Below are 72,089 nucleotides of genomic sequence, written 5' to 3'. Positions count from 1 at the left end.
GAGTGCTTACTGACTGTACAGCAAGCTGTTAAAGTAACTACAGCAGCTGGAAATGTATTTCAGTATTAGGCAAGCAGAGAAAGGAAGAATATAGGCATTTCAAAATACCTTGCTGATTAAATTTAACCCTGTCTTCAGAATCATAGAAATCACAGCACAGAAAAAGATAATCACATCTGTACAGGTGCTAGCTCTTCAGCTGGAGTTATCTACTTTAATCCTATTCCCTCTATGCTCATTATTGCTTTTCAAATACTTAAACATTTCTATGTTCAATGCTATCACAATCTGTCTCAATATCCATTTATAATAGTGATCTAACATCTCCTCCCATTTACAATTCTTCAATTTACAATCAGAAATATATTCCTTTGATTTAAAGTACCAAGTGGATACATAATATTAACTCATAGAAAGCTTATATGCTTCCTTTTTTCTGCTGACCATCTAACTTTATACCTTTCCCCACCCCTTACAGTCTGCAATCAATATTCCTCTGGGGATATTCTTGTATATTTGCTTCCCAAAGGAAACCATCAGTGATTGCATCACATGATGCAACCCAACCTAAAATGGATTTCTATTTCAGACATTGCACTCCCAGTGGCTGTAAAAGTCACACTTGGTATAAACCTTATGTACCTGGATCATTTGTCTAGGATATTCACAATGTGTTACAAGCAAAGAATAAAGATGTTAATGTAAGTTGGTAGATGCTAGATCATACTTAGAAAAACATTATGGGCTGGATTTTATGCCCCCCTCCCCCGATCTCACCCTCATCCGCGGTGGGCATATTTTGGGGGAGCATGTAAAATATATCAGGTGACTAGCCCACTGCATTCCTGCCCACCCCCAACCCAGATCCGGGAAGGTGGCTAAGACACCCACTAGCCTGCTTGCTGTTAGGCCAATTGAGTATCTTAAGTGGCCAATTATTACACACTTAACACCCTCAATCTGCCTCCACTGCCATAATATGCTAGGCAATGGTAGGCGGGTGAGTTTGGAAGGCCGTTTGCTTTAACAACATTTGTGAAAAGGAAGGAAGGAAAGGTGTGCACATTATTTGGGCAGTGACCTGTAGACACTGGGGGCACCCCTCCTCCCAAAATGTTACCCCCTCTTTGTACCTCCTCACCTGGCCTCCACCCCCACACTCCACGGAGTCTGGCAATGCAATCAGATTGATAGGCAGCTCTTGAGGGCAGGATTTCCTCTCACTGAGGGGCTGCTGGCAGCATGTTGTCACTGTGGGCTGGCCATTTTTAAAGATAGTTGGTTTGGAACAGGCTATCTAGCTTTACATCAATCTTGAAGGATAAAATGAAATTGATATGATTAATATTTTATTTTATATAGCCTCATATAAATAAGAGAATTCCCAGTTGCCTCCATATCACTGATTTCAATGATCATACAGCTGGTATAGAAAACTATTTTTCAACTTTTTGAGGGCAAAATAATCTATGATAGTAACACGAATAGTGAACATCCTATTTCACACCATGCCCAATGCTCTTTTCCACAATGCTTTCATGTTACTGATAAAGACCAATATCACTCCTTTTAGCTTTATTTCCACTGAAGCGCAGAACACTAAAAGGAGATTTAGTACAGGTTTTAAAATTATGAAGGGCTTTGATAGGGTGAATACAGAAAGACTATTTCTTCCAGTTAGGAAGTCAGTTATGAAGGTCATCAATTTAAGCTTGTCACTGAGAGAGTGAGGAGAGGTTACAGGAAATGTCTATAGGCAGAGCTGTTGGAGCATGGAATGTTTTGCCGGAGGGAATAACTCAGGCAGACACCATTGTATCTTTTAAGAAAAAAAAGTAGATTTTACATTTGAAGGAAGGGAAGATGCAGGGCTATGGGGAGAAACAGGGGCAGCAGGATTAATTTTAATGGTCATGACAGTTATTCATAAAAATGCAAAACCAGACGTTTGATGACAAAACTTTGTAGAACAGGTCCTGTTCCAAAGAATTAATCAATGATTCATTTAAATACATAACAGACTGGGTTTCCAAAGCTTCATGTAGCAAAATTAGGGATTGCAAGAAAAAATGCAAATACCATTGTGGCAACCTGTCTGATTTTTGCTTGTTCCTTTCATTAAAAACTGCATTTGCCCCATCATCTTATCTGATTGTTCCTTTACTTCCTTACCACAAGTCTATTCCTTCTGTTGATCACTTTATGTGACGTTCCAGACATTGGTCCTAAATTAGTCTTTTGCTAGTTTGGAAATGACCTACCTTGTTCTGTTTTAATGTGAAGTCATTTCCGAAAGCTACCTTTTTACAAAGTGCTTTCTTTCTCAGTAGTGGTGTGTTACAATTAAGTCAGAGTCCAAGTTGCTATGATAGCATGCACTTTTTACATTGATGCTGTAGTCTGGAACTATGGATAATGAAAGTAAAGGCTCCATTACATGGCTGCCCAAGAAGCTCTCCCACTCTTATAGTCTGCTATTGGCAAGCATTTGCAGGATTATAGCTTGATACTCAACCTGTTTGGCCACATTATGAATGTACCTTCCTTGGCCATCAACTCCCAGGCAGGTCTCAAATCCAGACCTTCTGGCACCCTATCCACTGCACCACAAAGTCATTGTTTTCTTCCTTACACAACACTATAAAATCTAAGTGCTTCCTTTGGAGACTGAAAGGACCAGGTTTCCAGTCTCTCCTCATAATTCCTGCCTCAGCCATTATGAGTCAGTTTTATGGCCATCTGGTCATGAAGATCTCCCTTGTGCCTTAGTGTCCAAAGAGAGCATATTATTAAAGGTATGATCTGATCAGGACATCACACATTTTGAGAATGAATTCATCTAGCTATTTATATTTATTTTGATTGTAGAGGATAATTTAAGGGGTTGTATTAGATTTAGATGCAAATATAGTTTAACACTATATTTGCTTTATTGATCGATTCTTGACATTAGTCAAACATGTTGAGCATCAATTCTATTAAAATCATTTAGATTTCATTCAACGGCCCCTTTAACCAATAACATTCATGGAGTGCTTATGTAACCCAAAAGACCATAAAACCATAAGATGTAGGAGCAGAAGATAGGCCATTCAGTCCATCGCGTCTGCCCCGCCATTCAATGAGAACATGGCTGATCTGATAATCCTCAACTCCACTTTCCTGCCTTTTTCACATAACCCTTGATTCCCTTACTGATTAAAAATCTGTCTATCTCAGCCTTGAATATATGCAACGACCCAGCCTCTATAGCCCTCTGCAGTAAAGAATTCCACAAATTCACTACCCCCCGAGAGAAGAAATTCCTCCTCATCTCTGTCTTAAATGAATGGCCCCCTTACTCTGAGATGATTCCTTCTGGTCCTAGACTCTCCCACAAGGGGAAACAACTCTCAGCATTGACCCTGTCAAGCCCCCTAAGAATCTTATATGTTTCAATAAGGTTGCCTCTCATTCTTCTAAACTCAGATGAGTACAGGCCCAACCTACTTAACCTCTCCTCATAAGAAAATCCCTCCATGCCCAGGATCAACCTGGTGAACCTTCTCTGGACTGCTTCCAATGCCAGTATATCTTTCCTTAGATAATGGAACCAAAATTGTTCACAGTATTCTAGGTGTGGTCTAACTAATGCCTTGTATAATTTTAGCAAGACTTCCCTATTCTTATATTCCATTCTGTTTGTAATAAAGGCCAACATTCCATTTGTCTTCCCTATTAGCTATTGAGCTTGTATGATAGCTTTTTGGGGTTCGTGCACAAGGACTCCCAAGTCCCTCTGTCATGCAGCCATCTGCAGTCCTTCTCCAATAAATAATATTGAGCTTCCCTATTCTTCCTGCCAAAGTTCATTACCTCACATTTTCCCACATTATATTCCGTCTGCCAAGTCTTTGCCCACTCATTTAACCTGTCTATATCCCTCTGTAGACTCCTTGTGTCATCCTCACCACTTGTCTTCCCACCTATTTTTGTGCCATCTGCAAACTTGGCAATAGTATATTTAATTCCCTCATCTAAGTCATTAATATATATTGTAAATAATTGAGGCTCCAGCATGGATCCCTGTGGTGCTTCACTAGTTACTTGTTGCCATCCTGACAACGTTCCCCTTATCCCAACTCTCTGCCTTCAATTAGTTAGCCAATTCCCTATCCATGTTAATATACTACCCCAACACCAGGGGCTCTTACCTTATTAAGTGGCCTTATGTGTGGTATCTTATCGAACACCTTTAGGAAATCCAAATGTATTGCATCTACTGGTTCCCCTTTATCTATCCTGTGTGTTACCTCCTCAAAGACTTCTAATAAATTTGTCAGGAATGATTTCCCCTTCATGAAACCAAGCTGACTCTGCTTAATTATATTATGTATTTCTAAATACTCTGCTATTACATCCTTTATAATAAACTCCAACATTTTCCCAAAACAGATGTTAAGCTATCTGGTCTATGGTTATCTGTTTTCTGTCTCCCTCCCTTTTCGAATAAGGGTGTTTCATTGGTCATTCTCCAATCCTCTGCTCTGGGACTTTTTCAGAATCTAAGGATTCTTGGAAGATTACTACTAGTGCATCTATTATTTTCTGTAGCTACTTCCTTTAATATCCTAGAATGCAACCCATCAGGTCCAGGGGACTTATCGGCATTTAGCCCATTAGTTTTCCTAGTCCATTTTCTCTATTGAAAGCTATTGTATTTATTTCCACCCCCCCCACCCCCACCCACTCCCCTCACACACACACTTTTGCCCCTTGATTATTTAGTATTTTTGGAATGCTATTAGTATCATCTACCGTGAAGACTGAAGCTAAGTGTTTATTCAGCTCCTCTGCCATTTTCTGGTTCCCCATTGTTATTTCCCCAGGCTCATTCTGTAAGCTCCCTCTTTGGCCTCCCTCTTCCTTTTTATATCTTTAAAGAAGCTCTTACTGCCCATTTTTATATTACTTGCTAGTTTACCCTCAAAGTTCATTTTTCCCCTCTTTATTATCTTTTGGTAATCTTTTGTTGGTTTTTAAAACTTTCCCAATCCTCTGGCTTACCACTAACCTTTGCCACGTTGTACATTTTTTCTTTCAATTTGATACTGTCCTTAAATTCCTTGGTTAACCATAGTTGGTTTATCCCCTTCCTTGAATCCTTTTTCCTCACTGGGATATATTTTTGTTGAGAGTTATGAATTATTTTCTTAAACATCTGCCATTGTTCATCAACTGTCTTCTCTGCTAAACTCCTTTCCCAGTCCATTCCAGCCAACTCTGCCCTCATTCTGTTGTAGTTACCCTTATTTCAGTTTAGCACAGTTGTTTCTGACTCAAGTTTCTCATTCTCAAACTGAATGCTAAATTCAACCATATTATGGTCACTGTTTCCTAGGGATTTTTTACTTTACTCTGAGATCATTTATTAAACCTGCCTCATTACCAGATCCAAAATAGCCTGATTCCTGGTTGGATTCACAACATATTGTTCTAAGAAACTGTCCCTAATACACTCTATGGACGGAATCCTCTGGCTGACGTGCGGGTGGCAGAGCCCACCCATCAACGCTTAAAATGTTGCACGCTGACGTTGCACGAGCGTCCCAATGTCAACGCGTAGCATTGCGATACTTAGGTTGGCGGGCGCGCTATTCAGCGGGACGTGCGCCCATGCCATTAATTAAAGGCCTTGTTAAGGCCATTAACTCACCAATTGACCAGGATTTTGAGGGCCTCGTGCGAACTTTGGCTCGGTGCACGGGCCTAATGAGCAGGCGGGTAAGTGATTTTTTTACAAACCTCATCCAGCGGCGGGATGAGGTTTGATATCGGATTTAAAAAACGTTTATTAAAGGTTTCCCGTACTTCATTAACATGTCCCATCTCATGTAACATTTTCACATGAGGGGGACATGTTAATTAATTTTTTTCCGTTCTATTTTTCATCTTTGGCAGCCTTTCAGCGATCTCCCTGAGGCGACACTTTGTCTTGGGGAGATGTGCGCTCTTTCATGCGCATGCGTGAAAGAGTACACTCTTGCCGTTGGGAAATCCTACCCCCACCCCACCCCACCCCCCACAGGAAGCCCATAGCGTTCCCTGTTGGGTGGCCCGCTGGCGGCAGAGCCCGTTTCGGTGGTGGCAATCGGCTGCCCACTTGCCGCCGAGTCACTCGGGCCCGCCCGCCCATCAAGGGCAAAATTCTGCCCTATGTATTCTTGCTCGTGTCAACCTCTGCCAATTTGATTTTCCCTATCTATATGAAGACTAAAGTCACCCATGATTAATGTACTGCCTTTTTCACATGCCCTCCTTATCTCCTGATTTATTCTGTCTTACAGTATAGCTACTGTCAGGGGGCCTATAGATTTCTCCCACCACTATCTTCTACCCCTTGTTATTTCTTACCTCCATCCATATGAATTCTACATCTTCTGATCCAAGATCCTTTCTAGCTATTGTACTTATTCTATCACGTACTAATAAAGCTACCCCACCACCCTTTCTTTCCTGCCTGTCCTTTTGAAAAGTCACATAACCTGAATATTTAGTACCCAGCTTTGATCTCCTTGTTACCATGTCTCCATAATGGCTTTAAGATCAAACCCATTAACGTTTATTTATGCCGTTAATTCATTTATTTTGTTCTGAATACTACATACAATTAAGTAAAGAGCCATTAATTGTGCCTATTTACCATTTATCCCCTTTTGCTGCTTTTTTATACACTCTGGGCATCATTACCTAAATAGCTTCCCTGCAAGGTTGCCATGTCCTTTTGCTTTGTAAGCCTACGTATCCCCTTTCCAGAACACTTCCCCGTTCTCTATTTAGTTTAAAGCCCTCTCTACAGCCCTAGTTATTTGGTTCGCCAGGACACCGGCCCCGGCAAGGTTGATTTTATGTATAGTGCTTACGTTTGTTCACACTAAATTTTATCTACCTCTGTTTCACATAAACATGTAAATTTGTCTTGATTTATTTTGGAGTTCCTGAGCTGTCCCTCCTTGATTAATGTTATCTGTAAATTTGACCAATTTGCATTGAATTTCTGAATCCAAGTCATTAATGTAAATGAGCAACAATAGGCATCTCAAAACCAATCATTGAGTCACCATGCTCCTCCCACTGGACTTGTGGTTTTCTACTAGCCAACCAATTAATTATCCATTTCTACATTTTAGTGTAAAACTCAACTGTCTGAGCTTAACTAAGAAACAATGTCAAATGTGTCTTAGATATCTAGGCAAGTTCTTGGTGGCTTTCCAGTCCATGTGAAATGTCCCTTTCACAAAAAAGGACAAGCAGGTTCATTGAGCACAACATTCTGCTGCTGAATTTTTGTAGACTATTCTTTATCGCATTATTGTACAGGTAATCCTCAAGTTCATTCAGTTAGCAGATCTCCCCAGTATTTCATTTCCTCATAACACCTACCTCTCTTACTTTTCTGATTTAATACAATCAATTGCAAGAAATGTTTTTGTCTTAAGCTAACCTCATTTATATCAGTCATTAATTTTACTTATAAAAACAAAAAACTGCGGATGCTGGAAATCCAAAACAAAAACAGAATTACCTGGAAACACTCAGCAGGTCTGGCAGCATCGGCAAAGAAGAAAAGAGTTGATGTTTCGAGTCCTCATGACCCTTCAACAGAACTGGGTGAATCCAAGGAGAGGGGTGAAATGTAAGCTGGTTTAAGGTGGGGGGTGTTGGGTAGGGGGAGAGAAGTGGAGGGGGTGGTGTGGTTGTAGGGACAAGCAAGCAGTAATAGGAGCAGATAATCAAAAGATGTCACAGACAAAAGAACAAAAGAACACAGAGGTGTTGAAGTTGGTGATATTATCTAAACGAATGTGCTAATTAAGAATGGATGGTATGGCACTTAAGGTACAGCTCTAGTAGGGGTGGGGGGCATAAAAGATTTAAAAATAATGGAAATAGGTGGGAAAAGAAAAATCTATATAAATTGTTGGAAAAAAACAAAAGGAAGGGGGAAGAAACAGAAAGGGGGTGGGGATGGAGAAGGGAGTTCAAGATCTAAAGTTGTTGAATTCAATATTCAGTCCAGAAGGCTGTAAAGTGCCTAGTCGGAAGATGAGGTGTTGTTCCTCCAGTTTGCGTTGGGCTTCACTAGAACAATGCAACAAGCCAAGGACAGACATGTGGGCAAGAAAGCAGGGTGGAGTGTTAAAATGGCAAGCAACAGGGAGGTTTGGGTCATTCTTGCAGACAGACCGCAGGTGTTCTGCAAAGCAGTCGCCCAGTTTACGTTTGGTCTCTCCAATGTAGAGGAGACTGCATTGGGAGCAACGAATGCAGTAGACTAAGTTGGGGGAAATGCAAGTGAAATGCTGCTTCACTTGAAAGGAGTGTTTGGGCCCTTGGATGGTGAGGAGAGAGGAAGTGAAGGGGCAGGTGTTGCATCGTTTGCGTGGGCATAGCGAGGTGCCATAGGTGGGGGTTGAGGAGTAGGGGGTGATGGAGGATTGGGTGATGGAGGAGTGGACCAGGGTGTCCCGGAGGGAACAATCCCTATGCAATGCCACCTGGGGGGTGTTGGGGGAGGGGTGAAGGGAAGATGTGTTTGGTGGTGGCATCATGCTGGAGTTGGCGGAAATGGCGGAGGATGATCCTTTGAATGCGGAGGCTGGTTGGGTGATAAGTCTCTGACACTTCCCTTCCCTTCCTTGACCTCTCTGTCTCAATCTCTGGTGATAGACTGTCCACCAATATCCATTACAAGCCTACCGACTCCCATAGCTACCCCGACTACAGCTCCTCACACCCCGCTTCCTGTAAGGACTCCATCCCATTCTCTTAGTTCCTTTGCCTCCGTCGCATCTGTTCTGATGATGTTACCTTCAAAAACAGTTCCTCTGACATGTCCTCCTTCTTCCTTAACCGAGGTTTTCCACCCATGGTCATTGACGGGGCCCTCAACTGTGTCCGGCCCATCTCCCGCGCATCCGCCCTCACGCCTTCTCCTCCCTCCCAGAAACATGATAGGGTCCCCCTTGTCCTCACTTATTTTATTCTAATATGCAAAAGTTGTTTATTATCTTCCTTAAAGAAACCATGCAGGAAATATAATTTATTATATTGACTAGTTCTACTCTTCCCTGACTGCTAATACCAAATTTCAGGCTTTGCATCTACAACCATGCTTTTCTAAGATCCCTCATATTCTACATATTTCTACATATTCCTATATTATTTCTAGAAAATGCGTCCCCCTGCAGGACCTGTACAGTTCATTCTTCCCTATTCCACTTCTGTTTAATGTTAAACCATTTAGCATCACATCTTTTTTGTCTATTCTTGCAGTCTCCAGATAAATTTTTATCTGGCACGCTCATCATTATGATGTCTGTGAAGAACGGTCTGATGGTCTCTGCTAAAGTGTTGAGCAGCCTCGACTCCCTGGCCCAATTAACTTGTTTAAGCTGTTCCCTCATGTATTTGAAGTTAGCCCTTATGGCATTGTATGAGACTGATGGCCCTGAAGAATTTTGAATTCCAGAACATTCTGTGGTTCATTCATTCATTCATTTGTGCTCTGTCCGAAGACAGGCACTTGGCTCGTTGTCTGCTGATGCTTTATCCTGAGCTGTTTTCTTGGCAGTTTATCTTTTGTTAGTGTTGATTTGCCGTTGCCTTCCACTTTCAGTGGCAGGATGAAGAGACAAGTCCCAAGTCTACCTCAGCCAGAATGGGTATTAACCTGCAAGTCCTTCCTACACACGCCAATGGCAGGTGGTAAGAGCGAGAGAGAAGTTTCACCAGCCATGTGATGGAAAGAAAGTTGAAGCTTCTACTATCACTATCCATATTCAGGTGACAACATGCAGGTAAAAAGTGCATGTTGCCACAGCAACTTGGACTTCTTGAGTGAACCATAACACATATTAAGTGAAGACGTCATAGTCATAGAGGTCAAACAAGTACTAAACTATTCTACTCCTATTTTCTAGCACTAGGCCCATAGCCTTGTATGCCATGGCATCGCAGGTGCACATCCAAATACTACCTCGTGTTTTTTTTAATACACTGGGCCATGAAACAATTATGCATTGAGTTCACTAACTTGGACTCCAAGTCCTAGGTACTCATAATTTATATTTGATGTATTGAAGTCCCATTAATTTCCTTATTGACACATACCTCTTTAAATTATTTAGAGCATTGTCTTTCTTTCCAACAGTCATTATCATTTTAAAAAATGTTTTCATGGGATATGGCTAGGCCAGCATTTTTGTTGCTCATCCCTAATTGCCCTTGATAAGGTGGCGATAGGCCGCCTTGTTGAACCGCTGCAGTCCATTTGATGTAGGCTCACCCACAATGCTGCTAAGGATGGAGTACCCAACAACAGTGAAGGAACAGGAATATAGTTCCTAGTCAGGATGCTGTATGGCTTGGAGGGGAATTTGCAGGTGGTGGCGTTCCCATGCACCTGCTCTTGTCCATATAGGTGGTAGAGGTTGCGATCTTGGAAGGTGCTGTCAAAGGAGCCTTGGTGAGTTGCTGCAGTGGAACTTGTAGATGGTACACACTTCCAACACTGTTCGTTGGTGGCAGAGGGAGTGAATATTGAAGTTGCTGGATGTGGTGCGTTCAATTTGGCTGTTTTGTCCTGAATGGTGTCCAACTTCTTGAGTGCTGCTGGAGCTGCACTCACCCAGCAACAACGAAGGAACGACAATATAGTTTCAAGTCAAGGTAGTGTGCGAATTGGAGGGGAACTTGCGGGTGGTGTTCCCATAATATTGTATTAGTTATTGTTCTCTGCGGTCAAACGTGGTTCTGTTAATCTCCCTACCCCTTAATCTTATACCACAAGTGCCTTCAATTCAAGCATTTTATTTCCTTCAGTGCAGTGCTGAGGGTGTCCTTCATGTGAGACATTAAATTACCCTGTGACCTTAAAGGATCCCAAAGCACTATTCAAAGTGGTGCAGGTATGTTCTCCCAAAGTCCTAGACAACACTTATCCCTCATTCAACATCACCAACAACAGATCATCTTATAATTCATCTCATTTTTTTGTGAGATTGTGTTCTGTGCAAATTGTGTTTGCCAGCAATAAGTAACTTCACTGCAAACAAAATTAATTGATTGTAAAGTGCCAAGGTCCTGACTACATGAAAGTAAATTGTCATCAAATTATTACATACATTTTATTGTAGATTGCCACAATCTTTGACCCATGTTTTCTGAAGGTTGAGCATAACTGTCCTGCGTTTTTAAGTTATGCCTTTAATAAAGCCAACGATTCCTTATTCTTTATTTTTGAAAAAGAAACAGCCTTTACAACTTGCCCTGCACTTTGAGGACTTGTGTACTTATGTCCAAAGGTATCAATATTTCTGTACCCCCTTAGAAATTGTACCATTTAGTTAAAAATTCCCCATGCTCATTCTTACTACCACAATGGATCACTTCACACTTCTCTACATTCAATTAGTCTATCTATACCCTCCTAGCTTATTGCTATCCCCTTCATTGTTTACAACATTTCATAGTATTGTGTAATCTGCACACTTTGAAATTATGCCCTGTATACTCAAGTGCAGTCATCAATATATATCAAAAAGAACAGTGATCCTAAGTACCGACCCCTGGGGAACATTATTGTATATTTCCTTCCACCGTGAAAATAGCCATTCACCACTATTCTCTGTTTTCCAATCTAATGTCCACAATGCCACTTCCCTTTTAATCCTTTGGCTTTAATTTTGCCAACAAGTCTTGAAAATGTTTCCTGTTATTTATGAGAGCATTACTTTCCCATCAATTGTTAGGTCTGAATGATTCTGGAGTCACAGCATTGCAAGAATAAAACACAACCAAATGATGTTTTAAATTCTAGTAATTGTACACACTTTCTGCCATGCACTGCCTCTTTGCAGTGCTAGCTGATTATTCAGGTACAGCAACAATACTCAGAGCTTCCAAGAATGTAAATCTCCACTTTCAGTTTGGTATCATAAATACATAAAACTCAAAAGATCTCAATACGTCAACACATCAAATCCTGATTATATTGCAATAACTCAAAGGTTCAATTAAGGCACAAATGCACTGGCTTTAGCATTGTGAAAGTTTATTTATTTTATTGGGAAGGTGGATTATGTAAGTTGACCAAAATGAACATTCGTCTCAATGTGTTACAGCAATCAAAAAATAGGTTGATATTTGAATGCTAAAGGTTTACTTGAATGCTTTCCTAATCTGGGACTTAAGGTCTGAATATTTTATAGACAATTCAAAAATCAGAATATGGATCCACCGTAACAAATAAATAACGAGTGCAAGCACATATAAAAAAAAAATCTCCATCAAATAAATGGAGCTGCAGGACAAAAATCTTAAAAGTCAGTCCCATTATAATGAACAAAATGATGACTCTGATTTTTTAAAAAAAAAAATCACCATTTCCTAAAGCAAACTGCAATAGCTGTCCAACTTGGGAAGTTAATCATTCAATTGAATGAAATGTGGCTGGTGAGAATAAACAGCTCAGTTGTCATCTGCTTCAAGGTTAATGTTGTTTCCGAATTTTGCATAGAGCTGAACTTTAAGATCAGATAACACTTGTTGAATGGTCTCCACACGAGTCTGCAAAGCCTGGATCTCACCTTGGAGACTTTGCTGAAAAATAAAGTTTAAAGTCTTGTCAAGGTACAGTCAGGAAAATTAAAATGTTCTTTATTATTTCAAAACTTTCTACTTTCATTGATTTAGGGTCACAAAGCAGTGAAAACAGCTTTCAGGATTATTTTATTATCTTTTATATTGCCATCAACTCCTCCAGTTTTGCTTAAGACGCTATTTGAATCACTTTGCAACCAAGACACACAAAATGTCATCGACTGTAATGTTTTTCATGTCACAAATTGAAAGTGAAGGGGGGCAGGGGAGAAGCGGCAATATCAGTCACCTGTTAAATCAGGAAGCACCAGATTGAAAGTGAAGAAACCAGTGCCTCAGACCACCATCATCATCTCACTTTGCTAGCAAGTTGTTTTCACGAAGAAAAAAAAAGTTGTCAGAATCTGCAAAGCTTTTACCCAAGGTCATCATATACATCCATAATGATTAAAAGTCTTACATTTGTATTCACTTCCGGTCATCCATTGCTATTATAAATTCCCGTGACCACATTCATAATGGAAAATACCTATTCAAATATGTATCAATAAATTTCATTTGGTATATCCAGTTATCTATGTATTTTAACCTATATAACTCCTTTGCCATGAATTTCCTCACCTGGGAACATTTACAAGTGCTACAGATGATGCTCATTAATATGTGTAAGGAAATTAAGGACTGCCAAGGCGGCAAGAAAACCTCAGTCGGGAAAAAGTATCAATCATAAGGAATTTGGCTGAAGCTGGTTTTCAACACAATGCTCCTTGCAAATATGATAAGATGCTGAGACCTGCCATTTTTGGTTGAACTAAGCCCATTTGGAACTGTGCCCACCAATGAACTATTGATGACGCACTCTTATTGTCCAACCTGAATTAATGACTGGACAGTTCATAAGGTCTTGAAGGGGTTCTAATTGTATATGAGCCCTGAAAAGTCCCTAAGAGACACGATGCCATAAGACGGATCCAAGACAATGGAGAAGTCCTGGTGAATCAAGTCAGGAAGAACTTGATCAAGATCACTCCTAAGTCTCTCAGTCAACTCAGGCTGGTCACGAAGTTTTGACTGTATGCTTTGTATGGTGAATTAAAATTAAGGCTTCAACAAAATCCTTTTGGTTTTTAATTATTTCATGAAGGTGTTAGGTTTAACCACAGTGTTGTCAACATTGAACAGACAGGAAGCTTACAAACGCAATGATACTCTCTTAAATTTAATTATTTTTTTTCTTCCACATAACTTTTTAAGTGTCTATTATCGTTTGAGAATATAGCTAAAGGGATGAAATGGCCGCAAGAAAACTGGACATTGCTTTTACAGTCTAGGTTAGTGGGTAGAGCTCATGAGGCACATGCTTCACTGTCAGAAGAAGTGTCAATGGATTCTGATGCGATAAAAAAGGCTACTTTGAATGCATATGAGTTGGTTCCTGAGGCGAACAGCAGGAATTTAGGAATATAAGGAAACAGCCTGGGAAAACTTGTATTGAGTTTGAGAGAGTAAAACAAAGTAATTTTGACCAGTGGATATGGGCATTAAAGGCAGAGACAACATTTGCAGCTCTTAGAGAAGTAATTCTTTTGGAAGAATTTAAAGATTCAATTCCTTCAGTAGTGAGAACTCATGAAGAGAAACAGAGGGTTAAGATGGTAAGATAAGTAGCATAGCAAGCTGATGATTATGAGGTAGTTCTTAGATCTAAACCTTTTTTCGTAACCCTTTTAAATCAGAGGATAAAAAGTGGGAAGGTGAAAGGAAGGTAGGTAGTCAGTGAAAGAAGCAGTTGTAAATTCCCAGGAAGTTTTTTTCGCAGCCTAAAAAAGGAAGGTGCTGAGGGTAGAAGTGACACTCTAAAATTCATTGTAATAGAGTTGGGCATACAAAGTCAATGTGTTGGAAGTTATAGGAAAATCTGTTACAATAATTGGAATGTAGCAAAATACTGAAAGTAAAAGTACTGTCAGTTCTGAGGTACAGTCACAGGAAAAACCAGTTGTTTGTATACAGGTAAAACAGGAAGAATCAGTGATAGGTAAAGGAATGGGAATATGTTCGCAATTTACCCAAGGGAGTTCTAAGGTGCAGGTTGAAGAAAGGTTTAAAGGTTTTGTATGTGAAGGGGAAGTCTTTCCATGTGTGCAGGGTGGAGCAGGTAAAGATATTAAAATTTTAAGAGACACGGGGGTAGTCAATCCTTAATGTTATGGGGTAGTGATAGTTGTTGTTCAGAGGGAGTATTGCAGGAACGGGTGATAATAAGTGGGGTTCATGGAGATGCTAGACCTATTCCATTGTGGAAGGTGAATTTAAAGAATAAGCAGAAAACAGGTGAGGTGATTGTTGGAGTAGTGGAAAAAATTGTCCACTGTAGGGATTCAATCTATTTTAGGTAATGATATAGCTTATAGCTGAGTCACAGATGTGGATGATGCCTAAGGTAGTTGAGCAGTCTGTAGAGGTGCAGAAAGAGCATGCTGGATTGTTTCCAGATTGTGTAAGAACGAGATTACAAGCTCATAGATTGAAACAGGAAGAAGAGTGAGTTAAAAGGCAGGGTAAAGGTATTGAATTTCAATTAACTGATACTACCTTTGATAAGGTTGTTTAGGAAGAGAGAATGGAATAGAATGCAGCTGAAGTGTTTAGCTTAAGGCAGCTGGTAGAGCTACAACAAAAGGATTACAAACAAAGCAGTTATATCAGACAGCTTACTCAGAAACAGAGGCAGAATGTATACCAGAATGGCATTACCTTAAGGGTAATGTTTTAATGATGAAGTGGCGACCATATCAAGTTTCAGCAAATGAAAAATGGATGGAAGTGCATCAGATTGTTATACCATCTGGATATAGAAATGAGACACTTAGAATAGTTTATGGAATTCCAATAGGGGGGCATTTAGGAATTAGGGAAGCACAGGCAAAAATACAAAAATATTTTAATTGGCCTGGATTGCATAGAGGTGTAGTCAAATTCTGTAGAACACGTCAGGTGATAGGGAAACCACAAGCAGTGATTAAGCTGGTGCCTTTAATTCCAATTCTAACATTTGGGGAACCTTTTACTACGGTCATGATTTACTGTGTAGGACCCCTCCCTAAGACTAAAAGTGGAAATCAGTACTTGTTGACAATAATGGATGTCTCTACAAGGTTTCCAGAAGTGATACCTTTATAAAAATTACAGCAAAGAGAATTGTGGAAGGGTTGACTATTTTTTTTCCTCCAAGATATGGCTTACCAAAAGAAATATAATCGGAGCAGGGTGCAAATTTCATGTCACAACTGTTTAAGGAAGTAATGATCAGTTTGGAGATAAAACAGTTTAAGTCAACAGCTTTCCATTCTGAATCACAAGGAGCTTTGGAAAGATGGCATCAAACTTTAAAAACCATGATGAGGGCTTATAGTCAACACTATTCACAGGGTTGAGATAGGGGAATTCCATTCTTGTTATTTGCTATTAGGGATGCTCCTAATGCATCAACTGGATTTAGTCCTTTTGAATTAGTCAATGGCCATGAGGTAAGGGGACCACTGAATTTGATTCATGAGAAATTGGTGGGCCAATATTCAGAAACTACGCTCCTGGATTATGTATCAAACTCGAGAGAAAGATTGAACAGAGCATGTGAGTTAGCTAGAGAACATTTAAAGATATCACAGCAAGTGATGGAAGTGAAGGCAGATATGAGAACTACAGCTTGTAGTTTTGTTGCTATGGAAAAAAAGTTAGTTTTGTTACCTGTGCTGGGTGAATCATTAAAGGCAAGATTTAGTGGGCCTTACAGGATTGAAAAGAAACTGAGTGAAGTAAATTATTTAATAAATACTCCAGATAGAAGAAAGCAGAGGGTGCATCATGTAAATATTCTTAAGAAGTACTTTGACAGGGAAGAGGACCAAAAGGAGGTATTAGTGATGGCAGATAAGGAGATAGAAATGATGGAATCTGAAATTGATTTTCCCCTTATCAAATTGGATAATGAGGGGGTACTTAAAAATTTAAATGTAATATTGAGTTACCTTCCAGAAAAGTGTCAAAGTGATTTTGAGAAGCTATTGCAGTCACACAAAGCTATTTGTGGGAATAAGCTGGGGAGGACAAATTTAGCTACACATGGTGTAGGGCATTCATCTTCAATAAGGCAACATCCTTGTAGATTAAATCCAGCAAAAGTTATCACAAGTACAGAAATAAATTGAAGTCATGCTTCGAAATAACATCATCCAGTCTAGTTGCAGTAACTGGAGTTTGCCTATTGTGATGGTATTGAAACCGGATGGAACCCAAAGACTGTGTGGACTATCGTAAGGTGAATGCAGTGACAAAAAGGGATTCCTATCCTATACTACAATTGGAAGATTGCATTGAGAAAGCGGGACAATCAAAGTTTATCACAAAGATTGACTTGCTGAGAGGATATTGGCAAGTACAATTAATGGAGAGAGCAAAGGAGATTTCAACTTTTCTGATGCCAGATGGACTATACCAGTTTAAAGTCATGCCTTTTGGTACGAAAAATGCACCTGCAACATTTCAAAGACTGACAAAGTAATTGCAGGACTGAGCAATTGCACTGTTTATATGACAACTTGATAGTTTTCAGTCAAATGTGGGAGGAGCATTTACAACATCTGGAATAATGATTTAATTGACTGCAAGAAGCTAATTTGGTGATGAACTTGGCTAAAAGTGAATTTGCAAAAGCACAAGTTACATATCTAGGCCATAAGATTGGACACGGTAAGGTGGCTCCAAGAGATGTGCAAGTTAAAACCATCATGGATTTCCCCGTGCCTACAACAAAATGAGAAGTTTTGAGCTTTCTGAGCATATGTGGGTTTTATGGCTTAAGTGGAAATTATGGTGGTTCATTTTTCTCATAAGGATGGAGGTGTCATGAAACTAACATTTAATATTCATAACATTTTTCTGGTTTATTGTGAGGTAGGTTTATGGTACTAAGTACAGTTGGAACACCACATGGACTGCAGTGGTTCAAGGCGGCAGCTCACCACCACCTTCTCAAGGACAACCAGGGATGTGCAATAAATGCTGGCTCAAGCTAGTGAAGCCCACATCCTGTGAATGAATAAAAAACATATCGGCACCATGGAAGTTCTTATGTAATGAGGGAGATACAGTTTCAAAGACATATGGAGCAATAGAGTTTACATATTAAAAAGAGAAACATATATAAAAGAGAATGAAAGGTTATGCATCAGAAGGCCATGTAAGATCTAACAGGTGTGCGAAATAGCCTTAATGAAGTTTCTAGCATTTGTGCATAAGTCTGCTATCTAATAAACCTGAAGTTGGAGAAAAGGCATTTGGAATTCCACTGTCCAGAATATTGTGTTAACTTGCTGAGTTTGTTTTAAATCTAAAATCTATTTTGGACCGTTGCCTTAAAGGGAGTGTAACTGAGGGTCAGGTTAATTAGGAATTTTAGGAGTTACTATCGTAGTAATTGTAGTCTTATGTATGTATGTGCTTGAAATCTTTTATATTTTGTTAATAAATGTTTTAATTTAATTTTTAATATCCCTAAAAATGTCTTGGTGGACTTTATTACTTCTGAATTCAGTGCACACATCTCGTAATAAACACAAATTGCAAAATTGTTGTGATAATCCGACCAAGTTTCCCTTGTGGATTTGGTCTGCCTGACACACATTACCTGCCACATCATAACACTATATATAAAGCTCATCAAAAGCTAGGGTTTCAGTATGATGCATTTTACAACCATAGCTTTGTCAGACAATTAAACACAACTTTGTCATTCATATTATGCAACCAGCTCCACCACTTTCAGCCTGGCCCTATGCAATATCCAGACAGTAACATCCAAAATACTTGAACCTCACAGACAACACAACCAACAATCCTATGTATAAATTAGAATATCTTGAATTAACAGTAACATATTCTAATGGCGCATGACTCCTGGTTTCACTTCCAAGTTTTAAAATGGCAAAACCTTCCAGTAAATTAGCACCAATCAATTCACTTGCAATAATGTGCTATTTCTATCCACTCAAGTTAGCTTTGTTAACAGAAAAACTGAACTTTGCATTGAGTGATAAATGTTTTCTCATTTAAGTTAAAACTAACCACACTTATAAATGCCCAGCATGGAGCATATAAAAGGAGAGATAAGTACATCAGATGCTGGAAATCTAAAATATAAATACAAAATTCTGGAAATACTCAGCAGGCCAGGCAGCATCTGTAGAGAGAGAAATAAAAGTCAATGCTTCAAGTCCACAATATGCACTAGTTCTGATGAAGGGTCGCTGACATCTGTTTTTCTTGGCACAGATGATGCCCGACATGCTGAGCAATTCCAACACTCCCCATGCTTCAGCTCCAATCACCCATGTTAATCTGTTTAGTGTTTACCAGCGGCCTCATTAATCGGACATTGTGGCTCCGGGGCCAGTTGGTCTTCAAATGAATTTTCACAGGAAAACGATTAGTGATCCAAGGGCCATCCAGGGATTCAGCGGATGGGGGTTAGTGATCGTTGAGGTGGGGGTGGGGTTACAAAGCATGCTCATTGTAGAGGTGAGGCAACTGTATGCTTTTCTTTATCTTAGCTTGCACTGCACCCATGTTTGAAGTGAAGAAAGGTCCAACAGGACACTCCTCATCAGTCCCAACACGAGGTAAGAAAGGAGTAACTAGGGAATCTGGCGTATCCTACTCAGCCAATGAATGCTGTTGTTCAGAGCAACAACAATCATTGGCAGAGTAACCTGTCAATTGGGATGGTCTATGTGCCAGATTTGCTGCTTTGGACACTGAGCATCTGAATTGACAGGCTACTTGGCCAATGAGCCCGGGCTCCCCTAGAGGCATGGGCCCCGATGACCAGCACTGTCTGCAGCCCCCCTCCCCCTGGCCATGAAAGCAGCTCAAGCCAGAATATGCAGAATCACATAGTATAACAACTTGTAGTTTTTAAAGTACCATTAGCACAGAAAAACATCTCATGGCATTTAATAGTCTCATTGGCCTGAATTTCGCACCTGTCAGCGGAGCCGGAAGCTGCCACGATTTCTGCTTCCAGCCGCAAATGTCGAAACAACGTGATTTCATGCTGGCTGGCCAATTAAGGGCCACATTGGAGAAGGGTTTCCAGCAGTGTGGCAGGCACTGGGTCCAATGGGGGCTGGGTGTGAGGTTTTTAAATCAGCTGAGGCAGCATCTTGAAGGATGGTGGAGTTCCGGGAAAGGCATGGGGAGCTGTCCAAATATTAGCTACGGTTATGGCATCAGCACTCACTTGATACACAAGGCAGGAGGGCAGTGCAGGTGGGCACTCTCCCCCCCAAGCTTCCTGGATGAGTGCCTACATACTCTTGCAGTGAGTGCCAGGCAGGACATCCTGATGCTGCGGGGTGGCAAGGGGATGCCATGCCACCAAATGGAGGCCTGGGCAGAGGTGGTACCCCAGATCAGCAGGTGCAACATGGTGCACCGCACCTGGATTCAGTGCTGGGAAAGGTTTAATGATCTTCTGTGCTCGGTGAGTACCGATTCAGCATGGTACTGTGTGAAGAAGTCTTGAAGGGTAGCCATTCTTCATGGCTCTCAGAGATGTAAGACTCAGAGTAACAGAAGGCACCTATAAATCTTTGAGCAGACCACCTGAAACTTTTGCAGTGGTGGGATTTAAACCCATGTCTCCAGAGAGAGTGGAACTTGAATCCAGGGCCTTGGACCGCTCAACCACACTACTACACGGCCAGAAGGCACTTATACATATGCCTGCTAAGGCTGGGAGATTAGACCAGTAGCTCTGGGTGCATATAAGGGTCAGGCAAACAAAGTTGATGGGCACTTCAATCTGCTTCCCAGGGTGGGTAGGAAGTGGCGACGGGGTGTGGGCAGCCTGGGATGGTGTTGCAGGTAGAGGGCAAACTAATGAATGGACCTTTGTCTGTACAGGAGAAGAGGAGCCATAATGCTGCTGAGCGCACAAAAGCAGGTAGTGGGGTAGCCAATCTGCTCATCCTGAGTGAATGTGAGATAGATGCCCTACAGCTCGAGTGCGAGCGTGCACCAAGGTCATCAGGTTGCAGAGAGACAGGCATCTCAGAGGAAGGTAAGAACCCAGTGGAGAGATGCGGAACAGGCGGAGACTGCAAACAATGTAGGGTCCTCTCATCTCAAGAGATAACTTCTAATGAATAGTCCCCAGTGATCCAGCAAAGACAATGCCACCATGATGTTGCTGTCCACAGTCTCACCAGGCTGCGTAGTGTGCGCATTCAATATGCGATGATTGATACCGCTGATATATTGTCTTCCTCCCTCAGACGTGCAATCCTCCAGAAACACCTGGCACTCCGAGGACCCTCAATTGATACCGGAGGATGAGCCACACAGCTCCGCCCTTGTCACACCCTCTCTCGCTACTGCGCTCCAGCTCAGATCCATGGACATTGGTGGGCCGTAGTTCGTTGGCCCAGATGGTTGTGCACTGTGGGGAGAGCACTGCACACTTGCACGAGGAACTGGCGGAGGCAGTGAGTGCCAGGGCGCCAGCTGTCGGAGGGCTACTGGAGACCAGGACGAAGCTGAGTTTGAAGCAGATGAGGAGCCTGTGGAGTCGTCCATCAGGCAGCAGGTGCTGGATGTCCAGCAGGGTGTGTGGGAAGATCTGGCGGAAATCTCCAAGGGTTTGTGTGCATGGTACCTGTCATGGAGGAGTTCAAGTGGAGCTTAAGCATTGCACTGACCCTAAGCACCAAGTGCATAGCCTCCTCCATTGAGAGTGGCGACTCTAATGGAGAGGCAGCTCCAGGAACAGAATAAGAGATTCCTGGGGTCACGCTCAGATCTGCAAGCTCACACACTGACAGCATCCTCAGGAGATCACTGCCGGTGTGAGAGATTGGTGAGGCACCTAGTCTCTCTGTTAGGTGCCTGTCCATCAAGGATGAGCAGGGCGATCTAGACATGTAACACACTGGCAGACAAGCTGCCTGTTGTTTCTGTAGGCTCCTCTCACAGCACTCCAGATGAGAACAGCAGCTCCTCCGCCCCTCGGCCAGTGATGGCATATTTTAAGGCCACAATGTGAGCCACATCGCTGGCCGCTCCCTCCCAGGCAGAGCCTGCTCAGGCCCCACCAGCCAATGGATGACTGCCAAGGTCATCAGGGCCAACATGACAGCATTGTCAGCAATCTGCCTCTAATGCCATTGCCAGCGTGGGGGAGGTTGGGCGGGGGGGGCTGCATCAAAACGTAGCAATTGCAAGTGTAAGTTTAAGGCACTGTGAGCACAGGATAGAGTTATCATGGATGACATTCCTTCATTTTATCAGTGTTAGGTATTATTTTTGTGTAACAGTAGCAACCATGTTATGTTATTTTCCTTGTTTGCAACTCCAGTAAAGATATATATGAAGATTTTGTTTTAATGCCCTGAGTGTCCTTCATGTTTTCCATAGGTACAGGCCTCATCAGTGTCTTATGAGTGACGGCAGGGGCAACAAACTTTATTATATAGATTGCGAGGTGACATTGGGGTCATGGGTTTGCCACCTCAGAAATGTGTGGTAAGGAGGCAGTGCCTCCATGAGAGTGAAGCCTTGCCTTGGTAGCCTAGCTGAAGGTGCATGAATCAAGGCTGCCTGGTGTCCCTGCCTCCCTGAAGTCTGCCTCCACATCCCTCACCTGTGCCTGCCCGGGCTCCTCATTAGATCTATCAGTAGAGTTTTCCTCCGAGGCCCATGGAGCTGCTTCGCCATCCTCCAGTGGGTCCCGCCCATTGCCAGCGCGCAGGAGACAAGGATAAGCGACACGCACTCGGGAGGTTAATGCAGTGCCCCCCCTCCCCCCCCCCCCGATCGGTCCAGGCTGCAGAACCTCATCTTCAGCAGCCCAACAATCCTCTCAACCACCATCCTTATCGAGGCATAACTCCTATTGTACTCTCTCCCACCTCTGACCTTGGTGCTGGTGTAGTGTCACGAGCCACCTTTTCAAGGGACATCCTTTGTCACCTAGCAGCCAACCATCCAGTTGAGCTGGAGCGATGAACAGCCTTGGCATCTGGGAATGTCGCAGGATATATGCATCATGGGAGCTGCCAGGGTACCTTGTGCAGGCTTGCAAAATCTGGGTCTTGTGGTCGCTTACTACCTGCATGTTCATGGAGTGGTAAACCTTTCTATTCATGAAGGCACCCGGGTGACTTGCTGGTGCCTTGATAGCCACATGAGTGCAGTTTATGGCACACTGGATGCAGAGGAATCCAACAATAGCTGCAAAGCCTGTCTAGCCTGGTCCGTCCGGTAATGAATGAATGTGAGGATCTCTCTGAGCAGAGTGTCAGTGACTAGCTTGACACAACTGTGGGCAGCTGATTAAGACACTCCACACAGATCCCTCACTGACCCCCGGAAAGATCCGGAAGCAAAAAAATTGAGGGCTACTGTGACCTTCAGAGCCACTGAGATTGGGTGCCCACCTACACAGTTGGAAGAGAACTAGGCCCAATCATCTGACATATTGATGTTACCATGTCCCAAGGGAGGCGGAGCCTCCTGCAGCACTGGACCTCAGGCATGTTGAGGTAGCTGGATTGCTGCCTGTGCACTCTAGCAGCAGAACAGTGGTATCTTCTACAGTCCCTTCCGCCTTACTCTCTCTGTTGGCTCTACACCCCATGTGCCTGCGCCTCTCCGCCCACAAATCTCTCCCTACGACGCTGCTTGCAGATTCCTGGTCTTCTCTCCTTACTGCCCCTCTCTTCCTCAAAGGAGGAGGACACCCACAGCGGAATACACAACCCCTATCTGCTGAAATGCAGATGGCACTGTCCCGAGCACTGGGGCTGCACTCGGGAGAAACGCTTCAAGAGAGTTGACAAAAGAGTTCTCAAAACAAAGCGAACAAAGCAAATACTTCAGAAGAAACCACAGGAAAAGGTCTGAAATCTCAACAAACAAGCAGCAGCAAACTCTCACCTGAACTCTTAACAACTCACACAGCCAATGCTCAGCTCTTCTTTTATCCCGCCCTTGGATGAGAAAAGTGCAAAGAAATGTGTTGGCCGCCCGCCTGTATTGCCCATGTGATGATTGCACACAAAGTTGCACGGGCAATGTAAAATTACATTCATTTGCCCTTTTAATTGCCTTAAATGGCTGATTAATTATCAGCGGGCGAGCTTCCGACTCCAGTGCGCGCCAACCGACCATAATATTACGCAATCGGGAAATGCACCCAACATGAGATTTTACATTCTTTCGGGTTGAGCATGCACCCGCTACTACCACAAACTTCTGGCCATAATCAGACAAATATAGAATCTGAGTCTAAGAGGGAGCTTTTAGGAATGGCCAAAAGCTTGGTTAGTTTTAAGAAGAGTGTTAAATGGACAAGGTAGAAATGGAGAGGTAGAGGGAGTGAATTCCAGAATGCAGACACCTGTAGGCATTGCCACCAATGGCGAGTGATGGGAGGAAGAAAGGAATGCATAACCTAACAGGCTGGTTAGGTGGACTAAAAGTTCAACAAGACTTGCTTGGCTGAGGTGGTTACAGGGATAGAGAGGCGCAACCCCATGATGAATTTAATTCAAGGATGAGAATTCGGGATGAGGCATTGTAAAACCAGAAGCCAATGCAGGTCAACAGGAGAAGCAGTGATGGGTGAGTATAATTTGTAGCAGAATTTTGAATGAGCTACTAGAGGACTGTCATTTTTGGAAAAGAACTTGAGGATTGCTGATAAAAAGAGACAACTTTTGTCGAAGCATTTCATCTTGCACTCATCAGGACAATTCGCAAGAATATCAAATGAAAGGAGAACAACAACTTATACTGTAGGATAAGAGTGCTGATTGTTTCGCAAGTGATCTCTGGATTGGTAGAGGTGTTGCCATGGAGAATACACCAGTGACAGTGACTGACAGTTAACTGCCAAGCATTGTTCTCAATTTAAACCAGGCAACTTGACTCTGATTGGTCAAGGCATTGCCCTGGGGAATAAACCAGTGAATGACTGTCACTTATTTTGTTTAGTTGAAACAGGTAAAATATGTGTACATATTCTCTGTCTGCAAAAAACAGGGCTCTATGTATTAATATATGTAGCTTCCAGTGCATGCAAATGTGACCGACAATCTAAATTGGTTGTCAGCGTAATTCTTAGCATGCTGAGAATTATTTAAAAGGGCCCTGTTCTTTGCAGGCAGAAAGAACATGTGCACACATTGCACCTGTTTCAACTAAACAAAATGTGACAGCCATTTGTTGACTCATTCCTAAGGAGAATGACTTGACCAATCAAGGTCAAGCTGCCTAATTTAAATTTCAAACAATGCTTGGCAGTTAACTGTCAGTCACCATCACTGGTGCATTTTCCATGGCAATGTCTCTACAGACTAGAGACTAGACTTATATTCACTGGAGTTTAGAAGAATGAGAGGGGATATAATTGAAACATATAAAATTCTGACAGGGCTGGACAGACTGGATGCAGGGCAATGTTTCCTCTGGCTGGATGGGTCTAGAACAAGGGGTTACATTCTCAGGATATGGGGTAGGCCATTTAGGACTGAGATGAGGAGAAATTTCTTCACTCAGAGGTTGGTGAACCTATGGAATTCTCTACCACAGAAGGCTGTGGAGACCAAGTCACTGAATATATTTAAGAAGGAAACAGATGAATTTCTAGACTTTAAAGGCGTCAAGGGGCATGGGAAGAGAGCGGGAGTATGGCATTGAGATAGAGGATCAGCCATGATCATACTGAATGGCAGAGCAGGCTCAAAGGGCCAAGTGCTCTTATTTTCTTGCTCTTATTTTCTATGTCTCTATTTTTACCTAAACCCACAATTCAAATTAAACAAAAGCAACTAAGTATTTTATATGAGACATTTTTAAATCTTTTAACAGCCACTGAAAGTTAGCAGGAAAACTTTCAATGAGCTTGAAACCAGTAATGTGCCTCTACAACTTTAACAGTGTAAACTTAAGTACTGGCCTACTCCAATTTAGCTGAGTATAGATTCACGCTAACTACATATGATGGCAGTATAACATCAGTCTAAATTCAATTACTCACTGGTGAACTGAAACACTACAAAGCAAGCACCAGGCAGCCAAGATATTTATTACCTTTGCAGCTTCTAGCATCTCCTGTGTCTCATCCTGGGAGTGGCTAATAAAAACCTCTCCAATTTGGTAAGGCACCAGCACAGCATCTTCATCAAGCATCATGATATCATCAGAGGCATCTTCTAGGTTCTGTAACTGTTTCTAAGTTAAATCACAAAAAACTGGATCAGTAACAGTTAACAAATAAATCATTCATAAAAATTGAACATGCTGAAGTGTTTATATATTTGTTCTAACTATATAGTTAAAAATAAAAGTTTCCACGGCAGTCTTGTTGCACAAATCTTTGGTTTGGTGGAACATAAAGGCTCTTATTCTTCACAGACAACCAAACAAGGATCACTTTCTATGATTCTTTACACACTTATTCAAGACCACTGCTGAGCAGAATACAATTAAAGCAATCAGTGGCTTGGGTTATGTAAATTAATACCTATCTTATTAAATGGAATGTTTATCCAAAGAAAATCAAATTTGTAGAACTGTGTTTTAGTCAAAGTAAGATACTTGCATTATTCAGGATACTGGAAAATTTAATGCACCTTTTGGACTCAGCATGGCAAAAAGTACCCCTGACTAAGTAAAGTATGTTATTCGTCCTTCCATGCCAAGATGACCATGTCCATCATTTGGAGTGTTTGGTAGGGTTCCGGTGAGTTTGTGGATGACTGCTAAGGAAAATCTGCACCCAGAAGGTTCTACTGTAACTAGGGCAGGAATTTTTCTTTTGTCTTCCATGGGATGTGGCAAGGCCAGCATTTGTTGCCCATCCCTAATTGCCCTTAAACTGAACGGCTTGTAACGCCATTTCAGCGGGCAGTTAAGAGTCAACCATTACTGTGGATCTGGAGTCACATGTAGGCCTCACCAACTAAGGATTGCAGATTTCCTTCCTTAAAGAACATTCGTAAACCAGATGGGTTTTTACAACCATCGATGACGATAGCTTCAAGGTCACCATTAGTGAGATTAGCTTTCAATTCCAGATTTATTAATTGAATTTAAATTTCACCAACTGCCATGGAAGAATTTGAACCCATGTCCCCAGAACATTCTGAAGAAAGGTCATACGGACTTGAAACATTAACTCTGTTCCTCTCTCCACAGATGCTGCCAGGCCTGCTGAGTTTTTCCAGCATTTTATGTTTCTGTTTCAGTTTCAGATTTCCAGCATCCACAGTATTTTGCTTTTATCCCCAGAACATTAGCCTGGGCCTCTGGATTACTAGTCCGATGACATTAGCACGACTCTACTGTCTTCAGATTCCGCAATCGAGTAGCTGTCAGATCTCCTACTCTCAACGGCTTAGGGATTTATCTACACTGGCATTCAAAGGCTGATTCTGGTGCATTGGGCAGATGAGACCAATCTAAGGTCAACATGTAGAGGTGTAGTAGTTCAGAGGCAGAAGCATAGGGGCCGACTCTACTTAAAAAGTGAACAGTTACACAAGCATTACTGTTGTTTCTTTGTTTGAAAATGATCTTCTAACATGACTGACCAAGGAGGCAAGGTGGCAGACCTGAGCCAGTACCACCCTATACCTGAACACTACGATGAGAGCAGCTCTTTGATACTTCCATTCATAGATTGGATGTGCCTACTGTTCCTTAGTGCTTCCTGCAATAAAACTCAAAATTGCAAAATGAATTGCATTCACATCTAATGAAAACAGCCATGATTTTAACACCTACCTTCAGATAGACAGGAAAGGGACCAGTGAGGGATTAAATTCTGAAGATTCCAGCTGCCAGCTCCAACCAGCCATATGCCTCTCTGCCATAATTTTGACGGCAACTTATGTTACCATTGTACCCCGAGAGCCAAAATCACTGCATCTCAAACTCATGTAATGCAACCACATATATTCATGTCATCTCTAAGGCTACCTATTTCCACCTCTATATATTGTCCAACTTGCCTCCACCTCAGCGCATATCTTCGTGAAGCCCTCATCTGTGCCTTTGTTATTTCTAGACTTCACTATTCCAATGCATTCCTGGCCAGGCTCCCACCTTCTACCCTCCATAAGCTTAAGGTCATCCAATATTCTGTTAGCGTGTCCCAACTTGCACCAAGTCCAGCTCTTCCATCAAGTCTTTGCTCACTGATCTACAATGGCTCCGAGTTAAGCAATGTCTTCTTTTTAAAATACATACTCATCTACTACCCTACTCCTCCCCATCTCTGCAACCTCCTACAACCCTACAGCCCTTTGAGATATTTGTGGTCTTCTAATTCTGACCTCTTGTGCATCCCTGATTTTAATCCCTCTACCACTGGCAGCCATACCTTCACTTGCCAATGCCTTAAGCTCTGGAATTCCTTCCTAAACCTCTCAACTGCTCTGAAGAAGAGAGAAGAGTCATACAGACTTGAAACATTAACTCTGTTTCTCTCTCCACACATGCTGTCAGACCTGCTGAGTTTTTCCAGCGTTTTCTGTTTTTATTTCTCTCTGCCTCTCAACCTTTCTTTCCTCCTTTATGACCTCAAAATCTACCTGGTCGTCCATGCCTTTTGGCCATCTGTTTTAATGGTTCCTTTCGTGACCCGGTGTATAACTTTGACAACGTTCCTCTGATGGGCCTTTAGAACATTGTACCATGTTAAAGGCACTATATGAATACAAAGTGCTGTTGTAGTAAACTATTCACAGCTATTCTGTATGAGAACCGACCGTAGATAACAGAGATTCAGTATAACCGTACATAGTTCCAGTTTTTAATATGCTTGAATAATAAATTCTCCCCAAACCATATTCATTGCATAATACCTTTTAGCATTTACCTTTTTCAGTTCTATTTCTTCTTTAAGTTCTATGAGCCTGTTATTATTTCTTGCAAACTTGTTAATTTTCTGTTGGTCTTCAAAAGTAACATTAACATCTTCTACTGCCTATGAAACAAATGTAATAGTTATGGTTAAAATAGGCACATCATTTCATATATACGTTGATTCCAATTTCAAAATATCCAGAGATCTAAACTGCATTACAGAATATTTACTAAGTAACAACTGTCAAGCATGATCTCAAAGCTAACAAATGAATGGGTAAATGTTAGTGTACATTAATCGAATAGTGCTAGACAATTTTTACTATATTTCTCCTTTTTGTGAATTGTATAAAACTGTGTACAGTAAATAAATATGCCCTACTACTCTCAATGAAAGAGTTTTAGAAACTAAATTCTTCTTTAATTATTGGAAAACTGCAGCTTCAAAAGCCTGAGTAACTTCCACACCCAATATGCCTGTGCTTTGCAGGGAGATAGGTTCTGTTGTGCACAGTGGAATGTCCTACTCCTCGCTACAAATGACGGGAACCATTCTAGTGGAAAGTGGAAATTGACAGGATACTGAGAGTATCTCCGTTTTGCAATTAGTGCACAGCAACAGTCTTAAGCACAGTAATAAAGATAACTGCAGCATAATTACAAACATTTATAATACAAATTTAGGTACAGGAGTGTGGACGTATTCCTGCAGTTATATAGAGACTTGGTGAGACCTCACCAGAAGTATTATGCAGAGTTTTGGGCCCCTTATCTAAGGAAGGATATACTTGCCATCGGAGTGCAACAAAGGTTCGCCAGGTTAACCCCTGGGATGGCGGGACTGTCTTATGGGGAGAAATTGAGGAGACTGGGTCTGTATTCCGTAGAGTTTTGAAGAATGAGGGGTGACCTCATTGCGACTTACAAAATTATTACAGGGCGTGACAGGGTAGATGTAGATAAGATGTTTCCTTTGGTTAGTGCGTCTAAAACCAGAGGACATAATCTCAGGATGAGTGGTAGGCTGTTTAAGACAGACGAGGAGGAATTTCTTCACTCAGAGTGGTGAATCTTTGGAATTCTCTATACAAGAGGGCTGTCGAAGTTCAATCATTGAGCATGTTCAAAACAGAAATCGAAAGATTTCTGGAGACCAATGACATCAAAGGATATGGAGATAGTGTGGGAAAAGTGGCATGTTCATTAAGCTGGATAATCAACCATGATCAAATTGAATGGCAGTGCAGGCTCGACGGGCCAAATGGTCACTCCTGTTCCTACGCTCAGTTGAATTTGTCTTGGTCTTTGAATATTTCAGGAAAGAGAATGATGTTTGCAATCCATACAAAGATGGGATGTCTCATGAAAGATTTTATCCTGCAGAATGGATATTCAAGATAGATAATTGGGAGCATGGATAATGGAAATTCCACTAATTCATTGATTTCTAAGTGAATGGGTCAGTAAATCAGCTTTCTGAATAAAATTTACATGATTAAATCTAAAACTTAGAAAATTATTGCAAAACCAGAGAACTATGTACAAGAAGCTAGCTACTGCAGCTGGGAAGCATTCATTTAAAGACAGCAAATCGGAAAAATAAATCTCTGCTGTATTGGTTTACGAAGTAACATTCTTATAAGTGCACACTTGTCAATACTTCTCAGCCAGGAATTGCGTGATAAGGTTCTGCATTACAAATCACCAACAAGGGCTTACACAATATTGATCTAAGACTTGGAAATGAAAAATGACATCCTGATTTTAAAGTTCATAAAAACTATCTATGTGACACCTGCTAACATACTTCACTAACTGCATTATTGCCACTGTGCTGTTTCTCTCCCCTCCCAGGTCAAAAACCCATACATCTGATGTGACATGCAAGCTACAATGTTCAATCCTCTTTTGCACAGTGACAGAATTGTATTATAGTTCTGGCATGTGCCTTGGTAAGATTCACTTTGCTTAAAAGTTTTAAAACAAAACGCGTACGAACCACTAGTGATCTTTATGTCCACCATATATCGTGGACTGAATGTCCATTGCAGTTAAGAGAAAATACCACTTGAAGTTGCAAATCAATATACAGTATTGCACGAAACAACTTCACACATTTCTGATTTTTACTGTATTGTTAAATTAACAGAACAGTTCAAAGTCCCCATAGTTATGTTGGGGAGATGCAGTTGCAGGACATGGCGAAACATATCCACCTGACCTATCTACTTACCTGGTTTATATTTTCTGCGTTTATTTTGCTTTCAGGTTTCCAGAATATCTAATTTTATTTGTAGAAACATAAGGCAGCTGCCTGGCAACCATAGCACACTAGAAACTATATAATAAAATGCCACACTGCATTCCAAGACAATGAGGTCCACATCAACCTCACTTAAGATAAGATTCAACATACAAGGCCCAGAATTTGTTGGAACCAAGCATGCCCGTTTAGTTATTTACACCACTCTTCAGCTCAAAAGTTTTTTTGCCCACAGCTTCTGGAAGCATGAGTTGATAACAGCAAACAAAGGGCAATGGGACAACTGGGACCTGAGAATGATGGGACGAAGACTGTATCTCCTTCATGAATGAGATTTAACTCTTTTGAGTACAAACACGTTTCCATCTGTTCCTATTCAGATGAAGTTACATTGTTTCATAGTTTGCCATTGTGAGATTTGAACTCTTGATCTGTTTGATATGACTGTGAGCTCTTGTAACTCTTTCGAGTACAAACACGTTTCCATCTGTTTCAGATGAAGTTACATTGTTTCATAGTTTGCCATTGTGAGATTTGAACTCTTGATAGTATTATTGTAACTCTTTCGTGTACAAACCCATTTTCCATCTGTTTCAGATGAAGTTACATTATTTCATAGTTTGCCATTGTGAGATTTGAACTCTTGATCTTGGGGTTACAAACCCAGTACCATAACCACTTAGCTATTTAGGCCAAGCAAACACGTTTTTTTTTTCCATCTGTTCCTATTCAGATGAAGTTACATTGTTTCATAGTTTGCCATTGTGAGATTTGAACTCTTGATAATCTTTTAAATGAAAACCAAATCAACAAAATTGGGATAAATCAGGCACAGCCCCTAATTCAGGTCAGCTGTAAAACCAAGAACAAAGTTTAAAGGAAACTAAGATGTAACTCTTTCGAGTACAAACCCATTTCCATCTATTTCAGATGAAGTTACATTGTTTCATAGTTTGCCATTGTGAGATTTGAACTCTGGATCTTGGGGTTACAAACCCAGTACCATAACCACTTGGCTATTTAGGCCAAGCTCATGAATGAGATTTAAGGCTTGAGAAACAAATAGGGGATGAAACGAGAAGGGTTGTTAATTAGAGCAGGTGAATTAAATGTCAAATCAGGTTTGGAAAAAGAGGGAAAGGAAGACTGAATTGAGAAAAAAAAAGATGGAAAGGGAAAGAAAGAAGAAATGTAAAAGCTAAAATTTGCCATTTTTTAAAACTCCTACAATTCACTACCCGAAGGAATTAGACTCCACACTATTAACCGCTCACTTTGTGGGCCAGAGAGATTGTTTGACAGTAAGCAACAATTATCATGTTGTTAAAAGGGGTACATCCATTGTTAAATTAATAAATTTTACTTTCTGCGGCAAGTTTATTACGCGGTAAGTACAAATTCAGCAAAGGGAAGTTAAATGTAAGATTTTTTTTAGGCTAATGACGGGGTTGCGCAAATCATCCTGCAATTTGTGATGATTCTTAATGCTTCACAACTTGCTGACCAATTTGAGCTCTAATAACTACATGCATCATTCATAAACTATGATTTTTTTCAGTAAATTTCAGTCTATTAGCATTTAAATGTTACCCAAATATATCAACTCATCAATCTACATAGATCTACTCATCACCTCTTACTCTACCTGTCCCCACATACATAAAATTTATGTATCAGATACATCAAATACTGAGCCAGCTGTGCTATTTGAAGATCTTCAGCAGTTGGCTATGCAAAGTTTCCTGCTTAAAATTCAACCTCACAAATACATTTACAGCCATAAAATACAAAAACTTTAATAGTGCAAGATTGCCCTCTGACATTTAATATATTATATATATTTTTAGTGAGGATGAAGTATTTTTCACAGCTGGTGCTTCATTTTAGTATCTAATAATTTGTTTTTACAATCATTTAAAAAAAAACCCTTTCCATCATGTACACAAGGGTGCCACTAATATTTTATGGTCCCCACACAGGAAAAAATCTATGCCAATTTATAATAATTGGGAGAAAAGGTTACCAGTTATTTTGAAAACTAGCTGTCAAAAGGGAACAAGACATTTGACCAAAATCATATTTTGTAGACTCAGACCCAATAATTGCTTGGAATTATTTATCTGACTCTGTAAAATGAACAAGTGCATCCCCCAACATCCTCTACTTCATAGCAATGATCCAAATTCTGAAGTGAAAATAGCAGTGAGACTAACAGTAATATCTGGAATATGCTCATGTGCAGATAAATACCGAAATCCAGAATTGTGCCCGAGTTACCTTGCTCCTCCAAAGGCTGTGCTAAAACTGAAATCAATGTATGGGGTGAAGTTGTGCTATGCAGCCATTAGTTGCTCACTAAACACACTAGAAAGAGTTAGGGTTGGTGATCAATCATAATGGCTGCCAAACAATCTGTTAACCCTCAAAGTTTAATTCTACAAATGTGGCATCTCAGTCTCAGAAGCTAATTAGCGTTGGGAGGTTTTTTTCTGTGTCATATCATTCTCATCTTTTGTTTGATTTCTGTGCATGGTTTAAACCTAATCTAAAATTCCTGGTTTAGATTTTATGCACTGCTTCAATCTACAGGTGTCTTGTAGAGGTGCCTCGTTGGATCGGAAGGCAAATGTTTGCACGTTCACACTCAAAAACCCACAAAAACTGTGGGCAGCAGTCAGTATAGTGGCTTTCCTTTGTCTCTTACCACAAGATCCAAACCATTGTATAAGGAACAAAGGAGCAACCTCAATCTTTGGTGTTTCAGCTCCCTTAGTGCAGGCTTGTTTTGGCAAAGATATTTTATTCTTCATTTATTCTTCTTCACCTAATTGTCTATGGACTAAAGATATTCACTTGGCAGTACTGAACTTGAGCATTGCTGAAAAACAGACATGCTGTTGAAGCTTTTCATCTTACATTTATCAGGACAGATGCAAAAATGCCAAATTTCAAAAGGAACAATAATTTATGCTGTATGAGAAAACAGGCATTGATTGGTTGGCAAGTCGGCTTTGATTGGTCAAGGCATTGCCATGGCGAATGCACCAGGAAGCTACTGTCCCCTATGCTTTTGTTTAATTCAGAAAAGGTGCATTGTCTGGGTATATTCCTTTTGCCTACAGAGGACAGGTCCCTGCATATGAATATACGTAGCTTCTAAGCAAGCATAAGTGAGCTACATTGTGAGCCCCACGGATAATCTTAAATTGGTTGTTAGAGTAATTCGTAGTACACTTGGGATTGTTCAGCAAGTGCTGCTCAGTCATGGAATCATATCTAACATTAGACATGATGTTCTAAGTTTTGCAAGCACAAGTTGGCCAGTACTCTGCCTATTGCGAACAGCCTAGGAGACATGCTTCTTGAAACAATCAGCCAGTCAGCAGGACATACGGTCCATGCACCTAACATCCCACCGGCACCAAAATTCATATACTACATTGCTCATTGATGGTAGGTAGATTGTCTTTTGGCTTGATGGCAGCATCATGTTTCTACTGCATAGTTTGCAAAGATGGTGGGGACAAGGGTTATTGTTTTTGAGGAGAAAGGTGATGATGGCAGATTTAAAGGACAGACAAACAACACCCGGAGAGAGAGACATGTCTATAATATCAGCTAACATGGGATCAGGAGGAGAAATTGGGCGTTCAGCAGTTCAGTGGGAATAGATTTAAAGGAACAGGAAGTGGGTCTCGTGGATAGGATGAGCTCAGAGAGGGAATGAGGGGAGATGGAAGTAAAGCTAGAGGAAAATTAGAGTTCTGGGCTAGAGCAAGGAACAGCATTAAAGAAAGTTTGACCAGATGGGCTAGTGGAAGGGAGGGATGTGGTGGAAGCAACTGATCAGAATTGTCTCGATCTTAGTGACAAAAAAGTCCATACAGCTCCTGGCACTGGTTGTTGGAGGTGCGGGTGGAGGGGATGGGCAGAAGTGTTTAAGAAGATGGTTTGCAGTAGAGAAAAGAAGCTGGGACTTATCATTGCATTGCAGGATGATCCTGGAACAATGATCAGTTTTAGCAAGCAAGAGCACGAGCTGATAGTGTTTTAATTGGTTCAGCCAGATCTGGGTCAAGCCAGGTCCTTTGTTCATCATTAAGAATTGACAGATAACATAGGTGGAATCAATTATCATGTGTAGTATCATAATCACACTCATCTCAATTGTTAGAAAATGATGTAGTGTGCCTTATTCATATTACATGATATGGAAGATTTGTAGCAAAGAAACAAGACACTCTGAACAATACTTTGCTTCTTTACTACAAAAACATTACCTCTCCCTTCGCCTTTAGATCCATGGCATCTTTATTATTTAATCTCTCCCATCCTCTACCCTATCCCAGACATTCCCTTTTGTTCTTCCTCCTCCCCCCCAACCATTTCAAATTCATAAAACCTATCATATTTCTACCTTCCTTCAGTTCTGAAGAAGTCATATTCGACTCGAAACATACAGGTGGAGTGTTATTGACAGTCAGTACATCTCTGTTGATAGGCTATATGATCTTGTTTTTTGAGTTAACTCTTTCTCTCTCCACATATGTTGCCAGACCTGCTGAATATTTTCAGCACTTTGTTTTTATTATGTACATGCAGGTTTCTTTCATAATTTAACAATGTAAAGTTAGTAATAAAAACAGCTTTCAATACACCATACCTGTCTATTCTTTTTAAATTAGAGAAAATGTGGGATACACAACTTAGAATCATAGAACTGTCATGAAAATATAATAATTTTCATAATATTATTGTGATTTATTTTAAAAGTGTGTGAATAGTGGGGTTTGGATTAGTTTGTGTGTGTGTGTGTGTGTGCGTTGGGGGGGGTGGTGATTTTAATTGAACTGGAGACAGCTGGTCTGGAGGCTTTGAGTCATCAAATAGTAGCTAGGTTTGCAATGCTAAATATGAAAACATGGCTTAAGTTTTATAATGTGAGGTGCGAGGAAAATTTGCATTTATAAATAAATTAGGTTAGATTAAATTTCAAAGAGATGGTAGGATGTTACACTTAGCCAGAAGAAGCTATGCCAAACAGTGTTTTTATTTTTCCCAAAGGTTACTGATATAAATCTTTCATTGTACTAATTTTATTATGAGAGAAGTAAAGTTGCAAAGACATATTGGAACAATGTAATTTGCATTAAAAGGGAGGAACATGTATAAAGGAGATAAGGCTATGTGTAAGATCTAAACAAGTATGAAAAGCCCCCAGCCTCTGTGCATCAAACTGCTGTCTACAGGAACCAAAGCTAAGAAAACTCATTTTGAATGCAACTGTCTAGGGTACTGTGTTGCTTTGCCTGGGTCTGTTTAAATCTATCTGTTTTTACTGCTGCCTTAACAGAGGTGTAACTGGAAGCCAGATTAATTCGGGGTTTTAGGAGTTTTTATAATAGTATTTTGCAGACTTATGTCTGTGCTTGAAATCTTTTCTTGTTAGTAAATGTTTACTTTAGCTTTCTATAAAATTTCTGAAGTCGTGGTAGAGTTATTACTTCTGAATTCAAGGCACACATTTCAAAATAAAATACAAATTGCAAAACAATTGTGACCGCATGATCAAGTTTCCCTTGTGGATTTGATCCACCTGACACACATCATCTGCCACGTCATAACAGAACAGTTATATCACAGGAGCCCATTCAGCTGATTGAGCCTGTGTTACGACTTTCAGCAAGAGCAGTTTAGCTGGTCCCATTCTATGTGCTTTCTCCATGGTCCTGCAAATTATTTTCCTTCAGTTACTTATCCAACTTCCTTTTGAAAGCTAAAATTAAATCTGCCTCCACCACACTCACAAGCAGTGCATTCCAGATCGTAAGCACTTGCTGGGTAAAAAAGTTTTTCTCATGTCACCTTCGGTTCTTTTGTCAATCACACTAAATCAATGTCTTCTGGTTCTAAATAATAAACAGAGAGAAAATAAACTTTGAGGTTAAACTAACAAGTAATGTAAAAAGGGACAATAAGAGCTTCTTGAAATATTTTAAAAGAAAGAGAGAGGCCAAAGTGAACATAAGCCCCTTAGAGAATGAGACTGGGGAAATAACAATGCAATGGGGAACCAGGAAATGGCAGAGGAGTTGAATAAATACTTTGCTTCAGTCTTCACAGTAGAAGATATGAATAGTATTCCAAAAATACTGAATAATCAAGAGGGAAAAGAAGGGAGGAAATAAATATAATAACTATCAGTAGAGAAACTAATGGGGTTAAAGGCCGATAAGTCCCCTGGACCTGATGGGTTGCATCCTAGGATATTAAAGTAAGTAGCTACTGAGATAGTGGATGCACTGGTAGTAATCTTCCAAGAATTCTTAGATTCTGGAAAAGCCCAAGAAGATTGGAGAATGGCCAATGTAACACCCTTATTCAAAAAGGGAGGGGGTCAAAAAACAGGTTAACTATAGGCCAATTAGCTTAACACCTATAATTGGGAAAATGTTGGGGTCCATGATAAAGGATGTAATAACAGAGCATTTAGAAATACATAATCTAATCAAGTAGAGTCAGCATGGCTTCATGAAGGCAAAATCATGCCTAACAAATTTATTAGAATTCTTTGGGGAGGTAACAAGCAGGGTAGATAAAGGGGAACCTTTATATTTGGATTTTCAAAAGGCATTTGATAAGGTACCACACATAGGCTACTTAATAAGATAACAGCCCGTGGTGTTGGGGATAGTGTATTAGTATGGGTAGAGGATTAGCTAACTAATAGGAAACAGAGATTTGGGATAAGGGGGGCATTTTTGGGATGGCAACCTATAACTAGTGGAGTGCCACAGGAATCAGTGCTAGGGCCTCAATTATTTACAATATATATTAATGACTTAGATGAGGGAAATGAATGTACTATCGCCAAGTTTGCAGATGACACAAATAGGTGGGAAGGCAAGTGGTGAGTATGACACAGAGTCTGCAGAGGGATATAGGCAGGTTAAGTGAGTGGGCAAAAGCTTGGCAGATGGAATATAACATGGGAAAATGTGAGGTTATGAACTTTGGCAGGAAGAATAGAGCGGTTCAATATTATTTAAATGGAGAAAAATTGCAGAAGGCTGCAACACAGAGGGATTTGCAGGTCCTTGTGCATGAATCCCAAAAAGCTAACGTACAAATGCAACAGGTAATAGGGAAGGCAAACGGAATGTTGACATTTATTTCAATGGGAATGGCGTATAAAAATAGGGAAGTCTTGCTAAAACTATACAAGGCACTAGTTAGACCACACCTAGAATACTGTGAACAATTTTGATCCCATTATCTAAGATGATATATTCTGGCATTGGAGATAGCCCAGAGAAGGTTCACTAGGCTGAACCCAGGTATGGAGGGATTTTCTTAGGAGGAGAGGCTGAGTGGCTTGGGCTTGTACTCATCGGAGTTTAGAGAGGCGACCTTATTGAAACATACAAGATTCTTACAGGGTTTGACAGGGTGGATGCTGAGAGATTGTGGGAGAGTCTAGGAGCAGAGGGCACAACCTCAGATTAAGAGGGCACCCATTTAAAACAGAGATGAGGAGGAATTTCTTCTCTCAGAGGGTAGTGAATCTGTGGAATTCTTTACTGCAGAGGGCTGTAGAGGATGGGTCATTAAGTATATTCAAGGCTGAGATAGACAGATTTTTAATCAGTAAGGGAATCAAGGGTTATGGGGAAAAGGCAGGAAAGTGGAGTTGAGGATTATCAGATCAGCCATGATCTCATTGAATGGCGGAGCAGACCCGATCGGCCGAATGGCCTACTTCTGCTCCTATGTCTTATGGTCTTCCACCACGACAACAGTTTCACTTTGTCTACCGTCTAGATCCTCATGACTTTAAACAGCTTTAAACCTCCTCTCGTCCTTCTCTTCTCTAAGGAGAACAACCCCAGATTTTCCAAACTATCCATATAACTGAAGTCTTGTATGTCTTTTTTCCATTCTTGTATTTTTTCCTGAACCTTCTTTAAATCCTTTATACCCTTCCTAAAGTGCCGTGTCCAGAAATTAAAATAATACTCCAGGCGAGGTCAAATCAGTGTTTTATAAAGGTTCATTATAATTTCCTTGCTTGTGTACTCAATGTCTCTATTTGGAAAGTCCAGCATCTCGCACGCATTTTTAATCACTTTCTGTCACCACTGCCTGCCACATTCAACAATTTGTGCACATATACCCCCAGGTCTCTCTCTGTTCCTGAATCCCCTACAGAATCCCCTTTAGTTAATATTTTCTCTTCTTCGTCCTACCAAAAAGTCTCACTTCACACTTCTCTGCTGTGAATTTCATCTGCAACTTGCCAAGTATTCTAGTATTTGAACTGATTCAAAAAGGTTGTTTTTTCTTCATTCAAGGGATGTCAGCATCAATTGCTAGGCCAGCATTTATTGCCCATCGAAAGGGAAAGGTAGGGCAAACAAATCCAGAGCTCCCTGGCTGAAAAAGGAGATTAAGATAAAGAAGAAAAAGTGTGCTTATGGCAGATGTCAGGTAGAGAATACAATTGAGAACCAAGAGGAATACAGATTACAGGTTCAGAGGGGAGGTCAAAAAGCATATTAGAGAAGCAAAAAGGGATTATGAGAAAAGACTGGCAGCCAACATAAAGGGGAATCCCAAAGTCTTCCAAAGGCCTATAAATAGTAAAAGGGTGGTAAAAGGAGAAGGGCTGATTAGGGATCTAAAAAGGAATTTACACATGGATGAAGGGGCATGGCTGATGTATTAAATTAATACTTTGCATCAATCTTTACCAAGGTGTTACCCAGGCCATGGTGAGAGATGAGGAAATTCTGCCACTAGGAGGCCTCAAAATTTATATGGAGGAAGTGTTGAATAGACTGTCGGTACTTAAAGCTCACAAGGCACCTAGACCGGGTGAGATGCATCCAAGGTTATTGAAGGAAGCGAGTAGAAATTGCAGGGGCACTGGCCATAATCTTTCAGTCTTCCCTAGACTCAGGTTTGTGCCAGAGGACTGAAGAATTGCAAATATTATGCTCTTGTTCAAAAAGGGTTGTAAGGATAAGCCCAGCAATTACAGACCAGTCAGTTTAACTTCCGTGATGGGCAGATTCTAGAAACAATTATTCGGGATAGAATTAGTAGTCACATGGAAAAACATGGGTTGATAAGGAAGAGTCAGCATGGATTTCTAAAGGGGAGATTGTGTTCATCTAACTTGGAATTTTTTGAAGAGGTAACAGAAAAGGTCAATGAGGGTAATTATGTTGATGTGGTGAACATGGACTTTCAAAAGGCATTAGATACAGTGCCACACAATAGATTTGTGAGAAAAGCTATTGCTCCTGGAATAAAAGGGACAGTAGCAATGTGGATACAAAATTGGCTGAAAAATAGGAAGGAGAGTGTCAATAGTCAATGGATATTTTTGGGGCTGGAAGATTTGTAGTGGAGTTCCCCAGGGGTCGGTATTGGGACCCTTGTTTTTCCAGATATATATTAATGATCTAGGACAATTTCATAGTTTGCAGATGATATGAAGCTTGGGAACATTGTGAACTACAAGGACGACGCTGTGGAACTTCAAGGGGACATAAACAAGTTGGTGGCAGATGAAATTCAATGCAGAGAAGTGTGAGGTAAAGCATTTTGGAATATGGAGAGACAATATAAAATAAGGGGTGAAATTTTGAAGGGGTTGCAGGAGCAGAAAGACTTGGGTGTATATGTGCATAGATCATTGAAGGTAGGAGGTCAGGTGGAAATAAAGCTTATGGTGTCCTGGGCTTTATTAATAGGGGCATTAGGTACAAGAGCAGGGAGGTTATGTTGAATTCATAAAAGACACTTGTTAGACCTCAGCTGGAGTACTGTGTACAGTTCTGGGCACCACACCAAAGGAAAGATGTGAATACATTGGAGAGTGCAGAAGAGATTTACAAGAATGGTTCCAGGGATAAGAAACTCCAGCTATGAGGATAGATTGGAGAGGTTGGGACTGTTCTCCTTGGAAAGAAGGCCAAGAGGAGATTTGATAGAGATGTTCAAAATCATGAGAGGGCTGGACAGGGTAGATAAGGAGAAATTGTTCCTGCTAGGAAAAGGACCAAGAACGAGAGGGCACAGATTTAAAGTGATTTGCAAAAGAAGCAAATGTGACGTGTGAAGAAAGCTTTCTCACGAGTGGTTCGGGTCTGGAATGCACTGGCTGGAAATGTGGTGGAGGCAAGTTCAATCGAGGCATTCAAGGGGGCATTAGATGTTTATTTCAATAGAAACAAGGTGCAGGGGTGTGAAGAAAAGGCAGGGCAGTGGCACTAGGTCATAATGCTCATTTGGAGAGCTGGTGCAGACACTATGTACCAAATGGCCTCCTTCTGTGCTGTTAAAATTCTGTGATTCCGTGATTCGTAATTGCCCTTGTTTAGAGGGCATTTAAGAGTCAACCACATTGCTGTGGGTCTGAGGTCACATGTAGACTAGATCTCCCTCCTTAAAAGGACATGAGTGAACCAGATGGGTTCAACATCAAACTTTTAATTCCAGACTGCCGTGCTGGGATTAAAACCAGGATCCCCAGAGCATTAAAAACAAAAATACTGCGGATGCTGGAAATCCAAAACAAAAACAGAATTACCTGGAAAAACTCAGCAGGTCTGGCAGCATCGGCGGAGAAGAAAAGAGTTGACGTTTCCAGTCCTCATGACCCTTCCACAGAACTGAGCGAATATAAGGAGGGGTGAAATATAAAACAAAAACAGAATTACCTGGAAAAACTCAGCAGGTCTGGCAGCATCGGCGGAGAAGAAAAGAGTTGACGTTTCAAGTCCTCATGACCCGAGCGGTCTCCTCTACATTGGAGAGACCAAACGTAAATTGGGCGACCGCTTTGCAGAACACCTGCAGTCTGTCCGCAAGAATGACCCAAACCTCCCTGGCATTTGCCATTTTAACACTCCAACCTGCTCTCTTGCCCACATGTCTGTCCTTGGCTTGCTGCATTGTTCCAATGAAGCCCAACGCAAACTGGAGGAACAGCACCTCATCTTCTGACTAGGCACTTTACAGCCTTCCGGTCTGAATATTGAATTCAACAACTTTAGATCATGAACTCTCTCCTTCATCCCCACCCCTTTTCTGTTTCTTCCCCCTTCCTTTTGTTTTTTCCAATAACTTATATAGATTTTTCTTTTCCCACCTATTTCCATTATTTTTAAATCTTTTATGCCCCACTAGTCTTTCCACCCCACCCCCACAAGAGCTGTACCTTGAGTGCCCTACCATCCACTCTTAATTAGCACATTCATTTAGATAATATCACTACCTTCAACACCTCTGTGTTCTTTTGTTCTTTTGTCTGTGACATCTTTTGATTATCTGCTCCTATCACTGCTTGCTTGTCTCTACAACCATACCACCACCCCCCAACTTCTCTCCCCCCCTTAAACCAGCTTATATTTCACCCCTCTCCCTATATTCGCTCAGTTCTGTGGAAGGGTCATGAGGACTCGAAACGTCAACTCTTTTCTTCTCTGCTGATGCTGCCAGACTTGCTGAGTTTTTCCAGGTAATTCTGTTTTTGTCCCCAGAGCATTAGCCTAGGTCCCTGGAATACTCGCCCACTGACAATACCACAATGCCACTGCCTCCCCCTGCTGTAGCGGTCTAACACTGCATGAAGATAAATTTAACACAAATTGATAGAGGAGAAACAATATTTCTAATTTTATGATGCAGGATTTGAAAATGGGGAACAACGAGAGTCTCAATAATGATCCTTATTCTTTGTCAAAGCTCATTTCTTCTTTGAATACTATCATGATATGAAACACAAACAAGACTATACAGCTTAATGCTACTATCGTCTCTCCCACACACCAATAATAAAAGGGGACACTCAAAATTTGGGCTTTAAAAATCCAATTGTCTTAGCACCTTCATTCTATATTCGCGTACACACACCATTAATCTATTTTGAAAGATAATTAAAGATGAGACACACCATTTATCCCATCTCTACTCCAAGTCCCCTCTTCTAGCATGCAATGTGGTTCATAAAACGACTCCAAGGTCTAGGGCTTTAATCCAAGTGTTGATTACAAGAGTGTTGCAAATTTCCAAATTATGTCCTAATTTGCATTTTCTCTAGTTTAGACTGGTTACCCTTTGGTCAACCCGCAGATATTTTCAAGATTTACCTTTTCCATTCAATCTATAAGATCATCGCTCAGCCATCACATTTCACTGTACATCCCACGGTTCTCCAGCTTTTCCTCAAAAATGAAAGCTTGAAGACCTGGGGATCGGCTTCCTAATTTTTTTACTACGCAGTATCCAAATGCTTGAATGTGGCCCTGCTTCATGGTGACCTGGTCTAGATACAGGAGTTCAAGGTGTTGGCTGACCAGAGAACTGTCCAGCTTGAGCATTACTTCCTTGGACTTGTATTTTAATTGTAAATTGGTTAACTCACTCTGTCTTTTTCAATGTTACAATGCCAGCTGATCACCCTTCTCCGTTAATGTCAACCATCGTCTTTGCATTTGGCAGGTAAGTTTACAGCAGGGTACCTTTCTTTCTGCCGGCCCTCCCCATTTATCCTGACAGAGACTACTGATACACACTGACTCACCTGCACCGGTTTTCCACAACCAACAAAGTCCTGGAATGGGACTGAAACACAGAGCACTTGGGCTCACAGGTATGCCACCACCTGAGCCATAAGTTAAACTCTTGTAACGGGGTTAACATTTGGTATAAATAGTGCATATAGAAATGTACGCACCATGAGTAGACCAAACAGAATTACCATATACACACATTTGTTAAATATTCAATATATACATTTTTGATCCCCACCCTCCCGTCAGCACCTGCATGACACAAACACTATAACCCAGGCAAACGGGAGACGTAGGAGATTCAATTTACTGGGTCCGGAACTGTCCGATTCTCTCGCCACCACCTGCCTCAGCCTGGCCGGTGCTCACATGGCCCAAGGAAACCACCCGCCTGAATTTCTCACCAATCCCACAGAGACAAAGCATGCGGGAGAGGCGGTGGGGCCCGTTTATAGGACCCAAGGCCCAGGTACCCCATCCCACTCCCGAGGCATGACTTCCGTCTGTCTCTCCCCAAAGCATCCCCCAGTCTCCTCTCTCTCCCCCTTTTTCCATCCCTCTCCCTCCCTTAGTTTCTCGCCTACCCTTCCTCCCCTCTCGCTCCTCACCCAACCTTCTCTGTCCCCTACGCTGCTATTTCTCCCTCCCCCCAGTTTGTCTTTGTATTTCCTATCCTCCATTCGCTTTCCCCTCCGTCCCACCCCTTCACCTTCTCACTCCCTCCACGTCTCTCTCTCCCTCCCCTCTCCACACCCCCTGTCTCTCCCCCTGTTCCTAATTCCATTCAGCTGCCTCTCCACCCCACATCTCGCTGCCTCTCCCCCACCCTGTGTCTCGCCTCCTCTCCCCCCAACCGTGTCTCGCCGCCTCACCCCCCTGCATCTCGCCACCTCATCCACCAGCGTCTCACTGCCTCATCCCCACCCTGCGTCTTGCCTCCTCTCCCCCTTTGTCCCTCCCATATCCTGCCACCTCACAACCCGTGTCTCACCGCCTCTCCCACACCCTGCGTCTCGCCTCCTCCCACCCCCTGCGTCTCGCCTCTTCTCTCCCCCCCCCCCACCCCACCCCCCGTGTCTCGCCTCCTCTCCCCCGCCGTGTCTTGCTACTTCAACCCCCCTGCGTTTCACTGCCTCATCCTCCAGCGTCTCGCTGCCTCATCCCCAACCTGCGTCTTGCCTCCTCCCCCCCTTGCGCCTCACCGCCTCTCCCCCTCCCATATCCTGCCACCTCACGCCCCGTGTCTCACCGCTTCTCCTGCATCCTGCGTCTCGCTGCCTCACCCCCCAACCAACCTGCGTCTTGCCGCCTCACCCCCACCAACCTGCGTCTCGCCGCCTCATCCCCACCCTGCATCTTGCCTCCTCTCCCCCCACATCTCAGCCATCTCTTCTCGCCACCTCCCACCCATCGTCCTCCCCTCGTCGCTTCTCCCTCCCTCCCTCTCTCGCCCTAGTCGATGTCTCTCCCTCACCTCGCCCTCTCTGCCGCCGCTCTCACTCCCCTCCTCACCGTCTTCCTCCCCTTTCTTGCACCACCTTACCAACTCTCATTCCCCTGTCCTGGCCCAACCTCGCTCCCCTCCCCTGTCCCACCCTCCCTCCCCTCCCCTCTTCCGCCCTCCCTCCCTCGCTCCACTTACCCTCCCTCAATCTTCCCCTCTCCCGCCCGGCCTCCCTTGTTCACCTCCCCCACACCCACCCGCCCTCCCACGCTCCCCTTCCCCTCTCCCTCCCTCAATGCCTTTCCTCTCTCCTGCCTGCCTGCCTCCCTCCCTCTCTCCTCTCCTGCCCACATTCCCTCCCCTTCCCTCCTCCTGCCCACCCTCCCTCGAGCCCCTTTCCCCTCTCTCACCTGCCCTCCCATGATACATTTCCCCGCTCCCACCGGCCCTCCCACGCCACCGTCTCCTCTCCTCCCCTTAGCCCTCCCCCCTCGCTCCCCTTGCCATCTCCCGCCCGCACTCCCCCCTTCCATCCTCCCGGCCGTCCTTCCTCACTCCCCTTCCCCTCTCCCACCTGTCCTCCCTCTTTCCCATTCCCCTCTCCCGTCTGCCATCCCGTTCCCCGCTCCTGCCCTCGCTCCCCTTCCTCTCTCTCACCCGCACTCCGTCCCTCTCGCTTGCCCCTTCCCTCATCCCCTCTCTCTCTCATTCGCCCCCTCTCTCTTGTTTGCCCCTTCCTTCGCTCGCCCCTGCCCACGCCCGCCTCTGGCCTGGCCCCTTCCCTCGCCCCCTCTCTCCAGTGCGCCACTTCCCTCGCACCCTCTCTCAATCGCCCCTTCCCTCGCCACCTCTCTCAATCGCCACTTCCCTCGCCCCCTCTCTCTCGCTCGCCCCTTCCTTCGCCCCCTCACTCTCTCACTCGCCCCCTCACTCTCTCGCTCGCCCCTTCCTTCGCCCCCTCACTCTCTCGCTCGCCCCTTCCTTCGCCCCCTCACTCTCTCGCTCGCCCCTTCCTTCGCCCCCTCACTCTCTCGCTCGCCCCTTCCTTCGCCCCCTCACTCTCTCGCTCGCCCCTTCCCTCGCCCCCTCACTCTCTCGCTCGCCCCTTCCCTCGCCCCCTCACTCTCTCGCTCGCCCCTTCCCTCGCCCCCTCACTCTCTCGCTCGCCCCTTCCCTCGCCCCCTCACTCTCTCGCTCGCCCCTTCCCTCGCCCCCTCACTCTCTCGCTCGCCCCTTCCCTCGCCCCCTCTCTCTCGCTCGCCCCTTCCCTCGCCCCCTCTCTCTCGCTCGCCCCTTCCCTCGCCCCCTCACTCTCTCGCTCGCCCCTTCCCTCGCCCCCTCACTCTCTCGCTCGCCCCTTCCCTCGCCCCCTCACTCTCTCGCTCGCCCCTTCCCTCGCCCCCTCACTCTCTCGCTCGTCCCTTCCCTCGCTCACTCTCTCGCTCGTCCCTTCCCTCGCCCACTCTCTTGCTCGTCCCTTCCCTCGCCCACTCTCTCGCTCGTCCCTTCCCTCGCCCACTCTCTCGCTCGTCCCTTCCCTCGCCCACTCTCTCTCGCCCCTTCCCTTGCCCCTCTCTTACTCGCCCCTTCCCTCACCCCCCCATCCCGCCTCTCTCTCTTGCTCGCCCTTCCGCCTCTCTCTCTCTCACTATCCCATTTACCCACCTTTCCCTTTCACCGTCTCTCTCTTCCCCCACCTCTTCCTTCCCTCGTCTCTCTCCTCCATCTTCTCCCCCTCCCCCACCCCTTCCTCTCCCCCTTTCTCTACCTCTCCCCCCTTCCTCTCCCACTCCCCCCTTCCTCTCCCACTCCCCCCCCTTTCTCTACCTCTCACTCCCTCCTTCTCACCCCTCCCCTCTCCCTCCCCCTTCTCTCCCTCTCTCTCCCCCCTCCCCACTCTCCCCCCTCCCCACTCTCCCCACTCTCCCCCCTCCCCACTCTCCCCCCTCCCCACTCTCCCCCCTCCCCACTCTCCCCACTCCCCCCACTCTCCCCCCTCCCCACTCTCCCCCCTCCCCACTCTCCCCCCTCCCCACTCTCCCCCTTCCCCACTCTCCCCCTCTCTCTCCGTCTCCCCTCTCACTTCTCTCTCCCTCTCCCCCCTCCTCCTATCTCCCCCTCCCCCCCTCTCTCTCTCTCTCACCCCCTCCCCCTCACCTCTCTCTCCCCACCTCCCCAGGCATGATTTCTATCTGTCTCTCCCCAAAGCATCCCGTAGTCTTCCCCCCTCCACCCCCCCTCCCCCTCTCTCTCCCCCTCCCCCGCCCCCTCTCTCTCCCTCCCCCTGTCTCGTTTGCCCCTTCCTTCGCCCCCTCTCTCCAGTGCGCCACTTCCCTCGCACCCTCTCTCAATCGCCCCTTCCCTCACCACCTCTCTCGATTGCCACTTCCCTCGCCCCCTCTCTCTCGTTCGCCACTTCCCTCGCCCCCTCTCTCTCGTTCACCCCTTCCTTCACCCCCTCTCTCTCGTTCGCCCCTTCCTTCGCCCCCTCACTCTCTCGCTCGCCCCTTCCTTCGCCCCCTCACTCTCTCACTCGCTCCTTCCCTCGCCCACTCTCTCGCTCATCCCTTCCCTTGCCCACTCTCTCTCTCGTCCCTTCCCTCACCCACTCTCTCTCGCCCCTTTCCTGGCCCCTCTCTTGCTCGCCCCTTCTCTCACCTCCCATCCCGCCTCTCTTGCTCGCCCTTCCACCTCTCTCTCTCACTATCCCATTTACCGCCCTTTCCCTTTCACCATCTCTCTCTTCCCCCTCCTCTTCCTTCCCTCGTCTCTCTCCTCCCTCTTCTCCCCCTCCCCCACCCCTTCCTCTCCCCCTTCCTCTCCCACTCCCCCCCCTTCCTCTACCACTCCCCCCCTTCCTCTACCACTCCCCCCCTTCTTCTCACCCCTCCCCTCTCCCTCCCCCTCCCCCTCCCCCTTCCGCTCCCCCTTCTCTCCATCTCCCACCCCCCCTCTCTCTCCGCCTCCTCCTCTCCCCCCTCCCCACTCTCCCCCTCTCTCTCTCTGTCTCCCCTCTCACTTCTCTCTCCCTCCCCCCTCTCCTCTCTCTCCCCCCTCCTCTCTCTCCCCCCTCCCCCTCACCTCTCTCTCCCCCTCCTCTCTCTCCCCCCTCCCCCTCACCTCTCTCTCCCCCTCCTCTCTCTCCCCCCCTCCCCCTCACCTCTCTCTCCCCCCTCCCCCTCACCTCTCTCTCCCCCTCTCTCTCCCCCCTCCCCCTCACCTCTCTCTCCCCCTCTCTCTCCCCCCTCCCCCTTCACCTCCCTCTCTCTCCCCCCCTCCCCCTTCACCTCCCTCTCTCTCCCCCCCTCCCCTTCACCTCCCTCTCTCTCCCCCCCTCCCCTTCACCTCCCTCTCTCTCTCCCCCCTCCCCCTCACCTCCCTCTCTCTCTCCCCCCTCCCCCTTCACCTCCCTCTCTCTCTCCCCCCTCCCCCTTCACCTCCCTCCCTCTCTCCCCCCTCCCCCTTCACCTCCCTCCCTCTCTACCCCCTCCTCCCCCTCCCTCTCTACCCCCTCCCCCTTCACCTCCCTCTCTCCCCCCCCTCCCCCTTCACCTCCCTCTCTCCCCCCCCTCCCCCTTCACCTCCCTCTCTCCCCCCCCTCCCCCTTCACCTCCCTCTCTCTCCCCCCCTCCCCCTTCACCTCCCTCTCTCTCCCCCCTCCCCCTTCACCTCCCTCTCTCTCCCCCCTCCCCCTTCACCTCCCTCTCTCTCCCCCTCCCCCTTCACCTCCCTCTCTCTCCCCCCTTCCCCTTCACCTCCCTCTCTCTCCCCCCTCCCCCTTCACCTCCCTCTCTCTCCCCCCTCCCCCTTCACCTCCCTCTCTCCCCCCTCCCCCTTCACCTCCCTCTCTCCCCCCTCCCCCTTCACCTCCCTCTCTCTCCCCCCTCCCCCTTCACCTCCCTCTCTCTCCCCCCCTCCCCCTTCACCTCCCTCTCTCTCCCCCCTCCCCCTTCACCTCCCTCTCTCCCCCCCCTCCCCCTTCACCTCCCTCTCTCCCCCCCCTCCCCCTTCACCTCCCTCTCTCCCCCCCCTCCCCCTTCACCTCCCTCTCTCCCCCCCCTCCCCCTTCACCTCCCTCTCTCCCCCCCCTCCCCCTTCACCTCCCTCTCTCCCCCCCCTCCCCCTTCACCTCCCTCTCTCCCCCCCCTCCCCCTTCACCTCCCTCTCTCCCCCCCCTCCCCCTTCACCTCCCTCTCTCCCCCCCCTCCCCCTTCACCTCCCTCTCTCCCCCCCTCCCCCTTCACCTCCCTCTCTCCCCCCCTCCCCCTTCACCTCCCTCTCTCCCCCCCCTCCCCCTTCACCTCCCTCTCTCCCCCCTCCCCCTTCACCTCCCTCTCTCCCCCCTCCCCCTTCACCTCCCTCTCTCTCCCCCTCCCCCTTCACCTCCCTCTCTCTCCCCCCCTCCCCCTTCACCTCCCTCTCTCTCCCCCCTCCCCCTTCACCTCCCTCTCTCCCCCCCCTCCCCCTTCACCTCCCTCTCTCCCCCCCCTCCCCCTTCACCTCCCTCTCTCCCCCCCCTCCCCCTTCACCTCCCTCTCTCCCCCCCCCTCCCCCTTCACCTCCCTCTCTCCCCCCCCTCCCCCTTCACCTCCCTCTCTCCCCCCCCTCCCCCTTCACCTCCCTCTCTCCCCCCCCTCCCCCTTCACCTCCCTCTCTCCCCCCCCTCCCCCTTCACCTCCCTCTCTCCCCCCCCCTCCCCCTTCACCTCCCTCTCTCCCCCCCCTCCCCCTTCACCTCCCTCTCTCCCCCCCCTCCCCCTTCACCTCCCTCTCTCCCCCCCTCCCCCTTCACCTCCCTCTCTCCCCCCCCTCCCCCTTCACCTCCCTCTCTCCCCCCCCCTCCCCCTTCACCTCCCTCTCTCCCCCCCCTCCCCCTTCACCTCCCTCTCTCCCCCCCCTCCCCCTTCACCTCCCTCTCTCCCCCCCCTCCCCCTTCACCTCCCTCTCTCCCCCCCCCCTCCCCCTTCACCTCCCTCTCTCCCCCCCCCTCCCCCTTCACCTCCCTCTCTCCCCCCCCCCTCCCCCTTCACCTCCCTCTCTCCCCCCCCCTCCCCCTTCACCTCCCTCTCTCCCCCCCCCCTCCCCCTTCACCTCCCTCTCTCCCCCCCCCCTCCCCCTTCACCTCCCTCTCTCCCCCCCCCTCCCCCTCCCCCTTCACCTCCCTCTCTCCCCCCCCTCCCCCTTCACCTCCCTCTCTCTCCTCCCTCCCCAGGCATGATTTCTATCTGTCTCTCCCCAAAGCATCCCGTAGTCTCCCCCCTCCGCTCCTCTCCCCCCCCTCCCCCCCCCACCCCGCTCCTCTCCCCCCCTCCCCCCCCCACCCCGCTCCTCTCCCCCCCCTCCCCCCCCCCACCCCGCTCCTCTCCCCCCCTCCCCCCCCCCACCCCGCTCCTCTCCCCCCCTCCCCCCCCCCACCCCGCTCCTCTCCCCCCCTCCCCCCCCCCACCCCGCTCCTCTCCCCCCCTCCCCCCCCACCCCCGCGCTCCCCACCCCCCGCTCCTCTCCCCCCCTCTCCCCCCACCCCCGCGCTCCCCACCCCCCGCTCCTCTCCCCCCCTCTCCCCCCACCCCCGCGCTCCCCACCCCCCGCTCCTCTCCGCCCGCCCGCCTGCCTGCCTCTTTTTCTCTCTCACACTCACCGCTTTCTTCATGGTGGCGGCCATTTTCTGGACTCTCCCACTCCGGTTTCCCCTGATCCGGATCCTGATCCTGATCCCGGTTGACGGTCGCCGTTTCGGCTCCAGTGGCACAAACTCGGTTCCCGCGGCCACTTTCCACTTTTAATTCTCGTCGGCGGCGGGAAAGCCCCGACTCCTTGGATAAATTCGACATTTACCCAAACTGACAAAATGGTACCTTCCCTTTAAAGGGATCAACACCATTAAAGGGCACCTTAAACCAGCTTATATTTCAACTCTTTCTTGGACTCGAACTCAAGTTCTGTCGAAGGGTCATGAGGACTCGAAACGTCAACTCTTTTCTTCTCCGCCGATGCTGCCAGACCTGCTGAGTTTTTCCAGGTAATTCTGTTTTTGTTTTACCATTAAAGGGCACGGTGCTGCGTTATGCCGACATCACGTGTATGTCGACCCAGAGCTGCATCAATGGCATTTACCCTGGAACTAAATATTTCTTTCAGCAGCAGCAGCAAAAGTTGGTGCATATTGACTGTTCGAATTACATAAATTTTGAAGAAAGTTCTGATATTTTCTATCACATTCAGCGTTCCCAGAGACTTACAATGAATTAACTGTTGCACACATATGTTTAGATGAAAAATACAGAAACATTAAACTGTCCATATATTTTGATACGAAAGTATGTTGGTCAAATAATTCATCATTTGCTTTTTCCCTGTATGTTATATTTCCCCCTATGTTGATACTCATGTGCATTTATATGTGAACACAAATGAAGCAAATCAAGAAACATTGATCTTAAAGTTACAGGATGTAGAATCATTGTACAAGCAGTTAACATATTTATCTGAGATTTCACTAAAACAATACTGTTATAGAGTTGATTTCCCAAACAACTTTTCTTAGTGGACATATTTAACTTTATTTACAAGACAGCAGCTGCATCTACGCACATACATCAAACTCCCTAACTGAAGAACTCATTCTACAAGAGGCTCCCCACGCTGGATTACACAGATCATGTGATCTTACAGCACAAGATTATTCTTAAAACTATAGTTCTACATTTATCCAAATTATAATACTACATTCCTCCCCTTTTAACTTTTCTGTATTTTTTTTATTTATTTCATGACATTGCAATATTTATGCAAGTCATGAAATAAAGTTCAGTCTTTCAGGTGGTTTCCTGATCCATGTGCAATGTCACAGCTCCACGACTTCCGATTCTCTTGCAGGAACCATATCCTCTGGAACTGCATTAACATCAGGTACCTCATTGGGCACATGCAGTTCAGTGTCTTCGACAGTCTCTGACAGAGACATTGGGCATGTCTGTCCTGGGTTGAGCAACTTCAACAGGAACTGCTGGTTCAGCAATGGTTACAGGTGGAACATCATTTTGATGGGGTACTTCCCTTTTTTTTAAATGATCCACATGCTTACGGGTGATCTGGCCCTCCACTTCCACATGGTACAACAATGGGCCAGTCACAGAGGTTACTTTACCAGGTAACAACTTCAGTTCTCCACCAACATTCTTTACATATACTGCTCCTCCAACAGTAAATTGACACTCACCACTATGCAAATCATGAGTCACTTTTTGGTTCACTTAACTTTTCTCCACCTTCCCCAAACCGCAGCCCCCCCCGCCCCCCCAAAGTTGTGAAGTATTAGGCTTAGTCTTGTCCGAAGACGGTGCCTCATTCGTAATTCTGCAGGCATTGTCCCTGTCATAGTTTGGGGGGTTGGCCTGTGGTGAAATAGGAAATAAGCAAGTCTAATTTCCAACAATTCACCTGTTATCTTTTTCATTCCCGCCTTAAAAAGTTTTTACTGCTCTTTTCACCAGTCCGTTTGATGACGGATAGTGCGGTGCGGTCTTCAGGTGGTTGATACCATTGATGCTGTCAAATTGTTGAAACTCAGTGCTCGTAAATACAGTACCATTATCTGAGACAATTACTTCTGGGACTCCATAGATGGTTAAACTCTGACGTAGTCCTTCTATAGTAGCGCCTGACTCTGGTGACTTTACCTCATAAACATCTAACCACTTGGAATGAGCATCTATAATTAGTAGAAACATGGTTCCAAGGAAAGGACCAATGTAATCTATGTGTAATCGCACCCAGGATCGTGTCAGGACTAAGACGGTCAAGAAAGCCGCCCGAGTGATCATAGAGAAATACTACACCTGCCTTGGCAATGACTTCCACACCAAAAAAAGGGTCTGCGAGGAGATTGCCATCATCCCCAGCAAGAAACTTAAAAACTTCGGGTCTACCAGGACCCTCCTATGGGTGTAATGCGGCCGCCACTGGCAACTTTGCACACAGTTTTTTACCACCCTTTCAATATCACTGTCCATTTCCGGCCACCAAAGATAACTTTGCGCTATCGTCTTCATTTGTGAGATTCCTGGATGGGCACTATGTAGCTCTGCTAAGAGTGGTTCGCTTCCTTGTGAAGGAACTACTACTTGTGCACCCCATAACAGAATACCATCCTGACTGCTCATCTTGTGTCTTTGGTTGAAAAGTGGCTTCAATTCACCAGAGACCAGTCCCTGGGACCTACCATGTAACTCTTGGTTTCTTGCTTGAGGCAGGACTGGATCATGATTCGCCCAGTTTCTTACCTGTCTGGCACAGACTGGTGAGGGAAATTCATCAGTAACACAAGTCCTTGGGGAATTGGGATGTGGTCATTGTTTTCTTGCAAAGGAAGGTTACTTAGTGCATCGGCATTTGTTATATGAACCCCTGGTCTATGTGCAAAGGTGAATTTATATGCTGCCTAAATTAGGGCTCATTTTTGTATTTTTGCAGAAGCTATGGGAGGTATAGCCTATTCCTCGCTAAACAGACCCAAAAGTGGTCTGTGGTCTGATACTATCGTGAAATGTCATCTATGCGCGTATTGGTGGAATTTTTTTTACACCAAAAATAATTGGCAGATCTTCCTTTTCGATCTGAGAATATCCTTTTTCAGTTATGTTAAATGCCCTGGATACATAGCCTATCTGTGCCACCATCCATTTTGTGAAATAGTACCGCCCCCCCACTCCTTCGGGGGACACATCACTGGTTAGCACCAATTCCTTTGTCTGGTCATAATGCAAACTTGAACAAATTTGAAGGGTTTAAGAGCTGTTTTACTTTCATGAAGGCTTCTTCTTGGGGTGACTTCCAAAACCGTCATTGTTTTTTCTCTTAGCAATGAATGTAGAGAGGCTAGAACTGTTGATAAATTTGGCAGAAATCACCCATAATAATTTACCATCCCTAAAAACGATTTAAGTTCAGAGATGTTCTTAGGTGCAGGTGCCTCTCTTATTGCTTTAATATTCTCTTCAACAGGGTGTAACCCTTGGTTATCTACCCACTGGCCCTAATAAATGCTTTCATTTGCCTGAAAAGTACATTTTTCCTTCTTCAGCTGCACTCCTGCTTCTAAAAATCATTTCAGGACTTCCTCTAGGTTAGCCAAGTGTTCCTTTTCAGTGAATCTGGTTATCACTACATTCTCCAGGTAGACCATAACTTGAGGTAGTTCCTGTAGTAAACTCTCCATCATCCTCTGAAAAATGGCACAGGCAGAAGAAACACCAAAGGGCAGGCATGTACATTGATATAACCCTTTGTGAGTATTTATGGTCACAAATTCCAGGGAGGCATCATCCAGCTCCAGTTGCTGATATGCTTGACTTATGTCAAGCTTTGTATACGTTGTCTCTCCTGCTGGTTTGGCATATAGGTCTTCAACCTTGGGAATAGGTTACCTGTCTAGTGTGGCTGCTTTGTTGACCATTACTTTGTTGTCCCCGCAGATCCATGGATGTTGCCCACTCTGAGAACTGAACTGTTTTTATGACACCCAGCCTCTCTAGCTGGTTCAACTCAGCATCAACCTTCTCTCGCAGGGCATAGGGCATTGGTCTTGCTTTCAAGAAGCGAGGGGTTGCTCCTGGGTCCACGTAAATCTTGGCCTGTAGGCCTTGGATTTTTCCCAGTTCACCCTTGAAGACAGTGTCATTTTTTTTTAGCAGCTCTGGCAGTCCTTCTGCTCTCAACTGGAAGATTTAATTTAATCTCTTTCAACCAATCACATACTAGAAGGCTTGGTCAATCACCTTATACCACCATCGCTGGCAGCTCTGCCGATTGGTGTCTATAATGAACAGTTGCTCTGGTGATATCTTTTTCCTTGGATTTCTTCACCTGTGCATGTTTTCAACTTGGCAGATGTTTGTTCTAAATTTAGTTGTTGATCACCTTTATTTAAATATCTGAAAGTGTGTTCTCCTATTACAGTGGTAGAAGCACAAGTGTCTACTTCCATTTTAAAGGGTTTACCTTTCACTTGCAAAGTAACAATAATTGACTCGGTCTTCCCAACTTTCATGTTGAATAGTGAATAAATGTCAGAATTGTTTATGGCTCTTCTACACTATATACTTCATTGGAGTTAGATTGTTTTTTGGAGGTCCGTTTAAATCTCACTTTGCAATGCCTTTTCTGTGACAAAAATAACACTACTTTTTAAAATCACCAATCGTTAGAAGTGTGATTGTTTCCATGTCGATAAAAATTAGTTTTCAACTTTGTTGGTAAGTTGTTTCCTCTCATTTTCGGTTAGCGGGGGCTGTTTCCCATTTCGCAATGGAGTCCTGGCATTTCGCGCCAATTTCAACTGATTGTTCCCACCCGACTAAGAGAATGGCACCATTTTGCGCCCTTTAAATTGCTTGTGAATCCCTTACAGTGCTTTCCATCGCAAGCACTATTTCTAATGCTTTTTCAAAATCCAGATTAATTTCAGTCAACAATCTTCGATGAATATCACGCCACATATTGAATGACCCATGAGCATGTCATTCAGGGTTTCACTGAAATCCATTAGTTGTTTTAATTTCATCACATAGGTAACAATGGTCTTCCCCGGGTCTCTGTTCCATGAATTTAACCTGAACCGCTGCATTGTGACTGAGGGCTTGGGTTGAAAATGTTCCTTAATGAGGTCTACTAATTCACTAAAAGTCTGGGGCACTGGGGGCCATCAAGATTCAAATTAAACTGTAGGTTTTGCATCCACAAATACTCAGGAGAATTGCTCTCCTCTTTTCCTCTCCTATGATTTCATTGGCTTGAAAGTAGAATGCTAGACATTCTATATATTGAGTGCAATTGTCCATTGCTAGCTCAAAGGGATCTATTCTGCCAAGCTGTGGCATTTCGGATGAGTATATCTTCTTTTTCTTTTAAATGAACTTAGATATTCACAATCACTGTGCAAGGCACAGCACCAAATCTGATTTATCCTTGTCACCAGTTTGTTATGGAGTTGATCTTCCAGACAATTTTTCTTAGTGGAAACAATTAACTTTATATACAAGACAGCAGCAGCAACTACACACATACATCAAACTCCATAACTAAAGAAGAACTCCCTCTGTTAGAGGTTCCCTGCACTGGAAACACATTGGTTTACACAGATCATGCGATCTTACAACACAGGATTATACTTCAATTTCACAGTTTGTGGATGATATGAAGCTTAAGAGTGTTGTGAACTGCAAGGAGGAGGGTGTGGAACTTCAAAAAGACATAGACAAGTTGGTGGAGTGGGTAGATAGGTGGCAGATGAATTTCAATGCAGAGAAGTGTGAGGTGATGCATTTTGGTAGGAAGAACATGGACAGACAATATAAAATAAGGAGTGGAATTTTGAAGGAGGTGCAGGAGCAGAAAGATTTGCATGTACATGCGCATAGATCATTGAAGGTGGCAGGATGGTTGAAGAGAGCAATTAATAATGCATATAGTATCCTGGGCTTTATTAATAGAGGCATAGAGTACATTTCCCATCAGTAGAATTTCATTTTTTAGCTCATTTTTTAAAAGAGATGTTGGCCCACATATTAATGTGAGTTGGAATTCTGAACCTCACAAGTGAAGTCAGTGTGTCAGATTCTCCAATTTAGGCTTATTTGAAATTGAAGTTTGAATCAAGTCTGCCCTCAGAATTTATAATTTCCATGCTGTCCATTGGGCATGATGTACACTCGCATAACGTAATCCCCTAAAGGTACAACATAGAAATGGAATTTTGAGGAGCCAGGACATTTTTTTTTCAAGATGCATGTACAGGCAGCAAGGGAAGAGGGAGAAGAATAGCCTTAGTAATTATGAATGAAATCACTTCAATCAGAGTGGATACAATGAGAGGTATGTAAGCAACAGGGATGTTATGGGCTAATGAATAATTAGGGTTTAAGACTGTAGTGGAAGCAGTTGTAAAGTGGTAGATTGTATAAAAGCAGAGACTGGATAAGCATGGAGGAAGATAGAATTGTTTTAATGCGGGCTTTTAATTTTAATATAGATTGGGATAAACATCTAGCACATATCAGGAAGGCAGTGAATTTCTTGACTGTGACAAGGATAGTCTTTCTGCAGCACTATGTCCTACGACAAACAAGGGGACAGTCATATTCGATTTAGAAGTGAGTAATGAGCCAGGTTGAGTTAATAGCCTAAAGGTGAATGAACATTTATCTAACAGCAATCAAAATACGCCATTACATGATCCACAGGACCCATATCTTGAGACCTCATTATAGATGAGGTGACGTTACAATGAGGTTTTTTTAAAAAGCACCAAACCTGTGGCTAGAATAAAGCAATGGCAGCTTTTCATGTGGCATTGTCCCATTCCTGCCTCATTAGTAATGCATTCCAGGGAAATTCACTGGCTTGCTAGTGGGGCGGCCTCAGATTCACCTACCCCTCTGTCACCTTAGGCCTTCAGTAACCTGGGTGCCATATTTAAAGGCCACCTCTGCACAGAGCTAGCGCTCTTCAGGGGATAGGAATCTGCTGGGAACTGATGGCTGCCAAAGTGAGGAAACATGCTGGTCCCCAGATTTAGTGACGCCTCCCTCGAGCGCCTGCTGGACACAGTGGAGTCCTGCCGCGAAGTCCTCTACCCCTCTCTGGGTGAACACCAGCAAGCAAGGTCACAAAACTAGCATTGGAGACGGTAGCAGCAGTGGTCAGTGCCAATGACCTACAAAAGGGGACAGCCATCCAGTGCAGGAAGAGAATGAATGCTTTCATCTGCTCTGCCAGGGTAAGTCACTCTTCTCATCAATCAACTCACACACTCATAAACCCATCACACATCCACAGAGATCTCACACCTCAAGGGACAACACGATTAACTCTAATACACACCTTCACATCTCCATCAGGCTGATATCTTCTGGGGTTTGTGTCCTCATCCCATCCATGGCTCCACTCAACACTCAAACATTCCATGCAATGCCATATGTCCTGCTCACACTCTCTCCATCTGTTTTCATGCAGGAGAAGCAGCCTCACAACAGTAAGGAGAGGTCCCAGGCCGGAGGTGGAGTGGCCTGTATTAGACCGCTCACTTTGAGGAGCATGCCACTGCAATGACTGGTGAAGAACTGGACTATGCCTGCAGCGACAGTGAGGTTGGTGGTGAATACTCACATGTGGATCCTGCACCACATCAGCCCTCTCTTAAGGCAATTGTGAATGCTCTCTGTCCTGCGCTTGACTCTGCTGACATACACTAATTACCTCTGCTTTGGTTCACAGGAAGCTCTGCCAAGTGACCAAGACCCTCAGCCAGCCAGTCCCTCAGATCCACCCACGTCCTCACCTCCAACCAAGAGGACTCCTCATCCATTAAGGAGCTGGAAATAAGCAGCCTGGAAAACCCATCATTGCGCTTACCCTCACCTTCCACCAGCGCAGAGACACCCACCTCAGTGGGGCCTAGATCAAGACCAGGCTCGAGTTCACAATCTGGTGGTCACTGCACGGACATGTGTCCGCAGCAGGAGGAGGCAGGCTCAGCCGAGCTCTCCGGCACTCAGAAAACTGCTGGGGAAGAGGCATCTGTGAGGTCCGAGTGAGATGACAGGTCTTTGGATTCAGTCTTCCAACTCATTGTGGAGAATCAGCAGAAGGCAAGGGAACATCACACAGGGCTGTTGGAGGCTCTCAACAGAGTGGCACGCGAGTCGGAGGAGTGTGTCTACCTGCTTTCTGATGAAGGGGTACCCACATGTGCATGTTTGGAGGTCTCCATGAGGAGGATAGTGGATGCCATCGAGACCCTGGTCCAGCAGAACACGGAGATGTGTCTAGAAATGCACTCCATCGCGGTAGCAAGTTCCTGCAGTGGCAATGTGAGAGGAAATGGGGAACATCGACATCCCTCCAGGTGCTCCTACCCCTCAAGGAGTCAGGCCAGGGCACTCGGTCACCCGTAGGGAGGAGGAGTGGGAGCTGTACACCCCTGGATCATCCACTCAGGAATCTCAGAGGCTGTCCTCTCCCTCCGGGTCCCCTTTGCCTGTGACCCCACTCAATCTCATCTTCTGTCACCACAAAGGGAGCAGCTGACCTACAGGAGGACTGCCAAAGCAAGACGGGGCCCTCAAGGCTTCGGCACTCCATAGGATGCCAAAGCCATCAGAGGCAACAGGGCCAACCATTGCACAGGCTGACTCCATCCCTGCTGTGGATGTCAGGGCAGCACCTTGAAGAAGTGATAGGTCTAGAAAAGTTAAGAATTTCTGATCACAAGTGGTTGCACAGATGAAGACATTTGTTGCTTATAATCTGAAAATATATTCACTTTCACTGAGTAATAGTGCCTTTTAGCATCATTCACAGACTTCACGAGTCCTCCCCTGCATCCATCCCCCAGAAGCAGATTTGAGGTGGACACAGAAGCAGCCGAGTGCCTAGGTGGGCTGATTAAAAAGAGGGTTGCTAAGTGTGTGAAGGTAAGGTGTAGCTATGAATGTGAGGTATAAATCATAATTGACACAGATTGTTGGTAGATGACTGTTGGAGTATGATGTACTGAGCAGTGTGTGATGCACCTGTAGGATATGGCGTTCACTGACCGTGACCACTCTATGATGTCCATTGGTATAGTGCCAAATTTTGAGGTGCAGGAGTTCTAAGAAAATGTGTTGGCCATACCATTTCTAAATCTACTATTATGTTGTTTCCAATGTATTAATCGTTTGAGTCCCCAAACGTCATAAAAGTATGCTTTTCAAGTGAAAAATATTAGTGCCGTTAAGTATTTTATTTCGAACCATGTGGTATTTTGAATCATTAGCCTTAGCATAACTAGAATTTCATAATGCAACAGTTTAATTATTTAATTTAAGCCTATTAGAAACATGGATTACAGAAAAATTTATCTATCTCTGACTGGGGGATGGTATATAGAGGGGTCACTGCTTTTCTTGATTTATATTTATAACCTAGGCCTGGGTGCACAGGGCACAATTTCAAAATTTGAAGATGATGCAAGACTCAGAAGTATTATGAACTGTGAGGAGGACAGTGATTGACTTCAAGAGGATATAGACAGCCTGGTAGAATGGGCAGACATATGGCAGATGAAATTTAATGTAGAGAAGTGTGAAGTGATACATTTTGGTCAGAATAATGAGGAAAGGTGACATAAAATAAAGGCTACAAGTCGAAAGAAAATGCAGGAGCAGAGAGACCTGGGTGAATATGTGCATAAATCATTGAAGGTGGTAGGCCATGTTGAGAATGTTAATAAATTATACTGAATCCTGTGTTTTATAAATAGGGGCACAGATTACAAAAGCAAGTAAATGATGCACCTTCGTAAAACACTGGTTAAAACAGAAGGAAGTCAAGGTTTTAGAAAGAGTGCAAAAAAGATTTATGAGAATGGTTCCAAGGATGAGAGGCTTCAGTTATGTGGATAGATTGGTGAAGCTGGGGCTGTTTGCTTTGGAGAAATGAAAGTTGAGAGATTTGTTAGATGTGTTCAATTTCATGGGGGGATCAGGATAGCATAAATGGGGAGAAACTGTTCCCATCAGCAGAAGGTCAAAAACCCTAAGGTGATTAACAAAAGAACCAGAGGCGACGTGAGAGAAAACTTCTTTATGCAATAAATGGTTTGGATCTGGAATGCAGTGCCTGAAAGCATTGTGGGGACAGATTCAATTTCAGCTTTCAAAAGGGAACTGGATAACTATCTGAAGAGAAAAGATTTACAGGGGAAAGGTGGAGGAGTGAGACTAGCTGAGTTACTGTTGCAAAGAACTGACATAAAGACAATGTGATGAATGGCCTCCATCTGTGTTGTAACCATTCAATGATTCTAGTATAGATACATTCAAGGAACTTGATAAACACATGAGGAAGAAAGAAGCTGAAGGTTACCCTAATGGTGTGAGCAAGAAGGGTGGGAGGAGACTGAAAAGAGGGCCATAGTAATGAAAGATGATCCCTACTCCCCCATTGTCATGAAACTACAATATTTTTCACAATATTATTGTGGTTTATTTTAAATTGGGTTTATGGGTGTGAGTGTAGATGGTTTTGTCCATGTGATTTAATTAAATTAGAGTCAGGTAGACTGCAAGCTTAAAATTACAGAAGAAGTTAGGGGTAAAAAGCATTTGAAATGCTAATGAGTAAACATGGATGAGGTCTTAGCATGTAGATTGTGAAGGAAATTTACATTTTTAGATAAGTGAAGGATTTGTTTGAATTTCAAAGGTATTAGACCATAAGACGATAAGACATAGGAGCAGAAATTAGGCCATTCGGGCCATCGAGTCTGCTCCGCCATTCAATCATGGCTGATAAGTTTCTCAACCCCATTCTCCTGCCTTCTTCCCGTAACCTTTGATCCCCTTACCAATCAAGAACCTATCTATCTCGGTCTTAAATACACTCCATGACCTGGCCTCCACAGCCTTCTGCGGCAATGAATTCCATAGATTCACCCCTCTCTGGCTAAAGAAGTTTCTCGTCATCTCTGTTCTAAAAGGTCTTCCCCTTTACTCTGAGGCTGTGTCCTCGGGTCCTAGTCTCTCCTATTAATGGAGGCATCTTCCCCACGTCCACTCTATCCAGGCCTTCCAGTATTCTGTAAGTTTCAATCAGATTCCCCCTCATCCATCTAAACCCCATTAAGTATAGACCCAGAGTCCTCAAACGTTCCTCATATGTTAAGCCTTTCATTCCTGGGATCATTCTCGTGAACCTCCTCTGGACCCTCTCCAGGGCCAGCACATCCTTCCTGAGAAATGGGGCCCAAAATTGCTCACAATACTCTAAATGTGGTCTGACCGGAGCTTTATAAAACCTCAGCAGCACATCCCTGCTTTTATATTCTAGCCCTTTCGAAATAAATGCCAATGTTGCATGTGCCTTCCAATTGTAGGATATTTACAACTAACAAGATAAATAGGACAAGGGGCAGAATTTCCTGCCTGACAGGCGGGCGGGCCTGACCCAATCTCCGGTGGGCGGGGAGCCGATCCTCACCGGAGAAGCGGGCCCCGCTGCCATTTTAAGTGGGCGGGCCAATTAAGGCCCGCTCAGCAGGAAGCGCTATGCACTTCCTGTGCAGGTGGGGGAGGATTCCCCAGATGCGAGAGTGTGCTCTTTTGCGCATGCACATGAAAGAGCGCACATCTCCCTGAGGCTAAGTGCTGCCTCAGGGAGATCGCTGACAGCTTCATCAACTTTAAAAATAGCAAAATAAAAAAATCCTTAACATCTCCCCCTCATGTGACAATGTCACACGAAATGGGGCATGTTAATAAATTTCACTGAAACTTTAATAAACTTTTTTAAACCCCACATGAAACTTCATCCCGCCCATGGATGAGGTTTCATGTTTTCTCTATTTGCTGTCAGGGCTCTTGGCCTGCCTGCCAACCTGAAGGTTGGATGGGCAGGTCCTTTAATTGTTTTAATTATCCTGTCAATGGCCTCAATTGGCCATTGACAGGTCAGTGGGTGGACAGCTGATCTCGCTGTGCCCCTGCCTTTCTGAAGATTTAAATGGGGCGGGATGATGTCAGGGGTTTCCCCCGACATCATCCCATGTCATTTTCGCATCAGCAAGAGGGCCCCGCCCCCTGCTCACTGACGGAAAAATTCAGTCCAAGGTTATTGTGTTTATTTTTACCAAAAGTTACTGACCTTATTGGCAACATGAAAGATTTTTATAATATGGGAAAAGTACATTTCCAAAGACATATGGAACAATGAAATTACAGATTAAAGAGAGGGGAACATATATAAAGAAGGAAGGAAGGTGATGTTGGAGGGCATCTAACAGGAGTGTGTAAAATAGCCTTGAAGAATCCTCCAGCCATTTTTGCAAAAGTTTGCTGTGTCCAGTAACTAAAGTTGGAGAAAAGCCTTCAGAATTCCACTGTCAAGTGGGTGCTGTGTTAACTTCCTGGCTTGATCTTTTAAAAATATAAAATCTATTTTAGACAGTTGTCTTAAAGGGGGTGTATAGTTGGGAGTCAGGTTAATTAAGAATTTTAGGATTTGTTACAGTATTAAGTAACTGTAATTTTATGTATGTGCTTGAAATATTTTCTTTTATTAATAAATATTATTTCTTTTTTAAAATCTCTAAAGGTCTTAGTGGACTCATTATTTCTGAATTCAATGCAGATATCTTCTCATAATAAATACAAATTGCAAAACCATTGTGATACCATGGCCAAGCTTCCCTTGTAGATTTGTTCCGCCTGGCACACATCACCTGCCACGTCATAACACCCATGTGCAATGAGTGCAGTTTACCTGCCGAAATACAGGACTCAGAACCCATGAAACAAAGTGGTAAATCCTTGTTCCTATTGCACAGCCTTACCTGTACAGGTTTTTCCTGTTAATCACTCATTACTTTGATAGTAGTGCTAGGAGGAAAGTGAAACAGTTCCAATGAACTGTTATTACTCTTTCTGTCATTAAATAATCCAGTAAATTATTTTTTTAATGAAAAAAAAAGAAATGCTTCCGATTAAAGCTGCCTGGGAACTTCCTGAATTTGAAACACTGAAGAGTGGAGAGTGACCGACCCCACCCCTGTGAAACTTCTTTGCCAATTAGGGTGCTCGCAAAAACCTTTCTGGCCAATCCCAGAGTGCTTGTAACTTTCGGACCAGAGTATAAAATCGGCATTGGAAAGAGCACCCAAAGAATATAAGGACACTAGTTTAAACATTAGGTTAATTAGCTGCATCCTTCTTCCGCCACCTCCAGGACACAAACAAATTGTTTTATACTTGGTACCGTAGCCTATATATATATTTTTTTGAAATTAGCATTTCCCTAATTGCTTTAAAAACTTAAATTGCTTTCAGGGTCCTGATCGTTGATAATGGTACCCCTGATGCTCATTTTGGACAGTTGTACATTCTAATTTTTGTAGCTTTCCCACCATTTGGATATTGCTCAATTAACACATTACTGCTGCATAAAAATGTTCTGAGACCTCAGAACAAGCAGATAGGGATTTCTCAAAGCATGTCACACAAGGCAGTGGGCACAGGAACTGTTTTCAACGCTGATGCTTGTTTGATTTATATTAATAAACTTGTATTAATAATGCCAATGACTTCAAAACTATGTTTTTTTGCTTCCTACATTACAATTTTTGTTTGTGTGGTTTATCCGGTGTGGGAATCTTTGTAACTTTTCTTTTCTAGCACCGCCCAATTGTAAATTGAAATTGTTAAAAGCGTATGGTGCTGGCAATTTTTGCAGATTCCTACTTCTTGATTTAATAGTCTGAGCAACTTAAAAAGAAGCACTCAGTGCCTCACAGGTAAATAAACGGCCCCAGTGGTTTGAAAAATAATTAATTACTGGGGATTGCTCATCTGTAGTTTAAAATGTATTTAAAAGGACCAGCTGATTCTAAAAGTCTTCCACTTCAAGTCTTTACTCTGCACTCTGCCATCTTTAAAAAAATTCTGTTAATACTTTTGAGAAAATTACAGAAAACATTTATCATTATAAAGTTGACATTTGTGGAACCAAACAATGATTACTACTCCCCGTCTGCCCCAAGAACCTGCAACCTCCTCCCCACCCCCCAACCCTACCCCCCCACCCCCCACACACACAATCTCCCTAGCAGCAGTGCAGCAATGAGTGAAATTGAACAGAGAGAACGGCTTCAAAAAATCAGGGGGAGAGTTTTCTCCCTGTCAGGGGGTCTTGTGCGGGGGCGTGTGCAGACCTGATTGACGCCCCCAGTCGGGTGCCTGCTGCCATTTTACTTGGACGGGCCAATTAAGGCCCGCCCAGCGTGATGGGCACCTGGAAGTGCTGAGTGCTCCCTGTGCAGGTGCAGGGGGGATTCCCTGAGGCGGGAGTGTCTCAGGGAGATAATTTTAAAGTGTAAAAAGCTTTATAAAGTGGTGGAAAATGTTTTATGACATGTCCCCTCATGTGAAACTGTCACATGAGCTGGGACATGTGCGTTAACTTTATTGAAGTGTTTTATGAAAATTTAAAAACCTTCATGAAACCTCATTCCGCCAATGGATGAGGTTCCATGAAAAATGCGAAGGTCGCCTGGGCTCTTCGCCTGCCCGCCAACCTTAAGGTTGAATGGGCAGCTCCGTTAATTATTTGAATTGAAAGTTAAGTGACCTTAATAGGCCTTCAATAGTTCGGTGGGCCTGCAGCCGACCTGGCTGCGCACCCGCTGAACTGAAAATCTAAATGACGCACAGTGACACTCCCGCGCGTCATTTTACGTCTCGGCGAGTGGGCTCAACCCCCATTTGCTGAGTCAAAATTTCTCCCCCAGAAATTTTAAGTCGGTCTGTCAGGTCCTAAGCTCCGGCTGCTCAGTGTGGAGAATAAGATCTCCATTTAAAGCACCGAACTCTGGCCTGCCTAACCTCTGGGACCCAGTGTTTAGCATTGTCTGCACCCCCCTCTCTTGGGTCAGAGGTGCCAGGGTGGTGCTCCAGTGCGCTGTGGCAGCACTACATCCCTGGTGACATCATTGAACTTCTTGCACATTGTATTCTGGTCCTCAGAGCTTGACTGCTGACATTGAACTGCACAGTTATCTGCTACACTGCCTTCACAAAGTTTGTCCTGAGGGCCTCCTGACCCCCATGTAGATTGATCACAGGCTGGATTTAATAGGGCGCTGGGGCTTCTGTGGCCACCCCCACCTCTCAAGCAAAAAGGTCAGGGGCCTCCTGCTTGTCCTGCAGGATCTTATGCTCAGAGGGGCATTAATTGGTTTAAGGCGAACTTCTATTCCCATCTGGGTCAGAAGTCCCACTTCAGATAGCTGCCGGCCAGTCAGATGGCTGGATGCTCTCTGGTCTCAGCAGCATCACTGGGAGCAGTGGCTAAAGCTGGGTCTGCAACAGTCTCCAACGCCAAGGAGCCGGATTCGGAGTGAAAGGCATTTGGGGGTGGGGTAGGGGGATGGCTAGAAGGCTCCAGTAAGGTGGGAAAGCATTTGGGGGGCTTGGGTAGAAAGGCCAGGTGTGATATGGGAACAGCTGGGGTGTGGGTGGGGTATGAGAGTGGGGGGTGAGGGGGGGAGGTAACCACCTGGTTGTAGGGGGAACCTTCAATGGGCCCAGGGGGTCTGTTAAGGAGGTACCTCCCACAGCAGTGAAAGCTGCCAGGCTGGACACTTGGTGTGAGTCTCTCTCACCACTGGTTAAATCCCAGCAGCAGAGGGATGAAGTTCTTAAGCAAGGCCTGGGTGAAGGGGTTGAAGACGGTTCTAATCAACAGGCCTGTGCCTCTGGGGGGCCCTTGCTCATTGGCCAAGTGACCTGTTAATCTGGACGGTCAGTGTCCAAAGCAGCCAACCCAGCAGGTAAACTATCCCAATTGACAGGCTAATTGACCAATGATTACTGTCATTCAGAACAATAGCAATCATTGGTCGAGTAGTAGGACTCACCAGATTCCTTTCTCACCTCATGGATTTCTGTTTGGGCCTTGTCATCATGGAACGCTGCTTCCCTAATCTTTAGGTTTGGCTGGAGTACAAGCAGATTGGTGACAGATGTTTCGAAGCAGGTTCCCCTCACAACTCCCACCCTCCATCTTTTTCCCCTCTAATGTAGGGCCAAGTGGATTCCTCTTCACGCTCAAATTACCTATTTCAAATCCTCGATTCACTAGAATGAACTCCTGGGCCCCGGGCCATTTTGAGATTTAAAGCCTGCTCCCTTTGCCTCCTTCTCCCAGCCCCAGGCGTCTGGCCAGTTTCGGTGGGAACAGATGGCGAATTAGGCAGCACCAGGTAAGAGAGTGGCCCCAGCATGAGGTGGCCAGCCCCAGCAGCTTGAGGCTGTCAGTTTTGACCATAAATAGAATTCAAGTCTGCCTTCAAGGTCCTTCCAGTTAGGTGGAGCAAAAGGCGGTAAATTGAGATCTGGAAGCCTGATCAACATTGCAAGCTTTTCCTACTTGGATGTATCATCCTGGATATGTGCTGGCTGTGTCAGCAAGTATTTCTACCAGATGTCTAATGACAACTTAATTTGGCACAGAATATACTGCAGATATTTTGTATGAAAAAGAAAGGCCTGGAAGCCCAAGGCTGTGGATACAGTTACTGAGAAGCTGAGTAGAATTTCAATAGTGTACAGGACAGTCCAGCAGGCCTTTGGACAAAAGAGTCCATATGCAAATGAGCAGACCTGAGCACAAGGGCAGTTGTTGAAACACATTAACTTGCATAAGATTGCCATTAAAGTTCGAAGAAGCTGTGAAAGCTCTTGGAATTACTTGGATGGTTGTTCTTCAAGATAGAAATGGGAAAGAACATGCTAAGGAGCAGGGTAAGGCCTGTGATTCTGTAAGAAGTAAAGCACCTGGAGCCTCACTTCTCCATCCCTTCCCAAACCTCCTCCCTCGATAGTGTGTGGACACTGGCAGCTGGGCCAGGCCTTTCCCAACCGCCTCCAGCCACTACTCTTGTTGTTAATGTGGAGTTCCACCACACTGTCATACCCTGTGAAAAATTCTTTCAGGCCTGTTTCATCAATTTAATGAAGTAGGTTCCTGACAAATAACTGATGACTGTCTGGGTATCAGGTTGTGCGCCATTTTTCTGTATCCCCCAATTTATTTTCACTGCGACCTGGCCTGAGGCTCTGTAATGGCACACCCTGCCATTTCCTGATTTGCTAATCATGAGACCTTGGAGGTGGAATCTGTATTTTTGGTTTTGTCTCTGTCAGTGCCATGGTATTGGGGTTTGACAACATGAGGTGCAATTCTAGTAGTGGGGACAACCCCTCCTGACTTCAATCCTCCATTAAAATTGAGTGAGGGAGTGAGAGAATGAGAACGTGGAGACTGGGAGGGAACTGGATACACACACACATACACGCACACACACAAACACACATGAGGCCACTTGGAGTCTGCATCACCAGAGATGAAAGCAAGATCGATGTCAGTTAAATCCAACTCCTTAGCTTGGCCCCGGTCCCCTCCTCCTTACCTGGTGACCAAGTCTTGGGGCCTAGTCTGTCTCTTTCTAGCTCTGCTTCTTAAGTGAAAAGGCTAAAAAGGTTTTATTAGTTAGCTCTGCTGCTTGGCACTTTTTAATGATCACCTTTATTAATTACTAATTTTTTAAATTATCAATTTATTGCTTTGTCATTGACTTCTTTTGGCTCAGCAAATTGTATATGTTTTCTTCGTATCTTAACTTTTTAATTGAAATTTATACTTAATGTTGTGCCTAACCAGATCTCAGGCAGCTGCTGCTGAGTTACTTGCTGAAGGGGAATGAGAGGCTCACAAGAAGTTTGATTGTTTTTTGGAGGGCTGGCAAAAGGGGTTATCTTTGCTCCAACAGAAACAGGAAGTGTTGGGAATGCTCAGCATGTCTGGCAGCATCTGTGCAGAGAGAAACAGGGGCCAGTGTCCCTTTGTCAGAACAATTGCAGGTCATGGGACCTGCAACATTGACTCTGTTTCTCTCTCCACAGATGCTGCCTGGTCTGCTGGGTATTTCCAGAGTTTTGTGTTTATATTTCAGATTGCCAGCGTCTGCAGTACTTTGCGCTCCAATTAAATTGCTCAATGCTGGGAATTTATAAGTGTGGTTTGTTTTAATTCAAAATGAGAAGATATTTATCATTCAATGTGAAATGTAATTTTTCTGTTAACATTCGTAGGTGTTAACCAGAAGGTTTTGACATTTTTAAACTTTGAAGCGAAACCAGGAGTTATGCGCCAATAGCGTCACTGTTAGTTCAAGACATTCTCATTTGTACAAAGGATTGTTTTTTACAGTGCTTGAGGTTCAAGCCTATTGGATGTTGTTGTCTGGCTGTTGCAATGGGGCCTGGTTCAAGGAAGCAGAGATGTTGCATAATACGAATGACCAAGTTGTGTGTAATTGTCTGACAAAGCCATGGTTGTAAAGTGTATCATGCTGAAACCTAAGCTTCTAAATGGAAGCATAGAGTACAAACACCAAGAAGTTTTGTTAAACCTATATAAAACAGCTCAACCCAACTCTGACTATGGTTCCCAATTCTGGCCACCAAAAGAAGGTGAGGGGGAGGGTTAAATGTGGGTGGGGAGGAGGGGAAGCGATGGGTATGGGGGTGAGGAGGTGAGGAATTAGGGGCCCAGAAACAGGAGAAGAACCAGGAGCCATGATTTCTCTTCCTGGTCCTGATCTTAAGTGACCATTAATTGGTAGGCAGGTAGGTGGCAGACACGACTCTAGTGCCATTTCATGGGGTCCCCTGTCTGCAGGCCCACTGCCGACGGGCTGTAAAATTGAGTTCTCATTTTTCCTCTTGCCCATCTCCTCCATTAAGTCATCCAGTGCAACATCAGAGAATTTTGAACAGGCACTTCTCCTACTGCACTATAATTCACTCTTGGTGCTTGGACACTCTACCTCAGTCACTTCCAGCACCAGCTTCAGCCAGAATGCATCTGCTCTTTTAGAGGTACAGAATGGTTTAAAGTTGTGCAAACTAATTTTAAGTGATGCTAGCCTCACATGAATTTGGGCCTCCTGCTGTAGGGCGCAGCCACTCAACAACATGTTTAGTGCTGGCTGTATGAAATAATAATGCATATTTTCAGGCAGCACGAAGTTGGTAGATATCACAGCTGTGGGTTAATCATGCATCATGTTCCCTGATGCTGTTCGCTGGAACAGTGCAATTATCCTCCAAGAATCTTAATAACTGCTTTTTAACAATTATTTGGTTAAAAGCAAGTTACTTGGAGGTGACCATCAACTAAAAGCATTTAAAATTGATTCTCAGAAATCATCTAAAAATTTTTCAGCCTCAAATTTTTGCACAATAGGAGTATAAAATTGTTCTATATATCCTTAATTCACCCTCCACCCAATCTGATTGGCTCTGAGCACACACCCTACTGTCCCCTACCTTACCTTAAGTTGTACCTTCCAGTTGAGTTAATGGTTTCCACTGACAGACTCCAATCTCAGATAAAAAGTGGATTCTTATTGTGAAATGCTGACAAACTGCCACATGGACTGACAAGCTGATTGTTGCTTAAAAAGCTGATTGATGACGTGTGTATGTATGAATATTCATACACTAACTTCAGTATTAAATGTTATTATCATCCCTACTGACCATCATACAATTCACACATCCACTAGTATTCCACTGCGTTCTGATACTGCTGACTCCAGGTAACTCGACAGCAATGTCTGCACCTCATAGCCTGCAGTGAAGGAACAGTGGTTAGAACCTTCCATTCTGGAGTTTAAATTCAGTGGCAGGTGCAGAAGTGGCAGTGATTTCCGCTGGGGATGGGAGCGGGTACTTGCACAATCTTGCGTTGTTCAGCTCATTAAATATGTATTTATGAGGAGCTCGCCCATTCTCATGGTGGGGGCAGGCAGGAAATTGCAATCCTTGCCATTACCTCATGAAGGTTGAAAGTCCAGGCACCATATTTAAAGGGCACCGGGACAATCATTCGCTCTCTGCAGGCCAGGAGCTCCAGATTCTGCCAAGACCAGGGTGTCACAGACCAAATAATGTGTGGCCCCATGGTTCAGTGAAGCATCCCTGCAGGTTCTCTTCCAAGCTGTCCAGGAAAGCCAGGAGGTGCTGTTTCCCAGGGATAGCAGCAGGAGGCCCTCCCTGACCACAGCGACCTGGGCAGATGTGGGGCTCACCAAAGAACCATCCAGTAGTGCAGGAAGAGGATGAGTAAGTTGCTGCATTTTTCTAGGTAACTGGCATTGCCAACTCACTGCAAAATGACACTCATAAGGGCATCAGGCAGTGTAAATGTGCAAGTGCACAGGGATGTCAGACAGGAGTTTGGGTTGCAGGACTCGGTAGCAGATGGGACATGTGCACTGAATGTGTCCCAGACACTTCATGCTGTCAATGTTCTATCAGTTGCAGGACGCTCTACTGGTTAATTAGTTACTGGGGAGGGCTAAGGAGCTGGCACAGGCATGCACCTATTGGGATGACACTCAATCTTTCTGTCTGTCTGCAGAACAAAAACGCCCACAATAAGAAGGAGCAGCATTCTGGTCATTCGAGTCCTCAGCTCTTTCGAGGAGCAGGCTGCCAAGCTAGCCGGAGAGGAGCAGGACCATGCCTGCCTTAAACGCGAGCTAAGACTCTCCCATGAAGCCAGTGAGGATGTTCCCAGTGTGCAGTTGTCAAATGCGCCCATAGAGTAACATATTGCTTTAAGTAAGGAGTGTGCTTAGGCGTCCACTAATTTTTTCTTTTCTCCATTCCAGGTAAAGCAAAAAAAGGGGGAGGCCCACAGGTACATCTACAACTCAACCTCTGAGGAGGACACCTCAGAAGATGCACCATCGTGGCGTTCACTTGTACCCTCCACCAAAGAAGAGACATTCACCTCAGTGGGTGCACGTTCTAGAGTAGGCTTGGGGGTCACAACCTGATGAGCACATCATAGGCAAGGGTCCACAGCTGGCAGAGGAAGTGACAGCCTAGGTCTCTAACACTTGGAGGAATGTTAGAGACCTGGCCTATGCTCAGTCCTATGCAGATGATGACTCTCTGGTCTAATTATTGATGAGAATTGATGAAGATGCAGAGACAGGCAGGGGAACATCGTACATACTGGGCTGAAGGCTGAAGTCCATGTTCTGTCTGTTGTCATGGTTCCAATGTGCGAGCACTTAGCTGCCTCCATAGAAAGGATGGCGGCCATCTTGGAGATCCTGGTCCAGCAGAATGCACAGTTGTCATCACATGTGCAGTCGGACATGCACTCTATCGCTCTAGCCATGGGTGAAGTGTAGCAGTGGTGGTGAGTGGGGGAACGGGGCACCTTGACCTCCCTCCAGGTGCCCCTTCTCCTCCAGGAGTTAGTCCTCCAGCCCCTTCTCCACAGGGAGGAGGAGTGCCAGCCAGGCACTCCATGGGCTTCATCCCAGGACACTCTAAGGGTGCCCTGTCTCCCTACCTCCTCTTTGTCAGTGACCCCTTCACCTCCAACAGGTCAGGCTGAGGAGGGTACATCTGCACCTGAGCAGGAAACTCTGAGCAAGCGGGGACCTTCCAGGCCTTGGGCCACCAAAGGATGGCCTGCCAAAGTCACCACATTCAACAGGGCACAGCAGATAGCAGGCTGCCTCCACCTTAGCTGTGCTTGCGAGGACTGCACCTAGATTTAGTAATAGAGAAAGAAAGATAAAGAAATTTTGAAGGCACACAGGTGCAATGGGT

At 44.6% G+C, this 72,089-nt stretch overlaps 1 protein-coding gene across 2 annotated transcripts; it reads right to left on the bottom strand.

Annotated features, from left to right (window-relative positions):
- Window positions 1–12,077: 12,077 nt before the first annotated feature.
- Window positions 12,078–50,912, bottom strand: pfdn4 (prefoldin subunit 4). Of its 2 annotated transcripts, XR_005945048.1 has the most exons (5): window positions 50,498–50,535; window positions 36,701–36,744; window positions 28,586–28,693; window positions 25,795–25,935; window positions 12,410–12,642 (listed from the first exon to the last, which is right to left on the bottom strand). XR_005945048.1 is itself a non-coding variant. In XM_041203800.1 (4 exons), exons 1-4 carry the CDS (start codon window positions 50,519–50,521, stop codon window positions 12,511–12,513), a joined length of 405 nt encoding a protein of 134 aa, XP_041059734.1. In that variant the 5' UTR covers window positions 50,522–50,912; the 3' UTR covers window positions 12,078–12,510. The 2 variants fall into 2 exon arrangements, 1 of the variants encoding a protein (XP_041059734.1); XM_041203800.1 differs by lacking the exon at window positions 36,701–36,744 and having other exon boundaries at window positions 12,078–12,642; window positions 50,498–50,912.
- Between the last annotated feature and the right edge of the window lie 21,177 nt (window positions 50,913–72,089).

Source organism: Carcharodon carcharias, chromosome 14 (assembly GCF_017639515.1).
Source record: "Carcharodon carcharias isolate sCarCar2 chromosome 14, sCarCar2.pri, whole genome shotgun sequence".
In the NCBI taxonomy this organism is placed as follows: domain Eukaryota; kingdom Metazoa; phylum Chordata; class Chondrichthyes; order Lamniformes; family Lamnidae; genus Carcharodon; species Carcharodon carcharias.
This window is presented reverse-complemented; position numbering and strand designations above follow the sequence as displayed.

Excerpts from the sequence above, each read along its gene's own strand:
- pfdn4 (XM_041203800.1), bottom strand. The coding sequence starts at position 50,521 with ATGGCCGCCACCATGAAGAAAGCG. Across the intron at positions 28,694-50,497 it reads CCGCCACCATGAAGAAAGCG|GCAGTAGAAGATGTTAATGT; the intron begins GTGAGTGTGAGA and ends TTTGTTTCATAG. Across the intron at positions 25,936-28,585 it reads AAGAAATAGAACTGAAAAAG|AAACAGTTACAGAACCTAGA; the intron begins GTAAATGCTAAA and ends GATTTAACTTAG.